At 38.0% G+C, this 64,088-nt stretch overlaps 2 protein-coding genes across 2 annotated transcripts; both read right to left on the bottom strand.

Moving 5' to 3' along the window:
• Window positions 1-22,976: 22,976 nt before the first annotated feature.
• On the bottom strand, window positions 22,977-40,214 carry LOC126484519 (proteasome subunit alpha type-5). The gene is made up of 6 exons (XM_050108066.1): window positions 40,131-40,214; window positions 39,893-39,961; window positions 38,588-38,741; window positions 38,336-38,511; window positions 38,084-38,245; window positions 22,977-23,332 (listed from the first exon to the last, which is right to left on the bottom strand). Exons 2-6 carry the CDS (start codon window positions 39,959-39,961, stop codon window positions 23,165-23,167), a joined length of 729 nt encoding a protein of 242 aa, XP_049964023.1. The 5' UTR covers window positions 40,131-40,214; the 3' UTR covers window positions 22,977-23,164.
• A 1,540-nt stretch (window positions 40,215-41,754) lies between these two features.
• Window positions 41,755-42,207, bottom strand: LOC126484863 (uncharacterized). The gene has a single exon (XM_050108459.1). It carries the CDS (start codon window positions 42,205-42,207, stop codon window positions 41,755-41,757), a length of 453 nt encoding a protein of 150 aa, XP_049964416.1.
• Between the last annotated feature and the right edge of the window lie 21,881 nt (window positions 42,208-64,088).

The raw sequence follows: 64,088 nt of genomic DNA, 5'->3' as shown, positions 1-64,088 counted from the left end.
CACCATCTGCTCCAAGCATCTTTCCTTTGTACATGTCATGAAATGCTTTAAACAACACATCTAATAACTTCCAGAATGCCATTATGTTGATTTACTATTGGTGTTTCTTGTTCACCTCTAGAACGGTACAAACAGTTCATCACAAAATCTTCAAATGGTTAAATAGTTTTCTCTGTTATTAGTAACTGCGTTGTCTTAACTGATAAAATATATAACTATCCCAGATAAGTCAGTTTTATTTTCTTCACACTTTTGTTATATTGCCACTATCAAAACTTAATTTCACCTTCTATCATTAGCTCTTAAGATACTTATGAATGGTTTCGTTCAACCCAACATATTTTCTTTTTAATGGTTGCTATTTCCCTTGCAATTTTCTTTCCTTTTGTCTATCTCGAACATCTTTAGCTGGTTCCAAACTATGTAGTGTAAGAAGGTGAGATTATTACTCTGATATACCAGCCTTTCGGTCATCAGGGTGTCTACGTGGGCAAGGAAAAAAAATTCTGGATTTCCCGGTTAAAAATGCACTTTCTCCCGGATGAAAATACACTTTTTCCATGTTAAGTAACAGTATACTTTCCTCGGAACTGTAAAACTTATCAATCCTTTCAATGGTTTCGGTTTTATACACTGGCGTAGAATTTCCCGCCACTTTAGAAAACAAAACTCAAGGGGAAAAAACACGTTTTGGAAAGATGTCTGATGTGCAGCAACATGTACACTGCATATTTTCGTATTACGAAAGTATTAATTCGAATTCCACCAAACATTGCATGTTACTTTCCGAAGGATTGAAATCGAGACTGCGATGCGCTTTTGTTAAGCTAGTCATAGCTCATGTCGAGCAATCTCGCCAGCTGATGACAGCAGATATACAGAGCATAGGACATGTGATGTAGTCAGCCAATAGCAACATCACTGTTATGTAGCACAAACACACAAATAGGAAAAGGTGATGGTTTAAATTAGTATACACAGTGTTGCTACAAGAAAAGAAAAGCTTCTACATATAATATTGGTCTCTAAGATTAAGAAGCTGCAAGAGAAGTGTGTTACACTTTAAGAAACATCACAGTGTTCCTAAAGCCTTTGACTTATTTTGCTGTTGGCAGACGCTTATATGAGCACTGTGTTTTGTTGTTGCAATGGTGCATTTCCTTTGCAACTTAAGTTTTATTTTCATTTTTTTCCCTCTTGTTTGTTTTTTATTGCTGCAGTATTATTCTGCAGTAGTGAGATATGGTAATATTCTTTGTTAGAGATCTGGTTCATACCAGTCAAAGTTACAAAAATTTAACTGAAAACTAAAATGGTGAAAAATTCCCGGGTTTTTCCCGCTTTTCTCCCAGATGAAAAAATTCCCAGGTTTTTCCCGGATACCCCAGGTCGTATACACCCTGGTCATGTGACTACTTTTTATGTAAAAAATATTAATGTACAACAGTGAAGAGCAGCACTATGATCTGCATTAAATTACTTCTCATTCCATATTACTACTTCACTAGAAACGATAAGTTAATTGGATCCTTATCTTAATTTTAAAGTGACCTCAAGTTGAATCAAACTGACAAAGGAAGTAATGAAAAGATAAACATAAACAATGCATTTCCGAGCTGAGCAGGACAAGGAAGGAGCAGAAAAATTATCTGTGATCTTTTTGGAGGAACCATCCTAGTACGCACCTACAGTGATTTAGGAGAAGGACATCAGCAGAATTTAGTTTATGGTATGCAGTTATTAATCATGGAGTTTGAAATCAGTCCCCACTATCAGCAAAAAATCTATGACTTATTTGCAAACAACCACTGATTATATCTTCAGATAGCTACAATAAATTTGGTTGTGATAAATGCACTACATCAAGAGAAACTATTTTGAACACAAGATGAGTCATGTAATGCTGCAGATTGCATGAATCAGGTGATGATCAACTGTGCCAGCACTTAAGGCACAAGTCAGTGCCAAGATTAGCATTTTTAATTAGATTTTGAATTGCTTTTATAAATCAGTTCAGGTCAGCATTGTTTCTTCAATAGGGAAGAGCCACTTAACATCTCCACATGACTACTGCTCCATATTGTTGGATATGTCATGTTAAACTAAAGACAATTTAGGATTAGGGATCAAATGATCTGCTATAAAAATGTTTAGATGCAATTCGCAATTAATTTGATTCACTGTCTGTGTTAATTCAGAGTCCTTCTTGTTTAATATTTGCAAAAGGTAGAAATGTTCTAATGCAATACTCATCATTAATACTACTGAATTCTTACACAATATATTCCTTTAAATCTAAACATGACATCTTCAGTGATCACATAAACAGCCAGTGCACCGGATGTTCATCATTCTGGCTGTCTGAATTCACGCACCCATCCTCCCGACAGCGAACTAGGTTGGTGCAGGCCTGCAACTCACCTCTACGTTGTTGGCGGAGTGTCTTCTTTGAGAAGCGTGGAGTGTTTGGGGCAAGCAAATATGGCAGTTGGCTCTGGAAATTATTTATCTTAACACCTGTTCGTGAGTCACCAATGTGGTGAGCAGTAGTACAACATTGAAGGATGGAGTGTTAAATGTTTTTCTTTTGGGAACACAGCACTGGCTGGCAGTAGTGAATTGTGGATTCGACCTTGTTTTTTGAAGTATCTGTCTAACAGAATTGATGTATTATGCCTACAGTACAGATATGCAAAAGCGGACATTAAGTGTTGAAAGAAGGTTTTTTTTATTTATGTTGCAGTTGACTGGTGATTTACACTGTTTGTAGGTGAGCATTCCTAACATCATTATAACAGTCTGTCAGATTTTTCCATGCACACCTTCTAAGGTGATGCATATAGAAGCATTTACTACACTGTGGTCCGTTACTAAAGCCTGTGTCTTCGAGTGTTTTCTTTTGATTGGCAGTGCAAGGTAGTCCGATTGTATTACAACCAGCCAATGTTGAGAACTGCGTAAACTGCTGGACAGTCAGCATTACAAAACAAGTACTGCTGGGTACTACAGGTTTTGTGCATCACCGATTGGTGCGGAACATTTTTTTTTTTTTTTTTTTTTTTTTGGGTTCGATATAGTTCGTTGCGTGTGGTCTGGGCGGACGTGACAAGACATCTGTTCAAGTTGATCGTTGAATCCTTGACTCAGTTTTTTTATTACAGAGAGCACACAGCCCTCTGACCTAACACGCTGAGCTACCGTGCCGGCAAAATTAAACTTTTTACTCGAGGGAAGACTTGTACCAAGAACCTCTCATTCCGCAGCCACTCACGCTAACCACGGGAAGTTGTGGTTTGTTGTTTTTTCTGTTTTGCTCACTGCGATAAGGGCCAGCAGTGTTGCTTTACACCCTTACATGGGACTGTAGTTACACACATCTTCCCAATGTGTCTTGTCTGTGAAAAAGGCAATCAAATTTAGCTAAATTATTTAAGCACTTGCATCTAACCCCTTCTGGGCGATTTAGTGAAGGTTTTCCCTGTAATCATCACATTAGTTAAGCTGTTATATGCCATAAGGATTATAGGGATTAATCATTAAGGGTGTGATAGTGGTGATTCTAAGTAAAATCGGGGCATTAAGGTGCAGTATGGCAGTGTAATGTTGCACTGCTGATCAGTATTTTTAGAATCGCTGGTGCCTTAATCTTACAAGAGCTGCACCAAGTTAATTTAAGTTACTGTGTTACTTTATTTGGTTTACGATAATTTAAATCAGAACTAACGCTATTAAGCAAGAATTCCCTAGCATAACTTTATCTTAAGCTGCATTCAGCCATCAAATACCGCTGCATGATTTGTTTGGGTTGTGGTTTTTCGAGAGTAACGAGTTAAATTGCAATACTGCATGATAAGCCAGTGCCGTGTGTGTGTGTGTGTGTGTGTGTGTGTGTGTGTGTGTGTGTGTCTCCAATGTACTTTGTGTATTGTGAGCAATTCTTGTCCTTGGGGCCAAAGTAATTAAACTCAGATTTTATTTCTGATCAGTTTTATTAATTAATGTTTTATCAAGTAAAACTTATTAATGACCGGATATATTTTAAAGATGGTAATTTCAATCAGTCTTTTAGGATAGATGTTTTAATTTTTTTTAATCAAAGTTATTGAGAGCTTAAAGGAAATGATGGGGCTTTTGTTATTTGAATTCAATTTTAACTATCCAAACTACTTTCATACTGTGTGTGTCACTGTTGGATTAGCTACTGTACAGTGTGGTTAAAGCCTCTGGGAACATTCTAAGTGGACTGTTGCCTTATATAAGGGGCATTCAAAAAGAAAAACGAGCTGGAGGCATAATTACAGAAACTAGTACCTATATGTTAGAAGTACTGACCCTGGCTGTTAAGACACTTGTCCCACTGTGACACAAGGCACTGAATGGCGATCTCATAAAATTCCCCGGGGCTGCAATGTTAACAGTTCCCCAAGTACAGCTGGACATTCTCGTCCAAGGTGAATCGTTTGCCCCTCAGAACCTTTTTAAAGGGACCAAAAATGGCGTAACCACAGGGAGAGGTGTCCGGACTGTATGGAGGGATGGAAAGTGGCCGAGAACCCCCCATTTGAATTTCTGCAGGAGTGCCGCGACTGTGTTGGCCATGTAAAGCTTTTCATTGTTGTAGAGCAGAATGACCCCACGGGTAAGACTGCCTTTGCTTGGCAAAGGGTGGTCAATGTTTGAGAGTAACACTGGGCATTCACTGTTGTCTCGTGCTGCAAGAAGTGAATCAGAAGGGGACCATCTTGGTCAAAGAAGAACGTCAGCATAACATTTCCTGCACTCGTGTGGAACTTGTTCACATTGCAGCCCCGGAAATTTTATGAGATGGCCATTCACTGCCTTGTGTCACAGTGGGACAAGTGTCAACAGCCAGGATCAATACTTCTAACATACTGGTAATGGTTTCTGTAATTATGCCTCCGGCTCATTTCTTTTTGAACGCCCCTTATATCTGTCTTAGTTGCAGGTTCAAATCGATGCTTATGACCTGGAGAAACCGTGGTATTCAACGTGTCCCCCCGAGCCAATGGTCCTGCAACCTCAAGACTGGCAGCCCTGTAGCCAGCCAAGAGTATGTATGGGGTGTTTTTGTTAATAAATGGCATTCAGCTCAAAGTCATCAATTACCCCAGCCCTCCACTTCCTACCATGAAAAATCCTGCACACCGGGCTAATATTTGTTAATAGGACAAGAAGAGAATAGAAGCTTTTGAAATGTGGTGCTACAGAAGAATGCTGAAGATTAGATGGGTAGATCACATAACTAATGAGGAGGTATTGAATAGAATTGGGGAGAAGAGAAGTTTGTGGCACAACTTGACTAGAAGAAGGAACCGGTTGGTAGGACATTTTCTGAGGCATCGAGGGATCACCAATTTAGTATTGGAGGGAAATGGAGGGTAAAAATTATAGAGGGAGACCAAGAGATGAATACACTAAGCAGATTCAGAAGGATTTAGGTTGCGGTAGGTACTGGGAGATGAAGAGGCTTGCACAGGATATAGTAGCATGGAGAGCTGCATCAAACCAGTCTCAGGACTGAAGACAACAACAACAACAGGAAAAACACAACAAAATATCAAGTTTGCATTCACTTACTGCAGCGACACAGTAAAGAGATAACACTGGGCACGCAAATACTGAAGTACAGCGTAGTCACATTATTCCGAACTAATTGGTACTGAATACTGCTTGGTTTAGTGGGAATTTGTAATAGCTGGATTTCATTAATAATATCAAGGTATTGACTTGTTAAGGTGTAACTCAAATGTGAGGACATCTGCTAGTGACCTTTGATGACTCACAGCACAGATGCCCTACCTATCCCTCTCCCTCCCACATTCCGAACATTATTGCAAATTTATTGTTAAGCTTTGTTCCGTGAGTGCTGGGTTACTTTACTGAGTCTCTGCACTTTTTAATTTATGTTCGTAGTCCATCACATCAAGAAAATTACAATAAAAGATGTGATTTACTGGTTGGCTAAAGCATGGGATAACACCACTAGGTGTACATTACAAAAAGTGTGGAAAAATCCCTGGCCTATATTGGAATTTGTTGAAACAACTTTTACACCAGTGATAGACTGTGACCTCATTCCACTAGTCAAGAAAATCCCTGGCCGTGAAGACACAGAAGAAAGCTGTGTTGAGGAGCAGACTGCTGTTGATGACAATGGGCATCAGGAATAAGGAGATGAAGATGTCATAACAATAGTACAGGGCTCACCAGCTCGGACTGCCTCAGAGGAAAGGAAGGAGAAGGTGAAAGCTCAAACTGAAGTCATATCAAACACAGACATGGTAAATGCTCTTAGCCTCATCTTTAAAGCTATGTCTAACAGCATGCTTCAACAACACCAAATGATGTTATGTTCAAGCTGCGATGGCAAAACATTGCATCCTCAAGTCAGTTCAGTGCTTTTTGTCAGAAAAAAAGGGCCGGCTTAAGTGTGTGTGTGGTTCTACAGAACTGTATAAATGGAGCCGACATGTTCTGTACTGTAAGTAACCAGCTTTCATTCCAATATGGTTTTAGGCGTTTCCATCAAGCATGGCTCTATGTATGTCTGTATGTAACTTCTTTGTATAATAATAAATATATGTTTTTTCCCAAACATCTTTTTCATTTCTCCTGTGTTTTAGTTAAATAATTTTTATTTCTTCTGAACAGCTTTCAGAATAGCGGGGTTCAGAATACTGTGACTCTACTGTATAAGAATTATTCTGTATAATGGTTAATAACATATGAATATAATAGAGGGAAACATTCCACGTGGGAAAAATATATCTAAAAACAAAGATGATGTGACTTACCAAACAAAAGTGCTGGCAGGTCGATAGACACACTAACACAAAGATACACACAAAATTCAAGCTTTCGCAACAAACGGTTGCTTCATCAGGAAAGAGGGAAGGACGAAAGGATGTGGGTTATAAGGGAGAGGGTAAGGAGTCATTCCAATCCCGGGAGCAGAAAGACTTACCTTAGGGGGAAAAAAGGACAGGTATACACTCGCGCGCGCACACACACACTCACACATATCCATCCGCACATACACAGACATGTCCCTCTCCTTCCCTCTTTCCTGATGAAACAACCATTTGTTGCGAAAGCTTGAATTTTGTGTGTATGTTTGTGTTTGTCAATCGACCTGCCAGCACTTTTGTTTGGTAAGCCACATCATCTTTGTTTTTAGATAGATTAATAACATATTGTGCACAAGAGCAAATACCAAAAATTCAATGTCTACAATTAGTGTAAGTCCATCATAAAAATGTGTATGTCCAAAAACAAAATGCTAATTTGTCTTTGGAATTTATAAATATAATGTATATATTTATTGCAAATATCGAATCCTTCACATCATTCTCAGCTTGATATAAGTGTGAATTCAAGCAAAATTGTGCTACACAATCTCATGTGCCTATGAAAGCATGATGATTACTACTGTCAAATGGGAAGATGTGTAATGCTGTATGTAGATGTGAGCTTCTCATGCTGTACTAATTATTATTTTAATGTTACCTGTAATAATGAACAACAAAGAAGTAAACTCTTCATAGTGAATCCTTCACTCTTCAATGGAGTCTCAATGACAAAACTGTGTCCAGGCAACCTGAATCCAGACCCTTGCTTCCATTGCTTATTGGCACACAGTTTCAACAATTATGAATTTTCTTAATAGTATGTTCATCACTAAAGTGGCACATTCATTTTGGGGAACAAATGTCAAAGATTATGGCTTAGCCATTCTCTACAAGAGAATTTCTGCTAGGAATGCTAGAATGTCAAGGGTTGCAGGAAGGCTTCAGAAAAGTTTTGACAAAAGGACAGAGGTACTGGTGAATGGAAGCCACATGGTGTATCATGCCTGAATTGCTGTCAGTAAGAGCATGTCCTTCGAAACACGTGGTTCAAGTTTAGGTCTCAATCTTGCACAAAGTTTCATTGTTAGGAAGTTTCAGTAACATATTCCTTCAAAGACAGAGCAACATGATATTCTCCTCAATTATTAGGTCTGTTCTAAAAATTCCAGATCATTTGGTAATTTCGTGCCAATGGTGTGTTGGAGTGAAATGCAGTTGACATCCCTGGACATGCCTGTGTTTAATGTGCAACTACTGGAAGCTACATTGTTGTATGTCTGTTATTGTTCAGTGCTGCACTGAGTAGAGCGTTGTCTTGCACAGTTTGTGAATTTCGAGATGGCAGAGTTGGAGGAGCAATGCAACTGCATTAAATTTTGGTGAAACTCAAGAAAACATTTACAGCAACACAACAATGATGCAGGAAGCCTATGGTGATGAATACTTAAACTCAGTATTATGAATGGTTCACACAGTTTAAAAATGGCCAGACGGACGTTAAAAGATGACAGTTGTTCATGACGCCCTTCGGCATCCACTGATGATACTCATGTCATGAACGTCAACGAAGCTGACTGTCCCTGACTGCCCAAGAGATTGCAGAAGAATGTAACATTTCAGCTAGATCATGTCATGAAATCCTGACACAGCATCTTGGAATGCACCATGTTGTCTCCATGGCTAATGGGTCAAGATCAGGGAGACCTTCACCTCGCACTCTGTGAAGAGCTTTTATATTGTGCAAATGAGAACGAAATGTTCCTTAACACAATCATAACTGGTGATGAGACATGGACCCACAGTTATGATACTGAGACCATGGTTCAATCTCCACAATGGGTCAGGAAAGGTTCTCCAAGATGAGCGAAAGCTTGTCAGGTCAGGTCAAACGGCAAAGCCATGCAGATAGTTTTCTTTGACATTTGAAGGATTAGTTCCATCATGAATTCATGCCATAGGGACAATTGTTAATTGATGGTACTAAGGGGACGTGTTGTGACGTACTCTCCAGACCTGGGCCCTGGAAAAAATTTTTTTATTTCCAAAGTTGAAAACCCTGTTCAAAGGACAAAGACTGGCAACAATAGATGAGATAAAAGAAAATTCACAGACAGCACTTTGCGCGATTCGGCAAGAGGCGTACCAAGACTGCTTCTGGAGGTGGGGATGGCACTGGGAGTGATGTATCAATTGTGGAGGAGACCATTTCAAAGCAGACCATGCACAATACGTATGAGGTACATGCAGAAAAATTTAGTGGACAAAGTTTCAGAACATTTTGAACAGACATCATAAAAGTGTTTTTAATCATTTGTCTGACTGAAAGCACTGGTAAAGTAGATGTATGAGATTTCATGACATTGCTATTTAAATGCCACACACCACTGATCCACACACAATAAAAAAAAAAAGCGGGACACAAACAACTAGAACTTTTGTAGTCACCTTGCCTTGCATTCTGCAATTTCTTTCATTACACGAACAAAGAGAGGTATCCAGCAGTGGGACCAACTTGAAATCATCTACATAGTGGTATAGGTTAACATACCAGGTATCGCACCCTGCACATTCACCCTGGTGGGCCCTTGATTGCAACTAATCAACAGAAAAAAATGTTTGGAATTTCATGTAACGCACAAGCTTTAAAAGAAAAGGTTAATGTAGACTGGTTGTGTGGTGTAATGGCTACCATAAGGCCATCACACGCTGAAGGTCATGAATTCAAACCTCATCAAGTTCTTTAAATTTTTTTATTTTGAAATCTTTACCAAAGTAATTTTGATCATTATTTTTATTCAATTAATTAGTTAAAATATGATGTTTTACTTCTATTTCTGTGTTACATTTTAATCATCATACGAATTTTTTCACTTCTCATTTTTTTTCTTTGTATCGTTCTTGTTCTGCTTTGAATTTTTGTGAATATATATTTAATTATATTTTTCTATTACAATACTTAAATGTCTGAAAAATGCTGATCTATCAGTTAAAAAACAGAAGACGAAATAATCTACTTATACTGACTGTGTAATAGTGTCAAACATGTATTTTTCATTACAAGATGTACTTTTTTATGGGAATAGCCTAAATTCCTATTGCACTATGGACAAAATAAATGAGATGAAGATTTAAACAAAAGAAGGGATTATAAGCAAAACAAAAATCAAGAAAAATGAGAACTAGAAATAATGACTGCAATAACACAGATAAAAATACAGGATGATAAAACAAAAAGAAATTGAATCAAAATTAATTCATAACACTAACTAAAATCATGTGAAAAAAGAATTCAAGTGGGAAAAGAATGATAGGAAGAAAAATGAGAGCAAATGAAGAAGCTAAATGACAAAATGAGGTGACGAAGGAAAAAAATATAAAATTATTCAAACCAATTAATTGAATACAAATAACGAGCAAAGTAATTTCAATAAAATTTAAAAATGAAAAAAATTGAAACACTTGACAAGATTTGAACCCATGACCTCTATCTCAGTCCCTTACACCATGCAACCAGTCAATGTGAGTGTACTAAATTAACGGTATTGTATATCATGTAAAATGCTGAATTTTTTTTTTTTTTATCTCTAACTTGCAAATGAGGCCCATGTGGGTGAATGGCTGCAGGGTGTGATAGCTGGGATATTAACCTACATCACTGTATGGAGGGTTTCAAAAAGTCCATACCACCACTGAGGACCTCTCCTTGTAAGATCAAACAAGTCATCATGACATTGAGAACACTATCGCTGGTGTGGTCACAGCTATGAAATACATTTTGGAAGAAGGAAAAACTAAATTGCAAGATTGCTTACAAGTGTATGAAAACTCCCCACATTAAGTACTTTGGTAATAACCACACCAATAAGAAATACACCTTAATCTCTGCAACGATTTTATGAACTTTAACTGTTGTACCTCATTACTTTGAGTAATAGAAGCATGGCTTAAATAAAGTAATTACTATTCAGTACTTCCGTGTTTCGTTCATTACATCAAGCTTAGTTTACACGAAATCTCCTTACAAACTATCAGTGAACAACTGAGAGAAAGGTTCCATAAAGTTTAAGATCACAGCGGACATGCTCAGCAGCACTTTCATTCCTGTATCATATAGTGGATATTTTACAACCTTTCTTTTACAAACTAGAGTACTATTTAAAACAGTCATAATATAAAAATATCTGTTCACCAATTTGTGACCTTTACAAGCTAAAATATTAATAAACACAAAATTTAACTTAGAAATACATTTGCTGAACAATCACAAATGCTATAATAATAAACTGTTGAAATAACTGAACTTTACTTCCAATCACCTGCTACAACAGAATAGATATTTCAGTTACTTAAAATCATTTTTTACAAGGAAATCGAGCAGCTGTTACACCCAAAAGTGTAATAGAAGCTTTCCATCTATGTACTTTGTGAATCAAGTTTCGAGCAGTTAATAATACTTTTTAACAGAATTCTGAAACTCTTGTCATTCAAAACATTTTCTGTCTTTGAACATACCACATTTGTCTTATATCATTCAACTATCACAGTCCAAACTCATTTTCAGTCTTCTCTTATACCATGAAATTTTTTTTAATAAATAAATAAATAGTTACTTGGATATGATACACATGTTAAATGAATAAAGTAATTGTACATCAGATAAAAAATTGCACACAAAATATCTGTTTTCAATATAAATAAGCAGTTCTTGAATCTAAAATGCGCCAATAGCATGTTAATGTAATGCCTAGTCAATGACACACAATTACATCCGAATGATTTGACAATGCAAGCTAAAAGTGGCTGAAGAGTTTCAAGTAACTTCCATGACAATATTAAACAAGATTAATGTTTTCTTTTTGGTCACACAATTAGACTCCACAGCATCTAGGTACAATAGTAAGCCAAGTGAATATTGGCCAGGCACAGACAGGAACTGCAGTATTGTCAGTCCCTAATGAGAGGAGTATAACACACATCGAGCTGCTGCAGTGTACTACAACATCTATACTTAGCAACATCTATAATATGACTTTTTTCTGCTTCCAACTTCTATAAATGTTTCTCACTGGTTTACAAAGTATTTGCCACTTACAAGCACCGTAAGCAGTAGCTACTCACAATCAATGCACCAACATCTATACTCTGCAAACAATTTTATGGCGTGTGATGAGGGGGGTACTTCCGGCACCACTATCGTTTCCTTCCTTTCCTGTTCCTTTGATGAATGTCCTATGGGAAGAATGATTGCTGGTACAATTCCATATATCTAATTTCTCTGATTTTCTCGTTGTGATCATTTCATAAGATGAGTAATAGCTCTTGAAATTTCAACAGCAAACTACTTCATGTGTCACAACACCTCTTGGCATTCCCGTCACTGGTTTGTGTTGAGCATCTCTGCGACGCGCTTAACCTGAGTAAACACACCAGGGATAAAATGTACTGCTCCTTGTTGGGTCTTGTCTATCTCTTCTATTACTTTTAGCCACTTTATTTGCAGATGAGTTACATTTCCTTAAGATTCTCCTAATCAATCTCAGTCTGGCATCTGCTTTTCCAACTACTTGCTTTATATGACGACTCCACTACAGGTAGCTCTGCATGGTTACTTTTAGGTATTTCACGGTAGGTAGCGTTTCCATTGCTTCGAGTTGACGGCATAGTGTAAATATAAAATGCATAGCACAATAGCTTGCAAGACAGGTTGGTGAGCCACACATGGAGCAAATTCATGTGACGGATTAATAATTGTGGTCTGGTACACTGGCCAGCCTGGGTGTGGTTTTTAGGTGGTTCCCCATGCTTGTACAGGCAAGTACTGGCCTATTCCCGAAATTCTGGCTCTGAGAATACATTATGAGAACATTTAAAATACAATAACACTCAGAACAAAGTTTACACAATTCAGAGACAGATGGCGCATACGACTTTCCACACTTAGGTTACATGACTGATGCCATGAAAGACATCCAGCCAAAAAATTAAATAATAAAATAGAATTTGCCAAATCCAGAAAAATCGGGCCTTATTCTAGATGGGACGAACACCAGGAAAAAGAAAGAAGAGTTTCCAGTGATTTATCACCAACAGTGCTAATCTACAATAATAGCATTTGTCGATTTAGACAAGGCTTTTGACAATGTTGGCTGGAATACACTCTTTGAAATTTCGAGGGTTGTAGTGATTAATTACAGAGCGAAGGATTAATTATAACTTTTAGAGAAATCAGACTGCACTTACGTCATAGGACATGACAGGAAGCAGTGTTTGAGAGGGGGGGAGGGAGGGGGGGAGAGGGAGGGAGAGAGAGAGAGAGAGAGAGAGAGAGAGAGAGGGGGGGGAGGGGGTAGCCTATTCACACTTATTCAAGCTGCACAATAAAATTCAAGGACGAGAAATAAAAATCTCCTGTTAGCTAGTTACATGTTCCAATCTGAACAATTCTTTTGCGAGAAATAATGTGGAACGATTCTGTTTACAGCATATGTATACATGAATTGTGTTAACATTAATGAACACTTCCAGCTTTTAAACAGAAATTCGTTCATGGAATAGAAGGCATCGTCCAAGATAAATGATTTTAGGTTAGAGTTAAAATTTGCTTTGCTACCTGCCAGACATTTTATGTTATTGGGCAAACAATCAAAAAATTTTTGTTGCTGCATATTGAACTCCTACATGAGCACTGATATTCTAATTCTGCAAGAGACAGCAACGGACTTACAAGATCAGTTGGATGGAATGGATAAGTACTTCAAAAGAGGTTCTAAGATGAACATCAACAAAGCTAATTGAATTCAGTGCACTGTTTCTGGTGACACTGAGGGAATTACATTAGGATGTGAGACATAAAGGAGTGGATGAGTTTTCTATTTGGGCAGCAAAATGATGGCCAAAGTAGAGAAGACATAAAATGCAGACTGGCTATAGCAAGAAAAGCATTTCTGAAAGAGGAATTTCTTAACAACCAACAACAACTTAGGTGTTAAGAAGTCTTTTCTGAAGGCACTTATCTGGAGTAAAGCCTTGCATGGAACTGAAAAGTGGATGATGAGCAGTTCGCACAAGAAGAGATTAGAAGTTTCTGAAAAGTAGTGTTATAGAGAAATGCTGAAGATTAGAGGCGTAGATTGATTAATTAATGAGGTGGTACAGAATCAAACCACAGAGAAAAGAAATTTATGACATAACTCGATTAAAAGACACAAGACTATCATCAAAGAAAAAATTGTAGGAGACCCAGGAAGGAATAAAATAAGTGGGTTCAAATGGCTGTACATAGCAGAAATTACATACAGATGAAGAAGCTTGTACTAGCATGGAGAGCCATACCAAACCAGATTCAGACTGACAACAGTGTAACTGACCAGCACTGGGTCACTTTGCCTATTTAAGCGCATTACTTTATACCTAACTACATGCAGGGTAAACTGACAGTCTCTGCACCAACTGTCGAGCCTCCACAGGTCTTCTTGCATTTTGTTACAGTCTTCTGTCACTATAACTTTCCTACAGTAAACAGAATTTTCTGTTAATAGTCTCACAGAGCCTTCAACATTGTCTACTAGGTCATTAATATAAATTGTAAATAGCAGCAGGCTGTAAACCATCACTTAGGAGACACTCAAAATTATCTATCTTACTTGGATCCATTAATGATGATGTGTCAAGTTCTGCCTGCATGGAACTCCTTCCTGTATGTACCGCAAATCTGCTCCAATATTCAGTATGCTTGTACCATATTAAACGACTTCTGAAAACCAAGCACCACTTCATCAACCTGAGTGCCTTTGTTTATGGTGCTCTGGATCTCGTGGATGAACACAATAAATTTAATTTCGCAAGAGCTGCTCTGTTTGCAGGATCCATGTTGATTATTTTGGTTTTTATAGAGGACATTTCCATTCTCCAAAAGCATCATACTGCATGAGTGCAATACAAATTCCATAATTATGTAAGACTGGTGTACGTGATATAGGCCTATAATCATGTCTGTCTGATGCCCTTCTTGAAAAGTGGAATGAATATGCTTTTTCCCAATAGCTAGATATCATTCGCTGCTTTAGTGACCTTATGTTAAACTACTGCTAGAAGGGGAACAAGTTATTTTGCATAATCTCTGTAGAACCTCTCAGGTATCTCACCTGCATCAGTATCACAATGAACAGTTCTCTAAAGAACTTGCTATAACTGCATTTAATGCTCACACAGATAATGACTTCAGAAACAGAATGCTTCAAATGCAACTGTCGAAAGTGTGTTGCACCAACTCAGTAGAATTTGCCCCCCCCCCCCCCCCCCCCCAACTTACTACAGCAATGAGAGAGAACAAACACATCTCCACTTCATTTATTTCTATGACCTGTAGCATTGCTTGTACATCACACACCTGTCCTCAGTAAAAACTTCAATCCACAAACAAACAACTAAAATTTTTACCCATACAACAATAACTTGAAATGCACCACAGAGCCAAAATTTACAAAATTAATTTTGTAATTTATCACTCCATTACACAAAGAATGCAAATTCAGGTCAAAACAGTTCGTTTAACACCACATTATTTCTATTTTTCCTATTAGGAGCATTCATTTTTTAGTCTTGTAGTCAGCTTATCAGCATTGTTCAGTCTGATTCAGTGACTGAAGTATTGCTAATGTAAAGTGATGAATTGCAGATCTGGATAACACTATTTCACATAGAAAGCATGTGGTTTATTAATGCAATACTGGGTATATGTACACACATATCCAGAAAAGGGGCACAGTTTTAAAATGGTTGTCTAATATTCAAGTTACACTCATTAACAATGCAATTTCTACACTACTGTTACACACTACATTTATTACATTTGTGATAGCCCATTCAGTCTGACTGATGAGCACGCATAGTAGTCTGTACTTAATTTTTGGCACAATGAAAAACATAAAAGTGACGAAAATTGCAAAACTTCACACCACCACTTGACCATGGAAAGACTGCAAAAGCCTTACCTAACATCCACAATACCCTACTGATATTGTTCCTTAACCCAACCAGTGGACATAATTTCAAAAGATCATAATTCCAAGGAAATGCTTGTTCTCTTACCTTAGCCTTTTTCTGTTTCACTGGTCTGCCTACAGGACTGCAGCCTGTTGCCTTACCTTTATTTATTCACTGGTCTGAAGTAGTCCCTATTTTTTTCTTACCTGAACCCTCTTATGAATACTTACTTCAGTTGGCACCATGTATTAGCTCTGTTATATATCTGAAATACTTCTGTTTGTCTACAATAATAACCTTCCACTATACAGTTAACCAACCCTTTCTTTATTAATAGCTGCTTTATTTGTCATACCATGTAAGTTTCTCTCTTCCACTCACAAAGTTTCTTGTAAGTACTAACCTTAACACCTCTCTATTATCTGTTTACTTGTCTACCTGATATTTACTATCTACACCACCACACTTCAAACCCTTTCTAACATGTAATTTAACATTCTATAACATTTTGGAGATTGCAGCCAGATAATGCTGACTTCTTGCCACAAGAAGTCAACATTATCCAGCTGCAAACATTATCCAGCTGCAATCCCAAAACCTAATACAATATTCAGTACGCTAGGAAAACTTCAAGAATCACGTCACTGAACGTTTGTAGCACTTTCCAATAAAATTAATACAACAAATTACTTAGCCAATGACCACTCTCAATTTGTTACATTTTCTTTCTTTTGTTAAATCATGACACTGCAAAATGAGCTTTCATAAAATCTTTGACAGCGTACTGGACCACTTTTGTGACAGTACAGTCAAACATCTTTGACAGAGTCATATAGGACAATGTTTCATTTTCCTTTTTGGGGACAAAAATATATTTTTCTTGTTTTACTGGTCTGTTCTTACTGTTCTCCATTAGCCCATAGTCAACACATATGAGAACTGCAGCCACACAGTTGTGTCTCTATTGACTAAATGGCCCACTTCCTTACTCTGAGATTAATTTTTAATGCCACTACTTCTCTTTAATATACCGTTATGGCGCAAATCAGTGTACATACCACAGTATGTTTTGTAGTCCTACATTCTCAATTTATGAGCAGTGTACATCGTTGTTAAGCTGACATTTATACCATTTCAGAAGCCACTATCCCAAGAATTATCCTTTGTTTCAGCTTTTCTACTATTAATTTTAAAGGTTAGAATCTTAATTAAACCACACTGACACAATTTATTTGCTCCTCTTTTCCCCCTAAGACTTTTTCTGTGAGTAGTGAGACAAGTCTGTTATCCTATCTGCAGCAACTGCTATTAATAATGTGGTGAATTTTATTTATTTGCTTACCCTCACCACATATACTTTTGACGAGAAAACATCTTCACATGCCAATTGAACTTTCATGTGTGACAGAGTGCTATTAGATTTGAGTCATTAATAACAAGACTAATAATGTGTAAACAACGGTTAGACTCACAACAAATAGAGCATGTCTGTATGTGTTTGTCACGCATTTCATTTGCCTACAATGTCTTCATATCAGTGAAATTGCAGGCACAAGATTGTTAAGAATTACTTTATAGTTAATTGTGTAGAGTGTAAAACGTTTAGCTAGGACACTGATTCAGGTGTCATTGTGAAGAGCTTGTGGAGAACTACTAGGACCTAATGCAAGGCAACAAAATATTGACCAAAATATAAGTGGAAATTGCTATTAAATTGAAAATTACAAAATAATGAAAGATTTTGTCTCATATGACGTGGTAATTGTAGAAAATGCAAATCAGAGGAAAGATCAAGTCAAAAGGAATCCAGAAAATAAAAAGTCAAGTGCTACGTGAATGCAAGAAGTAATGCAATGTCAAAACGGAAATGAAAATATGGCGGAAATCAATTACGTACCTAGTCCATCAGGCATACAGTGACCAGCATCAGTCCAAACTTGTGGTTTATCTATTCTGTAAGCATTATACTAATCTGTCAATCCACTGTATTTCTGAGATTAACAATTAAACAATGGAAAGTCCAGGATTGAATAACAATATTATGAGGAGGACAGATGGCTCATCATCACATAGAGGAGGTGCCGGATCTCTGACAGATATGAGGGTTGCTCAGAAAGTAATGCACCACATTTGTTTTTCTTCAACAGTTCTTTATTGAACAAAGAATTACACACACGAAAGAATGGTGTTAAATCTACACACCCTACTTTTCCACGTAATCTCCATCCCATTCTAAGACCTTCCTCCAGCGTGAAACAAGAGCGTGAATGCCCCTGTCGGGAACAATCCTTGTCCTGGTGGCAGAGCCAGTACTTTACAGTTTCAATCACCACCTCATTGTCCTCAAAATGTCTTCCACAAATGGAAGAACTGCCAAATCAAAATGCTTCTCTCCTTGTGAGTGACAACATCAGCTCACTGCAACGTGTCAGGTGTGACAGCAGTGGATGGTCTTCCCAACGCTGCAAATCATGGAGCTCCATCAAACCGCCTTCTGGTGACCTCACCCTTCATACCCAGTGACTAACTACATACACTTCTGTCAGCAGCAGAATGCTCCATAGATTTTGCACAAACATTGTTAATATTCCAACAGTTTCTTTCTCTGCAATGAGAAATTCAATGACGGCACATTGCTTGTAACGTACAGCACTACAGAAGCCATTTTGAAACTGTCCTGCACCGACACTATCTGTCGGAAGGGATGGGAACTTGCATGCTCACTAAGAGACTTCAAATAATACATATGTAATGTTTCGCAATTGTAGCATTGTTTTCGGCTGAGAAAAAAAATGTGGTGCATTACTTTCTGGGCAACCCTTGTACATTGAAGACTCCTAAATATTTATGCTTTAGATCAAAAGGCCTTCTTCAGAAATAGAAAGCACAAACGCAACCACAACTCCCTCACACATGGGCCGCTGGTTCTGGCTGCTGTGGTCCACAACGTTTGGTGTTCTGACGGCCACGGCAGCCAGATACAGCAGCCAAATGTGTGCGAGTTGTGCTTCTGTGGATGTGTGTGTGCGCTTTTTATTTCTGATGGAGGCCATCTGGCTGAAAGGTTAAATGTTTAACAGATTTTTCATTGTGTGTGTCTGTGACTCAATAATTCTTCTATGTAGTCAGTAGAAATTGAAAACTGAATTACATGTTAATACACGACATGTTATGATATTACCCCGACACTTTCACAAAGAAACCACAATGCAGACCTAAGCTGTGCACGAATTTTTTATTTGTGTAATGTCTACCTTATCTAAAAACAATCCCATTTTGCTTAGGCAGCACATATTTTGGCAGTGCCCCAAAGCCTACTGCAAGCAGTTTCACCATGTGCTGTGGCAAAATAGTGCCACTCTGTATCAATACTGCATTCAATCTTGTGGAGATAAATGCTGCGAATTTTTCTCTTTCTGATGCCATCACAATGGTATAACATCTTTCTTATGTTAGACAATTCTTTCTTTGATGTTGGAGATCAGATCCGATTGGAAAAATTATGCGTCACTGTATAGTATTCTAATCAATCGGAACTGAGATGTAAGGAGAAATACATGTGTTTAAAAGTCACTAGACCACCATAAAAGAGCCCCAATTTTTTGGACAGAGTCGTGACAAGATACAACACTTGGACTTTTGAGTATGGTCCTGAATCATATGTCATTGGAAGGGATGACACAGGCTCTGATGCACTGCCTTAAGAAGGGTCCCATTAATGCCTACCAGGAAGCCTATGCGGACTTGGGAGAACCAGTGGCAGTGATGGACAACTATGGAAGGAATTTACTTTGAAGATTTTTAAGTTTTTGTACATTACAAAGCAGTAAATATCAGAAAATATTCCTTAAACTTCTGGGACAGACCATATCTTTTCAAGAAAATATTCTTGAAACTTCTGGGGCAGACCCTGTAAGTTATTTTGAAAAATTTGGAAGTTTTGCTTTGTACATCAAACATGAAGTAACACAAGCTGAAGTCTACCTTTTTCAAAGCCGCTTCAGTGATGACTTATTTTAATGTCGCCAGTTACATATCTAAATGGATTAACTCGCACTTGACCAGTCAGTAACTCTCAGATGTTGTACATATACCCACATTGGAATAATTATCATCTAATCTAGAAGTTACAATGAAAATTACATGTTTGTTAATTGTTGACAATTCCTTACTGCATGAACTGCCAAGAAAAATAAGTGTGTTGCAGTACTACATTTAAAAATTAATTTCCCTTTCAACCAATTATTTCTCCAAAATGTGTTAGCTTTTGGGAATGGGAGGGGGGTTGGGGAGGGTGGCTGACAGTTGGGAGAGAGAAGCAGAAGTTTCATGGGACAGGAATGTAGCACCACTGAGGTCATTTTGCCTGCAGGTGTAGACTGGACTGGGAGGGGGAAACATAATTAGTTGGAGACTGATAAGCTTGTGATGAGACTAGAGTAGGATGTACTGAGTGGGTCTACCTGTCAAGTTTGACACCTGCGTTTTCTGCAGGTGTATGACCAATGAGGCAATGGTAATGGGAGTAGGTGCATACAAGGATGGAACTTTTTCCAGGAGAAAGTACACTTTACCCAGATGAAGGTACACTTTTTCGTGTTAAGTAACAATGTACTTTCCCTTGGAGCTGTAAAACTTATAAATTCTCCGAACAGCAAGCGTTTTATACACTGGCTTAGAACTTCCTGGCCTTTTACGAAATGAAACGCAGCAAGAAATATCGTGTTTTGGAAACATCATGAGTGCAGCAATATGTACACTGAATATTTTTGTATTACGAAAGTGTAAATATGAATTCCACCAAAAATAGCATGGTAATTTCCAAAGCACTGAAATAAAAATTCCACTGCGTGATGCACTTTTGTCAGCCAATCACAGCTCACATCACATGATCTTATCAGCTAACAGCAATGTCATTGTTAAGTAGCACAAATGCACAAACAGGTAAAGTTAATGGTTTAAATTAATATACACATAGTATAGCTCCAAGGAAAGCTAAGGTTTCAAATATAATTTTTTTAAAGCAACTGTTACCCTTTAAGGTATATCGAACACAGATATGTTGGTAAAAGTTTTGTAACGGCATGAATGGCTAGTCTTCTGGACCTCAAATTTTTCTTACTGGCTGGTCCCCAAAGTATTAAGTTTCGAATGAGAGTCAAACACACTGTGATTTAAGAAATTCACCACACATTCTCATACATAACATAATTTAGCCACGTAAAAGGAAAGTTACTTTGAAAAGAATGCTTCTCAAACCACCATTTGCAATACTTTCCAGTGAACTGCTAGAAATGTAAACAGATGTGACATCAAGCATGTCAAAAGCAATTTTTTGTTACAGAATATTGCATAGCCTTTGTTCTAAAGCCTTTGACACACATGCTGTTGGCGGAGGCTTTGTATGCACTATGTTTTATTGTAGTAAATGGTGCATTTTCTTTGCGAACTACACTTCTTATGTTGTTGTCTTATTCTCTCATTTGTGTTTTACTGCTGCAGTATTATTCTACAACAGAGGGATAAAGTAAAACTCTCTGTTAAGAGTACCAGTTCTTACCAATGAAAATTACAAAAAATTAACTGAAAATGAAAACAATGAAAAAAATGTCGTTTTTTGTGTGTGTGTGTGTGGGGGGGGGGGGGGGGGGGGGAGTGGGAGGGGGGGATGTGTATACAATCAAATTGCGTACATAGGGTGGGCAGCAGAGTACCACTTTGGAAGGGGTGGAAAGGATGTTCCTCATTTGCTATGGATTGAACATAGCCTAAGATAGGACATAGCATGGACATGGACAAAATACAAACATGAATAGGGGTCAACATAATCTAACAGCTATTGTAATACAGATAGCACTGTGCATTTGATGCTTGTTGCTTCGTTAAAGTGTCAAATAAATAAATGAGCACTGGACATATGTTGGTCAAATTATTTACCAAGACAAATAATGACATTACTAAGCCTTAAAAAAGTGTCTGCGGCATCATAAGTTCACAAGTTGGTGAATGGAAATTTGCACTTATATATTTAAGGAACTGCACTTTTCTTAATACCATTTGTTTACTATTAGCAAACAAAGGATTTTTTAAAACCTGATTATTTTGTCTGCATCACTTCAAGTGCAAATCAGATATCAAAGTACTTTCCATGTATTTTCATATACAAGTACTGCTGATTGACACACACAAAAGTAGAAGCAACTATCCTACCTTTTGGAACTGTTAGTTCCTGCCTCAGGGAAAAAATAGTGATTGTGAAAGGTTAGAAAGAAGGGGAAGGTCACTCCAATTTCTGGTTGAATGGGACCCTGCTCTTTTGTGTGTGTCTCAGTGGTGCTTAGAATTTTGCCTCTTGAGTATGTTCGACCACTTTTCTGAGACCTTGTTATACACTCATCGTACAGTGGTATTGATAAGTAGATAGTTACACAAACAAGAACTTAAAAAGTAGTTCACTTTATGAGCTTTGAGCTTTTATTCATCTTCAGAGTACTATGACAACAATGGACATCTTGTGCTCTCACCGTAGTGTGTGTCCTGAAGAACAAGGGTTTGTAATTTGTAAACTAAGCTACCATGCTACATTTTTGATCTGGAGGAAAGATTTTTGTCTTTTATGTAAATTACATTTTCCCCTCATTACGTATTTATGATAGTACTCCAAAGTGAAGATGATTAAAAAGGGAAAAAAGTACATTAGCTGTACTTGCGCACACTTAAACCTATACCTTTATTTTGCAAGAGAGGCATTAATCTTTCTGTATATTTTATACCACAAAAATCGCAGTTCACTAATTTATCCCCGGAAGTGATGTGTTGTCTTGTGTGACAGCAAATCAAGTTCTATGATTGTTTTAAACACATCAGCCAGTTTATTCCCTATGCAACATGAGGTAACCTCATTCACTGTACCTACCAACTGATTGTATGTTGGCATATTCCATGCCAAGGTTATCTGCATACCACAAATTACTGTGCTACATGCAACCATTTTTCAAGTTTTTCCTTTTTTTTTAACTCTCACACATAATAATCTAAAATTAGTTTACTTCATTACATGAGCATAAATTGGCAAACACTCTACAGGACTTAGGAAGAGGAAATCAGAGGATAGTCGAAGGCTAAGTAAAGATCACATTTACTGTTTATCATGTACAAACAAATTATTTCATAACTTATTACAAATACCTCCCTGTAACTTACTGAGAGGTAAAATTCACTTCAGTTCTTTCATTATTGTAGATCAACAGTTCCGTAGCCAAGCACCAAAGTGAATTGATTTAGTAGATAAAGCAACAGTATATGAGCCACTATGCTATATCTTTTATCACCTCTTCAACTTCCTCCTTTGTAAACATGTGAAACAACTTGTCTGGAGTCATCGTCATCACTTCCACATTTGTTGAACTCAGCTTTTCTTCCATGACTTGCTTCAATATTGTCAATGCAGCATTCAGTGCTTCTTTCAAAGTCATTGACTGTGACACAAAATAAACAAAATTATTAACAAGAAATACATTCCTTAGATTGACATGACAATGGGGAAAGTAACAAAACAGAAGACAAACGGGTAGCTTTGAGATGTGAAATAGGGAAAGCAGCAGAGAATCACCCAGGTAAGAAGACAAGGCCTAGTAGGAATCCTTGGATAACTCTGGAGATATTGAATTTAACCCTCACAATATGGGACGGAGGGAGGGAGGGGGGGGGGGGCGTGTACTTCGCGCCCACCTTTTCACAATATTGCAATCCAATCAATTACTTTATATTTTAAAATTATGAAAAACTATGTATTACTTTTAATGAATAATTCTACCTGATTCCATAATTTAAACTTAACCCAAAAATTTAAGTGTTTGTAGTAGATGTCACTTTCCCCAATGAATTTCGTATTCAATATTATCGGTTTAAGGTCCTTCCTTACACATCAATACCTCTTTAAAAAGTACGTTGTAAGTATAAGTCAACAACAGTTAACAAAAATCTGCATTTTTTAATTTTTTTTAGGGTGGGCATAAAGTACAGCCTCACCTGGTAATGCAAATTATAGAAAATGCCTTGTTATTGCTAGGGTTAACTGACGAAAGGAGAAAATATACGTAAGTGCAACAAATGAAGCAGGTGAAAATGAATACAAATGTCTAAAAAACAAGATTGGCGAAAAATTCAAAATGGGTAAGCAGAAATGACAAGAGGAAATTTACAAGGCTGTAGAAGTTTGCACTGTTAGGGGAAGATAGATGTGGCATACAGCAAAATTGAAGAGACCTTCAAAGAAAAGAGAAGAAAATGTATGAATTTATATCATACATTATAGATGTTAGGTAATGGATATTATGTTTTTACAACAATAATTGGTAATATTCAATCATAATTTTTGTCCTACACACAATGCAACATGCTTCAAGAGACAATGCTCTCATGTATTGTTGAGTTGTCTGTAGGATGAAAAGTTACAATTGAATGCTACCAATTATTAACAAAGTGTATGGATATCAAGAGATCAAATGGGAAGCAAATACTAATCAAAGACGGGAAAGCCATGAGGTGCAAGGTGTATATATATATATAGGGTCTATGAAATGGCAAAAATTGAGGGAATTGTTACAGAAGAATTAGAAGAAGTAGGTGAAGATGAGATGGGAGATATGACACTGCATGAAGAATTTGACAGAGCACTAAAAGACCAAAGTGGAAACAAAGCCTCTCCAGTGGATGACATTCCACCAGAATTACTGAGATCTTTGGGATGCAGCACCAACCAGTCTTCGGACTGAAGCCCACAACAACAACGACGGCAACATGCACTTGATTATTGGCCATTACAAAGGCATTACAATTTTTAAAGTACTATTATCTTAATATGATTTGTAATGTAAAATATTATGGTGAAGGCAGTTAAATAAACAGCTGCTATAAACTCAGTAGAGAAAGCACAGGAACATTAACAATTTAAGTATCAGGAGTAAATGGGGATTGCCATACTGAAATTTTATCACAGTTATAATGTAAATATATACAAGATTATAAAAGAAGTCTTGCTGTTGCAGTGTGTGAAAATAACAGGGTAAACTCTATTTCAAAACTGCCATATGTTTCTACAAATTCCTGTTTAGGTCAAATAGTTTCTGATCCTTAGAGGCTGAGATCGGCAAGCAGGCCTAGACAGGGTGCCAACAGCTATTCTCAAGGAATGCACAGACAGTATACAAAAATCACCAAATAATATAATCTTTTAGCTCAGGTAATTTTCCGAAGTTATCTAAAGTGGGTACGAAATGTACCCTTATTAAAGAAAGACGATGTTCAAAATATGGCACAGTACAATCTAATTTTGCTTCAAAAGTAGCATGAGTATAATATCAGCCATAACAGGGTTTACAAAAGTGGTACTTTAAGTTACTGACAGGAACAACTGTATTACAAACAAATTTGTCCAAGACTTCTGACACTACTGACCATACAGTACTACTAAGAAACTACAAGTACTGCTTATCAGACAAACTCCAGAGTGATTCCAATCATACCTGTAACATAGGAAGCCTACACTTCAGATGATGCTAAATTTTAGCAAAACAATTATTGTACCCAAAACATTAAGACAGCTGTTTCTTCAGTTAGTGTTCGGGTCAATTCTGGTTGTAATCTTTGTCAAAGACTTTCCAGGCAATGTAAGGCATGACGAAATAAACTATCTTTGTTGATGACAGCTAAGTCACTGATCAAATGACAAAGTAGCACTGTTATCAGGGTATGAGCATAGTGGAGCAGGTACATGAATCCTGTTATCACCCCAAGGTCCTAGGGAGGTGGTTTGCTGTTGCCTTCCTCCAACCTATAATGAAGTGTTTGTGTGTGTGAGTGACAAACTAGGGCTTGTGCAGTGCAGTGTTGGGTTCGTTTTGTTCAGGATGAAGAGAATGAGGAGGGTAAAAGCTGGTGCTGGTACACAGCCTACCACTCACAGCTAGGGCAAAGAGGATACCACACTAAAATGTCAATAATGTCCTCATCTGACAGAAGGACCACCGTCAACAGTGTCACATGCCCTCACTTCACGAGATATTTAACTCAGGACACTGGGCAATAAGGAACGTTACACCACCATCTGTCCACTTTTCATCAGCCAAATATTGGGAGTGAAAATTTCCCATCACCAGGATTTGAACCGGGTTGCCTCTGAGTCAAGCACCATTGTACAGACATGCACTGTGACCTTGGCCACTGGTTGGCATACACTGCCGAATGTCTTCCCTTATTATCTAATGTGTGAAAGGGGTCAGAGCTTAGTGGTTGTCCACAAACACCGTGGGGACCAGCAATTGGTCATACTCCTTTCATCTGACACTTTTCTGCTACATTTCCTCGATTCACGGGGAGCACTTGATGACTAATCTTGTCGTCGTGACTACAGTAGAGCGAGGTACACGTCTTCTGTTATTCCTTTCATAAAGTCTGAAATTTTTTCAGCTTCTGTTATATTTGCATTTACAACAGGGTGTAGAGCCAAAATATTCTGAACAGGTGTGTTGTTTCCCCGAGACACTGGACCCTGTTCTTCAGCTAAGCAGACTTCCTGCTGGTTGTCACTAAATGTTTTCTTCAGTTGGCCTCAAATTTGTCCCACCTATTGAGCTACTCTGCATTGTTCTTGACCAATGATGATATTCCATTCAAGTAACATTGCACATTTACAAAACACTCGGTCAAACCTTTTCAACCATTTTGTTGGGTCCTGACCAGTGCCTGTGGACAACATTGATGGATGCCTGATGTGCAGACGACTTACTGCTGTTTTGGAATTCATCTGTCTCCTGAATATATGGATCTTGTGTCATTCATATTCTAGTCCCTGCCGGGATAGGTGGTGGCTTTTACGTTGCTTAATTGGAGCCATGGTGATGTAGATGGTGTGAAGTACCCAGTGTCTCCACCAAACAATGCCATGTCAAAATCACAATAGAGTCCAATTCCCGAGGCTGGCTCGTTAATGAAGCACAACAATGTGTAAGTTTATTACTGACACAAACATACAGCCAGACCTGCACTGGCCTCCTGGATGGAGAAGAGTGCTGTTTTTAAACAAACAGTGAATATTAAAAATCACACGTATTTATGCAGCCACCAATATTTCAGATACACAAACATTACAAACATCACGCACATAAGGCAAAGAGCCTGAGTTCAAGTCTTGGTCCAGCACACAATTTTAATCTGCCACAACGAGCATACACCACTGCACAGTTTCATTCAGCAATAGTAATACTATTTATGTGTAAGGTATTAATTTCAAATTAATAATAATAACAAGAGAAAGAAAAAGGGACACCTATGGTCCAATTTCAGGAGCATGCAAAGTAAAGCAGCTGAAGAGTATCACAAGTGATAGGAGTGGACAGTATTCTGAACATGAAGGTGCTCAACTTTCGCAGTTGGTTATAAATACATGCTTTCCACATGTGTTAAATTAAAATCATGCACTCCAGTTCACTAGAGGTACAACCATTACAAGGGTGAACACTGGGGTGAAGTGAACAATGTGAGCCATTGGTAATTTTTTGAAGTATGACATCACATGTTGTGCACATGACACCTCCAAAGCTCCAGTTGTAGATATCACTTACGATTTGTTTACAATATCTCATTTAGATACTGTGTGCCCCAAAGCAGTCATTCGATGTTGTGGCTGGTTCATATTCAGTCAGTCATACTGTGTTGGTATCACTTATAATGGCATGTAACATTTGTTTTGAGTTGCTGTTATTAAATCCTGATTCTAGTTGGGTTTTAAGAATGATGGAAATGGGATTAGGTGGCAGAGATGGTGATCTACTAAGGGTAGGGTTATTTGTGTCACACTGTATGAGACTTACATACATTTATAAAAATTTTATAACCTAAAAAAGTAATATAATTAACTGTTTGTTTGCAGGTAAATGGCTGCAGCCCTAGTTTGCTGTTTGAGGAACCAAAACAAAATGACATAGTCCATTGATACAGTAAAGTTTTGGGTGATAATTCATTTTTGGCAGCCACAGAAAAGTCATTGGGAAAGAAATCATTGGGATTGGCCTGACACAGTTACTAAAGTTCTGTTGCTGCCGAATATGAATTACCACACAGTAATAATAGCCAACACCACTTTATTGTGTCTGCAACAGTGGCAGACTACAGCACTGTGGCACAGGGATTTCCATGTGTACCAAAACTGCAGATTAGATTAGACTAGATTAGTTTTTCGTTCCATAGATCCATGCTGAGGAGATCCTCGTGGATGTGGAACATGTCAATATTATTATTATTATTATTATTATTATTATTTTAACCTGAAATAACAATACTAATAGTATGAATATATACAATACATCATTTGTTTCTATTAAAAAATTCGTCAATGGAGTAGGAGTTGGCCACTAGTAAGTCTTTCAGGCTCCTTTTAAATCGATCTTTATTTGTAACTAAATTTTTTATGTTTGCTGGCAAATTATTGAAGATGAGTGTTCCTGAGTAGTGGACCCCTTTTTGAACTAAAGTAAGTGCTTTTAAGTCTTTGTGCAGATCATTTTTGTTCCTGGTATTGTATGTATGAACTGAGCTGTTTGTTGGAAAAAGAGATATATTATTTAGGACAAATTTCATTAAGGAGTAAATATACTGAGAGGCAGTGGTTAGTATACCCAGTTCTTTGAAGAGGTTTCTACATGACGTCCGTGAATTTACTCCACAAATAATACGTATTACACGCTTTTGGACTCTGAAAACTTTTGTTTGACTTGAAGAGTTACCCCAAAATATTATACCATATGACATTATGGAATGAAAGTAGGCAAAGTATGCAAGCTTTTTCATTTTTGTGTCGCCTATGTCTGCTAACACTCGAATTGCAAATACAGATTTGTTAAAGCGTTTCTGCAGTTCTGTGGTGTGCTCCTCCCAACTGAATTTATTATCAAGTTGTAATCCCAGGAATTTAAGACTGTCAACCTCTTCTATCTGCTCTTCTTCATACTTTATGCATATGCTGGGTGGAAACCTCTCACAGGTTCTGAATTGCATGTAGTGAGTCTTTTCAAAGTTTAATGTCAATGAGTTGGCTTTAAACCATTTATTAGTATCCATGAAAATATCATTAGCAGATCTTTCTAGAACTACACTCGACAAACTATTTATTGCAATACTTGGGTCATCTACAAACAAAATGAACTCTGCTTCTGGCAGTGTAACTGATGAGAGATCATTAATGTACACAAGAAAAAGCAATGGCCCTAAGATGGATCCTTGTGGGACACCACATGTAATTTCTTCCCATTCTGATGATGACTGATGACTTAATTCACTAGTCCCTTGTACTGACACCCTTTGTTTCCTGTTAGCTAGGTATGACTTGAACCATTTTGCAGCACTGCCCGTGACACCATAGAATTCTATTTTATTTAAAAGGATGTTGTGGTTCACACAATCAAATGCCTTTGACAAATCACAGAAAATACCTGCTGCAGGCAAACAGACAAAAATAATAATAATAATTATGTATTTAGTACTAATCTAAGAGTTATAGAAAAAGTAGCCCATATAAAATTATTACCCGATTTCTGTCAATAGTTCTTTGTTATATATTTATTTCAAAATTAATGTAATTAAGACCTTCGTGTGTTTTCTCGCCAAAAAACCTTCAGTTCTTGCTTGTCTGTATTTGTTCTAGTAACAGCTTGTGTTGTTAGCAACATAAACTAAGGGTTGTTCCTTGAGTCTTCTTTTACTAGCATGTTAATGATTCCATTGATCTACTGGCACAACACAAGCCTTTTAAGTTCCCACTACATTTACATACATACTCTGGAAGCCACCGTACATTGTCACTTCCTTTCTTGTTCCATTCACAAATGGGGACAGAGATAAATGTCTGCTTATACACTGTCCTATGAGCCCTAGCTTCTCTTGTCTTCACTGACTTTATGTGAAATGTACATTGGTGGCAGTAGAATTGTTCTGCTGTCAGCTGCAAATGCCAGGTCTCTAAATTATTTCAATAGTGTTTCACGAAAACCAGCACCATCTTCCCACCAAGGATTTCCATGACTTTATGAAGGCTCTCTGCAACACTTGCATGTTGATTGAACCTACCAGTAACAAATCTAGCTTTCTAGTTCGACCTGACAGCGATCCCAGAAACTCTAGCAGTACACAATAATGGGTCACACTACTGTTCTATATAGTCTCCTTTACAGATGAGCTACAATCACCTAGAATTCTCCTAATTAACTGAAGCACACTACTTTCCTTCTCTGCAACCAAAGTTATGTTTGTTCTACTTTACAACATTGTGCCTAGATATTTAATCAACATGACTGTCTCTAGCAGCACACTGATGCTGTTCATCTGCATTCATTTACATTTTTCCACATTTTGAGCAACCTCCATTCATCACACCAAATAGAAATTGTGTTCAGGTCATATTGTATCCTTATGCAGTCACTTGACGATATTTTCCCCCACGTTAAAGCATTATCAGTTAAGTCACAGATTGCTATTTGCAATACACATCACACCACTTATTTACATAGACCACAAGAGTGGTCCTATTACACTTCCCAGGATCACTCCTGATGATACTCTTGTCTCTTACAACACTTGTCATGGAAGATGATAAACTGTGTTCTATTACTGAAAAAGTCTTCGGATCATTCACATATCTGGGAACCTATCCTATAAGGTCAGACCTTCAACAGTCTGCAGTGGGGCACTGTGTCAAATACTTTCCGGAAATCTAGGAATATGGAATCTGCCTGTTGTCCTTCATCCATAGTTCAGAGGATATCATGTGAGAAAAGGCCACGCTCATTTTTACAAGAGTGGTGATTTCTATTACTGTGATAATTCAGGGACAGAAGTTTTTCAATTTCAAAGAAATTCATTCTATTCAAACTTAGAATATGCACAAGAATACTGCCACAAACCAATGTTAAGGAAATTGTAGAGTCACATGTGCTTTTTTACAGCTGCTTGGGACTTTCATCTGGGCAACAGATTTGCAATAAATGCAAGTAAGATTGGGCTATTGAAATGACATTGTTTTAAAATTTGTCATTTTTTATGGTTAAAACAGTGACAGCTTAGATTTTAGGCAAATAGTTTCTTTACAGAGGGTATTTAAACAAAAAGTTTTCCCGGGAAAAAAGAAAATTTGGACGATATTTAAAATTTTTTGTAAGTTCCTAACTCAATAACAATTTCTTGAATCACTCTGAATGGCTTTTGTTGATCAATCACCTTCAGAAAGACTCCTTACAATGAGTTTGCAGATTTACATTGTGGCTGACCTCCCACCAGCAACAAATTTCATGAAGACTGATCAGAGCCAATCACTGGCAATTCCATGATATGCACAACATGACTCAAGAGAATGGAATGTGACACACACTGAAATACAGGCATCGTTAGGTGTACTGAAGACTGCAGGAGACTTGATTTTGAATGAAGGGCTGTGAAACAGATCTGCTACCAATGCAATCCACAAAATTTGACTGAAGCTTAATAACAGGCTTTATCAAATGGTGTAAGCAAGAATCAGCTGTTTGAGACTTCAAAGATGTACCAAAACTAACAAAGGCAGTTTGTTCCAAAAGCACGTTCAACAAAATTAATACTTGTTTCTTTGGAGGAGGAAGAAATTAGTGTTTAACGTCCTGTCGACAACGAGGTCATTAAGACGGAGCACAAGCTCTGATTAGGGAAGGAAGTTGGCCATGCCCTATCGAAGGAACCACCCTGACATTTACCTGAAGCGATTTAGGGAAATCACGGAAAACCTAAATCAGGATGGCCTGACGCAGTTTGAACTGTCGTCCTCCCGAATCCAAGTCCAGTGTGCTAACCACTGCGCCACCTCACTCGGTGTGCTTCTTTGGTTACACTGGGCATACTGCGACCATTTCTTTAGAGGATTGACAACTGACAGTAATGGTGTACAACAATTTGTCACAATTGATTGGTGAAATTAGGATAAACAAACAAAAATACAGCACAATTCTTTGTCATAGTGTCAATTGTGAGATTACAGACACATACAGGCACATGCGTGCTATTTTGTGACGCAATGAAGCACAAGTCCTGACAGAGAAGAACAGCTTGCGAGGAAGTAATAAGGGGAGCATTCTGGCAAGCAGAAATGCTCTCAGCCTCTGCTATTGGGAAAACTTGCAGGCCACGAAGTAAGCTGGCTGGCAGATTGGCAGCAAGCAATCCACAGCACTATTACTAGGAGTGGCTTTCCTCAGGAGAGTGGCTGTTGCAGATAAGCATGTGATGTGAGGGCGTCGCCATGGCAGAAATTCAGAGGCCACAAATTATTACACAACTGCTGCATAAGTAAAATCCATACTAATGAAGACAGAGAACAGGCTATGGCAGCATAAGAAAGAGAGAGAAAAAAAAGGCTAGGAAGCATGATTAAACATTCACTGCGTATATACAACAGTATGTTAGATACTGATGGTGGAAGAGATGAAAGTACTTAATTCCTTCAAAAATTGCTACCTTCTATATATCTTAAGTGATCTTAACGAACAAAGATAGTGCTTGAGCAGCACTATAGGAAAATAGCTTCGGAATTTTTATTAAAGCAGCACAATTTGTGTTATGAGCCAGAATGTCTGTTAGAGGACTAAAAAATACATTTTATTGCAAAATAAACTGCGAAACAATAAGATTAGTGACAGTATTTGATAATACACTAAAATGGATATCTGGGCCGAAGCTTTATTCTCATTAGGTTTAACAACTAATGATAATGATGTCCATTTCATAGAAGATGCAAATAAACCAGAAAACAATACCCCAGTAAAAAAATCAATGTCATCACAGAAAATAAGTTCAAATCCCCCCCCCCCCCCAATCCATTTGCAATAGTTTTTGCTGCAATAAATTTGGTATAATTTTTATTTATAATAAAGTTTATGGAGAACCAACAAAAAAAATTATTTAGATTTTATCAATCTTAAATGTCTTCAGCAACTGTAGTTGAATGTCGAAATAATCAGTAACCAGTTGCTTAAAACAAATTTCTGTTATGCAACTGGTTGCTGATTATTTCAATACTTGGAAAACATTATGCAAATTTTCTGATAAATAGACAATAAAACTGCTATTTTTAACAGCTCAAAGGAATCAGTGTGCAAGAGCAAGTCATGAAAGTATTTAGATGTGTAATTTTTATAGCAGTATGTACAGAACATTTAACTCTGTGGGTTTCGCAATTACAGATCAAGTCTTTATAGGGCAGCAGCAATGTAGGCCTCGATCATAAGAGCAGAATGTCAGTCACTGTGAAAATGTTTTAGACAACAACTCTTGCGCTTGTGGACTAACTCTGAACAGCAGAGCTGTGTTAGAGTTGGAAAAATCTATATCGATCCAGGATTTTAATGCTTAGCTACAGCGTAGTATTCAGAGAATTGTGAAGTTCCAGCATACATTACAGGACTTTTAAAAATTACCCACAAACCTTTTTTTCACTTCAAGTCTGAAAACCAATAGGTGAGCTGAACTTAGTACACTCTTGATTGGGCATGTAAACTCGCTGTTGCACTCGCAATACTAAGCAAAGGTTTGATAAAGTAATCACTAAACAGAACCCAGATTGTGTTATGGACATCAAGTTGTTTTTACAACTGAAACCCCGCCTGTAATTAATCTGCGAATTATTTAGGAATAAAGGAGGTGACTCACCAGAAGACAGAAGCACTGTGTCGTCAATAGGTACACAAACAAACGGCACAGAGCTCGGCTAGCTTTCAAAATGTACTCACTGCTTCAAGCTTTTCGGAAAAACGCATGCATGCATGCACGCGTGCGCGCGTGCATGCATGCACGCGTGCGCGCGCCCACACACACACACACACACACACACACACACACACACACCTGTATTGTGGGCAGTAGACTGAGCACAATGTACGGAGGCAGACTTGTGATGCTTTGAAAAAGGGAGCCAACCTCAGGATCTTTTGTTTGTGTACCTATCGAAAACATGGCACTTCTGCCTTCTGGTGAGTTGTCTCCATTATTCTAAAATAATTTGTAAATCTCAACCACCACTTTCCGTAACTTCATGGCAGATTAAAACTGTTTGCTGGACCAAGACTAACACGGAACTTCTGTCCACCAAACAGTTTTAATCTTCCAGGATGTTTCATATGAGTATACTCTCCACTGCAAAGTGAAAATTTTATTCTGAGAACTTTCCATACCAGCTGTCAAACCACAGGTTCAACAAGCTGGAAAAAAATCACCAAATTAATACTTCACTGTGTGTATTCACTTGATTTATTGCCCAATAACTTCTTGTTTTTCCCTTTATGCCCAATAAAAAAAGTGTCAAAAGCAGTTTTCATCATCTCATAAAGCTGTTGAATTTATCCAAAACTATGTTTCTGAAATAGTCGAAGTCTGGGACACTAAGACAAGGCTTAATTTATAATGCCCCAATAGACGCAAATACTTTTTCTATTATGTGTCACTCGAAACAAACAGTCTGAATTGTTCTACACTATGTACACTGCAGCAAGGAAAGCATTGCTATCACCACAAATAAGTCAATTTGAATGTTGTTGGAAAATAAACTCAAACCTACAAGGGTCACTCCAAAAGAAATGCACACTATTTTTTTTTAAATCCAAAATTCATCTTTTACTCTACATGTTTAAAAGTTTTAGTGTGTAGATACATCCTTTAGGAACAATATTTTCATTTCTCCACATAATTTCCATCCCTCTCAACTGCCTTATGCCATCTTTGAACCAGCGCCTGTATACCTGCACAGTAAAATTCTGGACCAACCTGTTAGAGCCACTGTTTGGCAGCATGCCCAAGGGAGTCATCATCTTCAAACCTTGTTCCACAAAGAGGGTCTTTCAGTTTCCCAAAGAGATGATAGTCACATGGAGGACTGTAAGGCGGGTGTTTCTGTGTTGTCCATCCAAGTTTTATGATCGCTTCCATGGTTTTTTGACTGACATGTGGCCGTGCATTGTCGTGCATACGCTTCCATGGTTTTTTGACTGACATGTGGCCGTGCATTGTCGTACAACAATAAAACATCCTGCTTTTGGGATGTGGTCGAACATGACTCAGTCGAGCCTGAAGTTTCTTCAGTGTCGTCACATATGCATCAGAATTTATGGTGGTTCCGCTTGGCATGATGTCCACAAGCAAGAGTCCTTCGGAATCGAAAAACACCGTGGTCATAACTTTTCCAGCAGAAGGTGTAGTCATCATCATAATCATCATTTAAGACTGATTATGCCTTTCAGCGTTCAGTCTGGAGCATAGCCCCCCTATAAAATTCCTCCATGATCCCCTATTCAGTGCTAACATTGGTGGCTCTTCTGATGTTAAACCTATTATTTCAAAATCATTCTTAACCAAATCCAGGTACCTTCTCCTTGGTCTGCCCCGACTCCTCCTACCCTCTACTGCTGAACCCATGAGTCTCTTGGGTAACCTTGCTTCTCCCATGCGTGTAACATGACCCCACCACCTAAGCCTGTTCGCCCTGACTGCTACATCTAGAGTGTTCATTCCCAGTTTTTCTTAGATTTCCTCATTGTGCACACCCTCCTGCCATTGTTCCCGTCTACTAGTACCTGCAATCATCCTAACTACCTTCATATCCGTAACCTCAACCTTGTTGATAAGGTAACCTGAATCCACCCAGCTTTCGCTCCCATACAACAAAGTTGGTCGAAAGATTGAACGGTGCACAGATAACTTGGTCTTGGTACTGACTTCCTTCTTGCAGAAGAGAGTAGATCGTAGCTGAGCGCTCACTGCATTAGCTTTGCTACACCTTGCTTCCAGTTCTTTCACTATGTTGCCATCCTGTGAGAATATGCATCCTAAGTACTTGAAACCGTCCACCTGTTCTAACTTTGTTCCTCCTATTTGGCACTCAATCCATTTATATTTCTTTCCCACTGACATTACTTTCGTTTTGGAGATGCTAATCTTCATACCATAGTCCTTACATTTCTGATCTAGCTCTGAAATATTACTTTGCAAACTTCCAATCGAATCTGCCATCATAACTAAGTCATCCGCATATGCAAGACTGCTTATTTTGTGTTCACATATCTTAATCTCTCCCAGCCAGTCTATTGTTTTCAACATATGATCCAAAAATAATATGAACAACAGTGGAGACAGGTTGCAGACTTGTCTTACCCCTGAAACTACTCTGAACCATGAACTCAATTTACCATCAACTCTAACTGCTGCCTGACTATCCATGTAAAGACCTTTAATTGCTTGCAAAAGTTTGCCTCCTATTCCATAATCTCATAGAACAGACAATAACTTCCTCCTAGGAACCCGGTCATATGCCTTTTCTAGATCTATAAAGCATAGACACAATTCCCTGTTCCACTCATAACACTTCTCCATTATTTGCCGTAAGCTAAAGATCTGGTCCTGACAACCTCTAAGAGGCCTAAACCCACACTGATTTTCATTCAATTTGTCCTCAACTAATACTCGCACTTTCCTTTCAACAATACTTGAGAAGATTTTACCCACAACGCTGATTAAGAGAGATACCTCTGTAGTTGTTACAATCTTTTCTGTTTCCATGCTTAAAGATTGGTGTGATTACTGCTTTTGTCCAGCCTGATGGAACCTGTCCCAACTACCAGGCCATTTCAATTATCCTGTGTAGCCATTTAAGACCTGACATTCCACTGTATTTGATGAGATCCGACTTAATTTCATCCAGCCCAGCTGCTTTATTGCACTGCAATCTATTGACCATTTTCTCCACTTCCTCAAATGTGATCCTATTTCCATCATCATTCCTATCCCATTCTACCTCGAAATCTGAAACATTGCTGATCGTATTTTCACCTACACTGAGCAAGCAACTCTTCAAACTATTCCCTCCATCTGCCCAAGGCACCCACAGGATTCACCAGCAGTTTTCCTGATCTGTCCAAAATACTTGTCATTTCCTTCTTACCTCCCTTTCGAAGACTGCTAATTACACTCCAATATGGTTTTCCAGCAGCTTGACCCATAATCTCCAACCTGTTTCCAAAGTCTTCCCAAGATTTCTTCTTGGATGCTGCAATTATGGCTTTGTTTCTTTCAATATAACTTTCTGTCTATCTGAGTTCTAGTATGTAGCCATTTTTGATATGCCTTCATTTTCCTTTTACAGGCTGCCTGGACTGTGTCATTCCACCAAGCTGTTTGCTTCATCCTACTTTTACACACTACTGTTCCAAGACATTCTTTAGCCACTTCTAGCAGTGTGTCCCTGTAACTTGCCCATTCCTTTTCCAATGACAGTGTAGTTTTGAATATTTTTTTTTTTTGGGGGGGGGGGGGGGGGAGGGTAAATTTGCATGATACCACTCCATCGATTACCTCTTCGTTTCTGGTGAAAAATGATGGAGCCATGTTTCATCACCTGTCACAATTCTTCCAAGAAATTCACCTCCACCATTCTCGTACTGTTCCAAAAGTTCGCTGCATACCGTTTTTCTTGTTTCTTTGTGAGCCACTGTCAACATCCTGGGAACCCACCTGGGACAAACTTTTTTTTAACGCCAACAGTTTCAGTATTCTGCAAACACTTCCTTCCCCTATCCCAACATAGCGTGACAATTTGTTCACTGTGATGCGTCTGTCAGCAGTCACCAATTCGTTAACACTCTGCACATTGTCTGGAGTGTGTGCAGTACGAGGCCTGCCGCTGCGAGGACTGTCCTCCATATTGCCATGCCTGCTTTCATCACATAACCTGCTTGCCCACCGACTAACTACTGTGATTGAAAGCAGAATCTCCATACACCTTTTTCAATCTCTTGTGGATGTTTCCCACTGTCTCGTTTTCACAGCACAAGAATTCTATGACAGCACGTTGCTTCTGACGAATGTCAAGTGTAGCAGCCATCTTGAAGACACGCTGTAACGGTGACACTTCAGGGAACAGGTTGAACTAAGTTTGAAAACAAGCGGGAAGGATGTATCTACATACTGTAAAACTTTCACACATGCAGAATGAAAACTGTATTTTTACAAATATAGTGTGCATTTCTTTTGGAGTGACCCTCGTATAAAAGCAAATATGGCAGTTAAGTGGATAAATGAAGTTCTGATGGAAGATGTGAAGCAGAGCAGACAGTTTATAAAGCAATACTGTGTTGTAAATTAAGAACAAAACTATAACTCATTACCTTATGATAAACCTCCTGCAAGTTCTGCTGGGCACCTTCGCTACCTGAGCCTATGGCTTTTGCTTCGAACTGAACAAAAGTCCCCGAAGGATCCATATGAAATAGCTGAGGGCCTTTCTCATCACAGCCAGCAAACAAAATGGCTACACCAAATGGACGACTCTATACAAACAGAAAAAAATCAAAGTTACATACTTCACTGACACTACTAACAAAGTATCAACTGGTAATTGTAAATAATCTGATCATTACCATGGCACCTCCATCATCATCTGAGTCACCAAATTGAATGGCAAGGTTGGACACAGCTTGAGCAACTGATTCTACACTCATCTTCTCATTATAAATAAACCAGTGATTCTGACACTCTATCCTTGCACGATCCAACATTGTCCGTGAATCTGCCATTAGCCCACTGACAGCACAACCTGCCTCATAACACCCATATTTATACAATTACTGTAATAATACACAATTTGTAATGAAAAGTGGTTTTCCACCTACCTATATGTTTATCCACTTCAACAATCTTTTCAATTGTTGTTGGTTCCATCAATGGAGATGTTATACGTTTTTCTACAGCCAGAACAACACCTTCTGAGGTGCAAATTCCAATGGCTGTAGAGCCCAATTTTATGGCTTCAATAGCATATTCAACCTAGAAGATAAGTTCAATACAAATATCAGTCATGGAATATTTAATTCTTCCTTATTAAGGGCCAAGGTGTAGCCTGTTGGTTGCACAGGTAACCATCAGTTTACAAACTGCAAGGTCCGGCTTCAACCAGCTGTTGGTTGTGGGATACTTTCTAGTATTTAAGATAGCTTTTATTGCAGAGTGAAAGAGGAAATCTGAATAGTGTATACCACAAATTACACATCAGGCTAAGTTCTTTTGCAGCAAGATGTCAGGTTAAAGAAGACAAGAAATCTGAGCTACGGCAGGGAGGAAGAGTGTGAATTCCTGTCAGTTCTGCAGTGCATCATGAAATACTTTTGATTTTGAACCAGTGGCTCTGGGCTCACTACTAGGCAGAATCTATTACATGTTCAACATTTCACCAAACTGATACCGTAACTAATACAACTCTCTCTGTGAAGGGGCAGTACGATGGTTTGGTTTATTAGTATCATTTTCTGTATGTCCACCACTAGGTACAATCATGCAAGGGGGCTAGTAAGACTATTTCTAGAGAAGAACCTTCGTGTCAAGAGCAACTTTATTATAAAACTTCACTCAAAAATTAGCTATGAGGATGATGTATATGCTGTATACAACTATTCACAAAAACTTGTGAATTGAACGCTAAGGTAAATGATGATGAAAATATATAGTGCAGAAGCTTTCAGAGACCCATTCACCCTTATCTACAATGAGAAACTTACAAAGCGAAGCGTGTGTACGTAATTACCAAGTGCATATTGTCGGGAACAAGCAGATAATCATTCTACAATTTTAATTAGTCTATAAGAAAGCAGACGATATTTACAAGCAAGCACAACTCGCTGAATGAATATAAAATCCACTTGGTTAGAGTCGCGACAAAAATGGGGATAAGAAATCATATTCCTTCGGGAAATCGCATTCCAATTGTTGCAGTCACAACAATGTATTGTTTTATTTCACCATATCTTTCCTGAGTTTCATTACTTCAGTATTCACTTGAAAATTTGGCAAAATTATTTACCAAACATAACAAATTTAGTAAGCGACATGACTCAACATTTAAAAGAAAAGACCGCTCACAGAGGTCTACTATCAACATACATGTACACAAATTATAATGAATTACACAGTGATTATATTACCTGGAACAGTCGTCCTTCGGGTGAAAATGTGTTAACACCTCTATCGTACTCCGACCGTGTCAGAAACATCTGAAAACAAAATCGTGAGAACCCACAAATAAACTTCGACAACCAGTGAATGGCATTTTTTTTTCGGGGCTAGAATGAAGTATTCCATTACTCCACACATTAACATAAATATGGAACATAAAACGGGATTTCTGGTAACATAAATAAAATCGGAAAATAAATAACTAACCTTAACAACTCAAATCAGTTACCTCACGCGTCAAAACTCAAACAACCCAGTCACTACAACCAAAGATTGATATGTGCAGCAGTTGCACAGTGTTTCACGATAACAATTGAAGGCTACAACGAATGTCTTTGACTAGATAATACTACCATGAAAATTTTTATCATCTACTCCGTTAATTTTACAATAATTTCATAAACTTTCTTTGTATTTTCCATAATTTTGTTTTTGGAATACATCAGGTTATACATAAAATCAATCATATGTTGTCATTTTAGCATTAGGCTATTCCGCGCTGTTTCCTACACGTGCGAAAGTCCCATATCAAATTTACATTGATCGTGAAAACAAATGATCCATTATTACATTTATTAGCTCGTTCGCAATTACTATGACTCGCTAAAATGAGTACGGTAGAACTGTCGTGCGACTGAAATCTGTCGATTTGGTTGTGGTGACAGACTGATCTGTAGCATCGGCCGAGGTCTACGTTATGTTGAATGCTGATAATTTGTTGCGAATTGGCGAAGCCAGACAGTGAGAATGGCGAATAAAGGTGGCGACTGATTGGCCTGTGGCGTAGCCTAATAGTTTCGTTCGAGGCATATTTATTTGGTCACTTTCAACCAAGCGCCAATTGTATCATACTTGTTTTAGTTGTTCGGAAGGAAGTTAAAATATTCTAACCTCCTCGGTTGTTCGTCAATTGCACTTCCTTCTACACGATGGCAAATTTTGGTGCCGATTGGGTGAGCCGATCGGTTGCGCACTTTGGCCTCGGGTCTGCAGCTCGTAGTGCTTCCAGGTGGCAGATAGTGAAAGCTTATACGTTCTAACAGGATTTGCTTGATTCATTCTGCGTGAAATTTAAAATAGTATGTTAACTGCCTATGTCGCTTATGCAGTTTTAGGATCCAGTTTAAGATTATGAAGGACTTTACAAAGCAAATTTTTCGAAAGAATATTCCACAACTAAGAACATAGGTAATTCCTCTCCAATCTACGAGTAATTTTTCACAAATAATTGTTCCCGTTTGATGTCTTTAATTATGTTTGGCAGAAAATCACAGAACGAAATACGGTAAATTGGAGTAAAAATTACTTATTGCTCCTTTCTTTATTGCAACGAAAAGTTACACTGTAACTGCAACAACAACAACAACAACAACAACAACAACAAATCAAAGATATAATTTTTCAGCCTCTTGTAACACGGCCACACGCAGAATGAATATAAATATCTGGCGCACTTACAACACGAAAACTGAAAATGAAGGCACTAAAAAAAAAAACTTAATACAACAAGCTTACTGCTGTCAACACTCTCACTCTTGTTTTCTTGCGTTTGTTCTGAGATCATTGACAGAGCTTTTCTGTTTCATATGAATCTGTATCTAGTTGAAGATTTTGTGACTAATTTTGTCAACTGTTTATCAGAATAGACATAATAAACTTCAGTCTCTTTATTTTCAACATGTTCGCACATATAATGGTATTTAATGTCAATGTGCTTGGTATGTTTCTGATGTTCTGTGTTTTTAATCAGGTGAATAGCACTTTGATTGTCAACATGGAGTTTTGTTGCTTTGTCTGACTGAAAACCAAGTTCATTGAGAAAACCATGCAATCAAACAATTTTAGTAGCAGCATCCATTGTTGAATTGCTTACACATTTCTGCCAATGTGAACACCATGTCACAGGCCCACAGCTCATATACCCTTTTGTTGACTGGCGAGAGTTACAGTCACCAGCATAGCCGGTATCTGAGTAGGCCACCTGTCCATTCGAGTCAGCTTTGTACCTTATGGTCAGGTCCCTGGTTCCCTGTACATACTTCATAATCTTGATAACAGCATGCCAATGATCGAGATCCAGATTATGTACAAACCTACTCACCATGCTCACAGCGAACATGATGTCTGGCTGTGAGACAGTTGCTGCAAACATTAAGCTGCTGACTGTTTGCCAATTAGGTTTGCTTTCCATCTCCTTTACCTCATGCTGGTTTGCAGGAGACTGCCCAGTGTGCAACATGGTTCCAACATCAAAAGGAGTGGAGTTCGGTTCTGAATCATCCATGTTGAACTTCTGAAGTAAACAATTGATGTATCTTTGCTGGCATATATAGATTTCCTTTGTAGAAGGGCTTTGTTCATTTTCCAGCCTGTATTTTCCATTGCCCATAGTAATTTCAGTCATTGATCACAGTGCTGTCAAAACGTTTTCCAGTGTTTCTGGAGACTTACAAATGAGCAAGCCATCATCCATATGAAGTGCCAGGTAAACTCAGTGTCATGAGTAAACTCACGGAAAACACATTTGTCTGCATTCAGTTGCACAAAGCCAAACATTCTCAGAAACTGTACAAATTTTTGGTTCCAACAGTGTGGTGATTGTTTGAGTCCATATAGACTCTCCTTCAGCTTGCAAACAATGTTTGAGCTTGTAACCTCCCCACTGAAATATTTAAATAATAAATATGAACCAAGTGTAAACTCCCACGGAAATAATAATTAAATTAATTTTAAATATTATAACCTCTGAATAAAATTGGCTCCCATTTATAATCTCTGTGCACAAATGCATTCACATTTAATGTACCCACAAAATTCTTTTCTCATTTAATGTTAAATTCGAAACAGAAAAATTCCTAAACACCAAATTAATAAAAAAATTCAGTAACCTGGTAAGTTTTATGACGACAGCAACGCTGCGCCTCAGCCCAGCATTCTGAATAAAAAAAGCAAATATTCTTACCTCAATAAAAACTGCGAATATATCTGCTCTTCATAAAAAAGTTTTGGCACAGCTCCATGCAATGCTGGCCTATGCTTTGTGATTTGTGAAAGGAATAATCATTCATTGGATAAAATCTTTAAATTGAAATGAATGCTTTTTTTTAAAAAAAAAAATTACTTTATATTATAAAAATTGTTATTGGGGCATTTTTTAAAGAAATTGATGACAGTTAATATACATTACTAGATATGTGCAAGGCTGCTTCTTTACCTTCTACAATAATACTCATCCTCCAGAGTCTCGACCAGAGCAGACTCCCGACACCGACACGCGCACACAACAGCAGACTAATGCCGACTCACGCAGACTAAACAAGACTACTGTCGACTAGTGACAAGTAACAACTAACTACATACTGCTCTCTGGTCAGAGACTCTCCCATGCCTCGCCCATCGCCGGCAACGCATACGTCTTACATAACCCTCCACTGGGGGGGCAAAAATTTGGCAGCGATGGTGAGTCAGTTGGACTTGTCATGAGCAACAAATTTTTCTTAATTAACTAAGTTTACAATCACAGAATATATATATATATATATATATATATATAAGTGCAGAACATGAAATAAAATATAGTGCACATACACTGAGTATAGAACATATCAAGCAATGACAAAATGTATACACAATGAGTACAAAACATATTAACAAATGGCAAAAGTGCACACGCACTGTAGCACAGAACATACCAGGAAATCACAACATGTATAGGCAATGAGTACAAATCATATTAACAAATGACATAAAGTGCACACGCACTGTAGTTCAGAATATATCAGCAAATTACAAAATGTATACACAATGAATACAAATCATATTAATAAATGACATAAAGTGCACACGCACAGTAGCTCAGAATATATCAGGAAATCACAAAATGTATACGGAATAAGTACAAATCACATTAACAAATGACATAAAGTGCACACGCACAGTAGCTCAGAATATATCAGGAAATCACAAAATGTATACGGAATGAGTACAAATCATATTAACAAATGACATAAAGGGCACACGCACTGTAGTACATATGTAATGAATACAAATCTTATTAACAAATGACATAAAGTGCATATGCACTGTAGTTCAGAATATATCAGCAAATCACAAAATGTATACGCAATGAATACAAATTGTATTAACAAAATGACAAAAGTGCACACGCACTGTAGTACAGAACATATCAGGAAATCACAAAAAGTATACGCAATGAGTACTAATCATATTAACAAATGACAAAAGTGCACACACACTGTAGTACAGAACATATCAGGAAATGACAAAATGTATAGGCAGTGAGTACAAATCATATTAACGAATGACATAAAGTGCACATGTACTGTAGTTTTTTTTACTATTTTACAAGAACTAGGATAGGAAAGGGAAGGATTGCATCATGGTTGTAGCACATTAGGTTGCACGTAGCTGCACTGAAAGTCCATATCTTTCTACAGAAGCACAACACCAAGTGAGACAATCTGAAGGTCTTTTCCCTGAAGTATTAATCAGTGTAGCCAAGACACTGAAATGTCCTAGTAATATTCCATGTTATCATTTTGGTAGTACATTAGGTACAGCAAACAGTGGGACCATAATAACATCTCCATCGCTCAAGGTGGTGGACAGCATGTCGTGTCAACACCACGTTCTTGTAAGGTACACCAACGTAGAATTAGTGCAAAAACCAAATATAGTGCTCCATGAGCATGAGGATAGACAGGACAAACGGATATTACGGTAATTTCTGGTAATTAGGTCACAAGGTGAAGGACATGAAGTCTTATGCCAGTCATCATTGACAATTACACTAATCTAACAACTAATTTGAGTAATTTGTGGCACTCATCGCCCAGTTATTGAACATTTCTGTACCATGTGTGAAGTATTACAGACTAATGTTCATAAGTCATTTTTTCAAACAGAACATTGGTACTCATTGACCAGTTACAAACCATCAGAAGTCATCGTTCAAAACAGGAGCTAATGAGTGTAGCATCAAGCTACTGGTATTCATATATATAGCATAAAAGTGACATAATACAAATTTAAAATATAAGAAACAGTGGCATTCGTTGGCCAGCAAGTATTGAATATTACAAAACATTTTTCATCATTCAAGTGACATATAACATATTTAAAAATAATTATTGGCACTGATTGATCGGTTGCAAATCATCAGAAGCCATCAGTCAAAACAGGAGCTAATGAGTGTAGCATCAAGCTACTGGTATTCATATATATAGCATGGAAGTGATATAATACAAATTTAAAATATAAGAAACAGTGGCATTAATTGGTCAGCAAGTACTGAATATTACAAAGCATTTTTCATCGTTCAAGTGACATATAACATATTTAAGATGTAACACTCTGTAGCTATTACTCAAAGCCTGTGGTTGGAAAAAAATTATTCAGTATTACTCATAACTCTTTTAAATTGGTATCATTATTTGGGACTGATAATACATTTTTTTGTGCTAGCAATGCATTGCGTTGGGATCGATAATTAATTGCTGGGGTATAACAATATTTGCTTTTGACTTATTGCTGCAAATGAAGATGGGTGACGTCATTGGTCATGAGTCAGCTGTAGCAAGGTTATGAAGCAAATAGAGTATATGTGATCACATTCATGAATGACACACGTTTAATGACCAACTACTTCTAGCACATTAATTTCATGAATAGCTTCTCCTGGAAAAATACAAAATGGATTATTAAGCTGAAAGAAGAAACACATATTATGCTGAAAAGTAGTGAACTTCGAATTAACAGGTAATGAAATGTGTATAAAATGTATATGTTCTCCAGCTGTCCTTTCCAAAACCTTCAGTCACCACACCATGCGACATAAGACATACTGTCAAAACGAACTGCAACAAATACTTAAATAACAACATAGATAAATACATAAACTTCAACATTATCCTCATCTGCAAAGAAAAACTTCATTATCATTACTATCATCACCTGCAAAGAAAAACTTCATTATCCATATCAACATAATTCCATTATTATCATCACCTGTAAAGAAAAACTTCATTATTCATATTAGCATATCCTGCATTACTATTCATCATCATTCATTATCATCTGCAAAAAAGTCACTTCATTATTCATTATACAACTATTCATAGTATAGAGTTCCTTATTTCTAGCATATTTCATGACTAAAACTAAGATGTGTAGTTCTGTCTGACAGTCTGCATCAATCGCCTCGTATTCTGAAAGAAAAAATTAGTTAAGACTGCTATCATACGATGTGTATAGTATATTCTTGTTAATGCTTGTTAATTCTGATCCATTTATTCTTTTGACGAAGTATTGCATCTTCTTTCGTTCATTGCGAAGGCGAAATTCCCATAATTTATTTTTTTACACGTTATTTCTTTCTGAAAATGATAAACAATGATTAATGTCTTGCATTTAAATCATATACCCATTAAATAAAAGCTGGTTTCTAGTGATATAATTGAGCATACAGCATAGCATGACAGAAAACGTAATGTGTCAAAAACATAGACAGTTGTGCAGGTACAAAAATGTACACAGAGTATCACAATGTAGCAGCAAAAAAGAAAATGTAAAATAGTCACGATGTTGAGATATCATAAGGCAAAATGTCAAAGTCAACTAGTGTTTGTTACATCTTAAATATTTCATAGTGCATACAAAAAAAAACAGGAAAACAATCACACAGACATAAAAAATGGAAAATGTGCATAGTCTGATGTGTAACGACAAGAAAAGCGACCTGCGAACCTTACCTTGCCGGGCATTTGTCAAGAAAAAATATGATAATCATCAGCAAGTAGTCACATAAAGATAATTGCATAAGTGGTCATAAAATGTGTAAGTTCATCTGGAAAATGTGCACGGCCTGATGTGTAACGACAAGAAGAGCGACCTGCTAACCTTACCTTGCCGGGCACTTGCCAAGAAAAAAATACGATAATCATCAGTAAGTGTTCATGTGAATATAATTGCATAAGTGGTCATAAAAAAAATCAGGAAATGTCATTACAGTGTGATAAATCATAAAATATGTTCATTCAATAAAGGGTTTGATGTTGGAGATATGGTGGTTCCCTTTGGTTTTTCTGGTTCTCAGAGTTTTGACGTGTACTACATTGCGGCGAGGAATGCTGCGAATTCGATATGGACCTGCATATACACTCCTGGAAATTGAAATAAGAACACCGTGAATTCATTGTCCCAGGAAGGGGAAACTTTATTGACACATTCCTGGGGTCAGATACATCACATGATCACACTGACAGAACCACAGGCACATAGACACAGGCAACAGAGCATGCACAATGTCGGCACTAGTACAGTGTATATCCACCTTTCGCAGCAATGCAGGCTGCTATTCTCCCATGGAGACGATCGTAGAGATGCTGGATGTAGTCCTGTGGAACGACTTGCCATGCCATTTCCACCTGGCGCCTCAGTTGGAGCAGCGTTCGTGCCGGACGTGCAGACCGCGTGAGATGACGCTTCATCCAGTCCCAAACATGCTCAATGGGGGACAGATCCGGAGATCTTGCTGGCCAGGGTAGTTGACTTACACCTTCTAGAGCACGTTGGGTGGCACAGGATACACGCGGACGTGCATTGTCCTGTTGGAACAGCAAGTTCCCTTGCCGGTCTAGGAATTGTAGAACGATGGGTTCGATGACGGTTTGGATGTACCGTGCACTATTCAGTGTCCCCTCGACGATCACCAGTGGTGTACGGCCAGTGTAGGAGATCGCTCCCCACACCATGATGCCGGGTGTTGGCCCTGTGTGCCTCGGTCGTATGCAGTCCTGATTGTGGCGCTCACCTGCACGGCGCCAAACACGCATACGACCATCATTGGCACCAAGGCAGAAGCGACTCTCATCGCTGAAGACGACACGTCTCCATTCGTCCCTCCATTCACGCCTGTCGCGACACCACTGGAGGCGGGCTGCACGATGTTGCGGCGTGCGCGCAAGACGGCCTAACGGTGTGCGGGACCGTAGCCCAGCTTCATGGAGACGGTTGCGAATGGTCCTCGCCGATACCCCAGGAGCAACAGTGTCCCTAATTTGCTGGGAAGTGGCGGTGCGGTCCCCTACGGCACTGCGTAGGATCCTACGGTCTTGGCATGCATCCGTGCGTTGCTGCGGTCCAGTCCCAGGTCGACGGGCACGTGCACCTTCCGCCGACCACTGGCGACAACATCGATGTACTGTGGAGACCTCACGCCCCACGTGTTGAGCATTTCGGCGGTACGTCCACCCGGCCTCCCGCATGCCCACTATACGCCCTCGCTCAAAGTCCTTCAACTGCACATACGGTTCACGTCCACGCTGTCGCGGCATGCTACCAGTGTTAAAGACTGCGATGGAGCTCCGTATGCCACGGCAAACTGGCTGACACTGACGGCGGCGGTGCACAAATGCTGTGCAGCTAGCGCTATTCGACGGCCAACACCGCGGTTCCTGGTGTGTCCGCAGTGCCGTGCGTGTGATCATTGCTTGTACAGCCCTCTCGCAGTGTCCGGAGCAAGTATGGTGGGTCTGACACACCGGTGTCAATGTGTTCTTTTTTCCATTTCCAGGAGTGTAGAAGCTCAAATTTACTACATCTACTTTTTCCTCTATTAGATAAATGATGTGTGCGTACTAATATCTTCTGTCCAATGTGAAAGTCATGGCGTGTACAAACCTGTTTTTGCTGTCTTCTCCGGCGCTCTGCGGCACGTTTGATGTTGTTCAGCGCAATGTCAATTATTTCATGGTGTCGTAGTCGACGAGATGTAGGAAAGGTTACTAATTCTTTAATTTTGTTAGGTGGTTCAACATTTTTCAGTATAACAGTCGGAGATAGCATAGTAGATTCATTTGGTATGGAATTAATTACATCCTGGAATGCGAGTATGTGTGTGTCCCAATCAATATGTTTTTTATGGCAGTATATTCTACACAGTTTACCAATTTCTTTCATTAATCGTTCACAAGGCTTCGAAGAAGCATGGTACCTGGATATATAGATCGGAGAAATGTTTCTAGCTCGTAGCATACATGTCTATATAGCAGATCGAAACTGCGGTCCATTGTCGGAAATAACTTTCAATACATGCCCTACATCAAATAGAAAATGTTTTACAAATGCTTTCGAAACAGTTTTAGCAGTAGCTTTGCGTAACGGAATAAAGGTAACAAATTTTGAAGTGAGTTCAACAGCGACAAAGATGTAGCAAAAACCTCTATTAGTTCTGGGAATCGGACCAAAACTGTCTACAGCGGCCATGTGTCTCAATTTAACAGGGACAATGGGATGTAATGGAGGAATATGTGAAGTCATATCTGAGTTAGCTTTGTGGCAGATTTTACATGACGCTAAAACTCGTCGAATACGTTTCTCCATGTTAGTAAAATAACAGTTCTGTCCCAGTATAAGAAAACATTTTCTGGCTCCATAATGTGCGTAACTTAAATGAGTATACCGGGTTAATTTGTTAACAAGCTCGTCAGGAATGCATAATAACCAATTGTTGCTGTCAGGGTGAGAGCAGCGAAACAGAATGTCATTGCGTACAGTGTAATGGTTTCTAATGGTAACATTATTCCTATCTTGCCAAAGGTGTTTAATTTCTTTCCATACGTTGTCTTTACTCTGCTCTTGTGCTGTGTCTTGTAATGACGACGAAATGAAATTCTCAAATGCAACTTGTTGAATGTACATGACGCTGAAATTTGCTTTGGAGAAGTTGGATGTGATGTCTTGTTGATTGTTGCTGAGAGAACAGGATAGTGCGTCTGTTACAATATTTTGTGTACCGGGAATGTGAACAATTGTAAAAATAAATTCCTGTAAATAAAGTTTCCATCTGCTTTATCTGTCGTGTGTAAATTTAGCGTAAAGTAAAAACTGTATCGCTCTATGGTCTGTGTAAACGGTGATATGTCTTCCATAAAGAAAATGCCGAAATCTCGTAAATGCCCGAACAACACATAGTGTTTCAAGTTCTGTAACAGAATAATTGCGTTCAGCAGGTGACAGAATGCGACTCGCAAAGGCGATGTTTTTAATTACTGTACAACCATCTTCTTCAATTTCCTGAAAAATGTGTATGCCTAAAGTGGTGTTAGAACTGTCGGTGGCAATGGAAAAATTTCTAGTAAGATCTGGGTGCGATAAAAGTGGTGCATACAACAAAACATGTTTCAGGTTCATAAATTCAGAATGTGCTTGCTTATCCCAGGACCAAATAGTGTTTTTACCTGTCAATTGACACAATCTAGGGGTGTCTAAAGCAGAGTAATGAATAAATTTACGAAAAAAGTTAATTAAACCCAAAAAGCTGCGTAGTTGTTTCTTCGTTGTAGGAACAGTAATGTCACGTAAAGCTTGAAGTTTATCCGGGTCAGGCGCAATGCCTTCTGCTGAAATTACATGTCCAAGAAATTTTATAGAAGTTTTGCCAAGGTGTGACTTGCTAAGAGTCCTCCTGCACGAAAAGTTCGTAACAGTTGTTCAAGAATCAGATTGTGGTCAGACCAGTTAGCTTCTGCAATAAGAATGTCGTCTACATACGTTGTGATCCTGTCATTAAGTTCTGTCGGAAGTATTGTATTCAAACCGCGAATAAATGCTGCTGAAGAAATAGTTAAACCGAACGGTAATTTACAAAATTGATAACAGTCACCAAAACAGAGAAAAGCCTTGTACTTTCTGCAGTCCGGATGGAGTTGAATTTGCCAAAATCCCGATTTCAAATCTAATGTGGAATAAATAGCAGTACCATGAAATTTCTGTAGAAGTTCTTCTAGTGTCTGTGGGCGATCTGTTTCATTAATAATAATGTCATTGATGTGACGCGAAACAAGTACGAGGCGAAGTGAACCATCCTTTTTCTTAACAATATGGAGCGGGTTTATGTACGGACTAACTGCCGGTTCAATAATTCCTTGGTCAAGCATAGCTTGCAGTTCTTTCTTAACTTGTTCTCTGTGAATATACGGAATGGGATAATGTTTGGCTTTAAATGTGTCGTGCTGTTTAACTTGAAATTCATACATAAAACCGGACATAGTACCAGGAACGTTGTCAAAAACTGGAGGTTGCTGTAAAAGAATTCTGTGTAGTTGCGTGCGTTCGTCGTCTGTATTTGCACTGCTCTGTTTAACTTTATCCGAAATCATCTGTATCACGTCATAGTCGGCTTCGTCTGGAGTATTATAGTTGTGTACGTACGTATCTGTGAACAATGTGGAATGACAGTCTATGTTACGTGATGCGGAAATCACCTCTGTACGATTAATTGTTTGTTCTTCTGCAGATAAAGATTGCTGAAATTCTAAAGCCAATTGTACATTTTCATCCTTTAACATTAAATAGGAGTTTTGAAAGTCAATAATTGCGTCGTGTTGTACCAGAAAATTCGTACCTAAAAAAAGTCTGTAGTCAATAAGGGAACAATCCAAAAATTTGAGTGAAATGTATAACCTGCAATATAAAATGATAAATGTGTCTGTAATTTAACATCTACTCCTTTACCAGATAATGCTCCTTTTACTTTCGTTTTGCCTAATGGTAACATAGGATAGGTATTCTCTTTGTTACATTCGTTGAAAGTTTCCTCATTTATGACTGACATAGGAGATCCAGAATCGATTACTGCTGAAAATTTGGATGATCCAATTTTTACTTCAATGATACCGTGTGAAATGGTTTTTTGAACAACTGGTCTTTCCTGCAAAAGAGTGTCTCGGATGTCGTCAAAAGTAATAACATTTTCGTGAACATGATTCTCTGTGTCAAAAGTACTGCTTACGTTGCTGGAACATGCAACCTGTACTGTATCTAGCCAAATTCTATCTGATGTGCCATTATTTTCGGGAGGATGCTGTGGTATTTCCGCTATTTGTACTGTTCTGTTATTTCTTCCTGACATATTACGTTCGGGATGATATCTACCGTCTGGTTCATTCATGATAATCTGTTGTTGCGGATGATTCTGTTGCTGATAAGACCGACTGTTATTAAACGTACGCTGAAAATTGTGCTCATTACTATTACGTCTGTCATGATAGTCATTTCTATACGGTGCATTGCGATAGGAATTGAAATAGTGTGTTTTCTGTATGTACTGATTCCCTTGTTGCTGTGCGTTACTATTTGTTGGAGCTGAAGCTATACATGCAGGTGGCGAAACATTAAAGCTAGGTTGACCTTGAACATTACATTGTTGGTTAGGTATGCTAACCGGTTGGCTTTCATGCTGTTGCGGTGAAAAACGCCTATTGTTACCAAAATGTGGTTTCTGTTGCTGATAATTTTGACGATACTGATAATTAAGATTTTGTCTGTTATTAAAGTTCTGGTGGTTGTCGTTTCTGAAGCGTCAATTACCTTTACTATTGAAATTGTGTGGCTGATCGTAATTGCTGTATGTTTGTTGACCTTGGTTATTATATGAAAAATTTTTGTTTATAAAGGAATAATCCGATTGCTGCACTTCCAAAAGCTGTAACAGATCTCTGAATGCCGAAATTTTTTCTTTCTGCTGACCCGTTAAAGGTGACACTCTTAATGATCGTGGTAATTTAGAAATGAATAATTGAATAAGTGCAGATTCACTATATGGCTCACTTAAGTACTGGTTTTGTTGGACCATGTGTTCAAAAAATTGCGTGACAGTGGAAAAATTTGAGTTCTCATAAATCGGTAAACTAATTAATTGATCCTTAATTCCGCGCTGTGTCGTCTTCGACCAATACGCTGACAGAAAAGCATTCTGAAACTCTTCTACCGAATAGCATTGTCTCGCGATCGGTCTCATTTGATTTGCCGGTTTGCCTTCCAAAAAGCTGCAAATAAATTCAAGTTTATGTGTTATGGGCCAAGCCGGTGGAAAAACAAAGCTAAATTGTTGTATCCAATCCAATGGGTGAATCTGTGTTCTGTCATTTTTAAATACTTTAAATTTTCTCACTGATAGAAAATGTTTGTAATCAAAATTATCGTCTCTGTACGTCTGAACAGGTTCAAGATTGTATGAGAATCTATTTGTCTGTGGTTGTTCGGAATCTAAGTCACGTACTCTCTGTAAATTACCTAAATTGTACTGGCTGTGTGAGTGTGACAAATGTTCGGAATGAGCCGTATGCTGTGACGTGTTATTGACTGAAACATTTTTCATCTCTGTCACTTCTTGCTGTAAAGTTGACAAATTTCTACGTAATGTATTATTGGATGAATCTATCTCACTGATCGTTTGCTGTAAATTTTGGAATTCAGGTGTTTGATTAAACGAAATCGGTGAAGTATCGTCTGATTTGCTGTCATTATTACTTTCGATAACATCAATACGACTTGCCAATTCGTCATATTTTTCAGTCAGTATTTTTACCTGATCATCGTTTTTAGTGTCACAAGCGTTAATTTGTTTTTGTATTTTACGTGTGGTTTCGTTCAATTTTTTAATGTCTGCTTTGATGGCATCACAATCCTGTATTAGTTCTAATTGTTCGAGTCTATCGGTCACTGTCTGAAAGTCTACCGTGTGTATCTGTTTTTGATTTTAGATCGGAAATTTCATCACGCAGTTCGGTGTTCAACTGTTTGATATTATTAATTTCGTCTGATACTCTAGCAATATTGTTGTCTACGTATGTTTTTGCTTTCGTAAACAATTTACGGTTATCCTCCTGTCTCTGTGCGGTAATTGTTTCCATGACTTGTCACTTTACTTTATTCTGTTCCTGTAAGAATTTACTGTAACGCGTTTCACTGTTTTGTAGGTGGTGACTAAAACGTTTGTCAATTTGACCTTTCTGTTGGTCAAATTTCGCGTCTACTTTTGCATCCAGTGTGCGTGAAAGTTCTGCTGACATTAATTTAAACTCGTCGCGTAACTGTGTTGCGTTTTCAGAGCATTGTTTACCGACTGCACTAATTTCCTCTCTAAGTGATTCTGTTGTAGCTGTTTGCATATTCCTTAATTATTGAGCAACAGATCTAATTTCTTCACTACTTTTCCTAGCACAAGCCTTAATTTCCCACGTAATTGTTCTTTAGTATCATGACATTGCGCGGCAACAGCTGTAATCTGTTCACTAAGTTGTCTGGAATTGTTGTCTAATTTTTCATTCAACTGTTTGGAATTGTTGTCTAGTTTTTCATTAAGTTGTTGTTTGAGATTTTGATTATTTTCATTAATTTGTTGTTTGAGATTTGTTGTGACTGCTGGCTTGCTTATCATTCGACTGTTTGGTATTGCTATCTATTTTTTCATTCATTTGTCGTTATAATGCCATAACTTGATCCCAGCCAAAATTATCGGCTCTATTCTCTGTACTGTGTAATGGTGTATCTGCATTTGTCACGTTTTCTGTAACCATTTGGTTATTCTGTAATTCTTGAAAAGGTTTGCCAAACGGATGTGCACTGTTAGTCACTACCTCGGAATCAAATAAATCTGTCGTACTTTGAGTACACTATTCATTTTCGTTAGAAAAATTTATCTGATCACAATTTAAATTTTGCAAATCGGGTGTGTTAAACTGGGCAGCGTTCACTGTAACAGAACGTGCCGCGTCATCAATTGTAGTTAAATTGGCAGACGACACAACTGAATTTATTTGTTCATCATTAGGATCAAAATCATTACTAGTGGTCGGTATGCACTGATTGTCTACAATTAGGGGATTATCATCATTACACTGAGTGTCGCAAGCACTATCAGTCAAATTATTAGAGTTGGCTATTTCACTCATTACACATCGCGATGTACTGTTAACAGTTTTTCGCGGCATTTTCACTAATCAAAATTAAGCACAAATGAAACAAAGACAATGCAAAAAATGCAACAAACACAATTACAAGAAAGAGCAACAAATTGCCGATGATCTGTGAAAGAAAGAGTGACAAATTAGTAAATGCGTTGCGCCAGATGCAAACTACACTTAAGTAAATAAGAGTAGATATATGAGTACTTATCAGAAGATTCACAAAGAAATACGATCCCGGCCAGATGTCGCCAAGTGTAATCTCCCCACAAAAATATAAAAATGAAAATGAACCATGTGTAAACTCCCCACGGAAATAATAATAAAAAATGAATTTTAGTGTAACCACGGAAATACTGATTAAATGAATTTTAAATATTGTAACCTCTGAATAAAATTGCCTCCCATTTATAATCTCTGTGCAGAAATGCATTCACATTTAATGTACCCACAAAATTCTTTTCTCATTGAATGTGAAGTTCGAAACAGAAAAATTCCTAAACACCAAAATAATAAAAAAATTCAGTAACCTGGTAAGTTTTATGACGACAGCAATGCTGCGCCTCGGCCCTGCATTCTGAATAAAAAAAGCAAAAATTCTTACCTCAATAAAAACTGCGAATATATCTGCTCTTCATAAAAAAGTTTTGGCACAGCTCCGTGCAATGCTGGCCTATGCTTTGTGATTCGTGAAAGGAATAATTATTCATTGGATAAAATCTTTAAATTGAAATGAATGCTTTTTTTTTAAAAAATTACTTTATATTATAAAAATTATTATTGGGGTATTTTTTAAAGAAATTGATGACAGTTAATATACATTACTAGATATGCGCAAGGCTGCTTCTTTACCTTTTACAATAATACTCATCCTCCAGAGTCTCGACCAGAGCAGACTCCCGTCACGCGCCGACACGCGCACACAACAGCCGACTAATGCCGACTCACCCAGACTAAACAAGACTACTGTCGACTAGCGACAAGCAACAACTAACTACATACTGCTCTCTGGTCAGAGACTCTCCCATGCCTCGCCCATCGCCGGCAACGCATACGTCTTACAAGCTATCTACAACAAAACCTTCTGGTTGCTGCATATAAAATTGTTCTTTCAAATCCCCATTCAGGAATGCAGACTTAACATCATACTGCCTAATTTCCATCCTCATGAAACTGCTATGGTCAATAAAACTCTGACTGAATCATATTGGACAACAGGAGAGAATGTCTCTTCATGATCAATGCCTTTTCGTTGTGAATAACCTTTTGCACATAATCTAGCTTTAAAACAGTAAGTTTTTCCCTCAGAATTCTGCTTCAGACGACAGACCCACTTACATCCAATCGCCTTGGGTTGTGTGGTAATGGTACTGGATCTCAACTTTTGTTCTTCTTCAAGGATGTCATTTCCTCTTCCGTTGCTTTTTTCCACTTTGATTACTCGTTCGATGCTATTTCTTCTTCAAAAATTTGAGGTTCAAAGATAATGGCAGAGCAAACTATATCTTGGTCCCACAAACGAGCAGGTGCTCACAGATTAGACCGATCTCTCATATTCATCCTTTGATTTTCTTTCATTTGCTCACCAGTATCACCCTCTTCAGATCCCTCTTGAACATCGTCTGCAGCATAGTGTCCCAGGTAAAATTCAGTATATCTTTGTTCTATGTTTAAGAGACTTACAGGAGATTGTAATTTTCTTTGACTCAGAATTGTAGAGTCGATAATTGGTACTGTAGCCATCAGGGCCAAGGATACACTATAAAATTAAAATTCATTTATATATATCTAACAATATTTACTGTGTTGAGCAACCCTGAATTACGGGTAAAGCAGGTTGATTAAAGTGTTCACTTTGAATTTATGCCAGTTCAGCTTGTGCGACCATAAAATGTTTGAAATGGGTGGCAAGGTTTTTTAGTTTAGCAGTAAGTTGTGGGGAGCCACTCCTGTGATTCCATAGCAGCTCGAATGCAGAGTTTTATGTGATGTACAGAACCATTCACATCATTACAGGTTGGAAATTGCAATTCTTTAATCATATGAGATCCATGATCACGAACAATACAATGCACTGCTTGGTGATTATGCCCCATTCATGAACCAGTGTTTCAAATTTTGTAGATATTACATCATCTGTATGACACCCACTCATGACTTCACATTTCTAAATTACAGACATCTTGTGAAAATCCTTTGAAATACCATGAGAAGACAAACTAAGTAGCGAAGTTCCAGTATGTAGATCAGACCATATGTCAGTTGTGAAGTAAATTTTTGATTTTTTTGCTGGCTTATTGTAAAAATTATCACATAAATACGAAGTAAAAACAATCATAGCCTGTAGTCCTATACTTTGGAAGAGCAGCATTTACTACTCTGTGAAACCTGGTACCCTCAGCAAAATTAAAAGATAAGTTTTGGAGGGCAATCATTTCAGCAATCATATGATCCAATTGTCGAGACTTTAGGCGTGTGAAATCCCAATAATCATTTACTTGCAGACTTTGATGCAATGTGAGTTCTTGTTTAGCGTCTTTGTCCAGAGTACAAGTAACCTATAACAATGACACAATAAAAACAGTAAAATACCCCAAGAAATTAAATACCGTTATGTCTAAATTAATAGAAAAATAAAATTCCAAGTTGTTAAGTAGAGCATGACAACCGTAAAAGAAACGTTTCTGAACTAGTTCATAAAACATACTGCAAATTATATATATATATATATATGAACTCACTTTGAAGTTCGTTTTAGTTATGAAGTAGAGATGTGTCTTGAAAAGATATATCATTCACAAGTAAACCTGTGTTTTTCAGACTTTATGGGCTCAGACCACATCTAAGTGAATAAAATAAAGTTTTTTTGAAAAAAGAATTGATTCAATCCCGTGTGTACTGGCAGAAGTATTTTTTGTTGAAATGAGTTGTATGGTAATAACACGGCTACAAGTGGAGATTATGAAGTGAATATTGATAAGCTTGGGCCTGACGATTAGGGAAAATGGAAATGGCACATGTCTATTGTGCTCCATTCACATTAACTCGAAGACATTGTTATTGGTACATGCAAATCTTTTGTGTTGCCTTGGGCTCTGATTAGTGAACAAATGGCAACATAATGGCAAAAGAATGACGTGAAAATAGCAAGTTTAATAGCAAGTGTGCTAAGCAAACCAGTTGCTGAACTTGTGTTGACACACAAAAATACCAAAGAAATATGGGACAAACTACTTGCGCGATTTGAATGTAGCAGCAAGCAATGCCTGAACATGTTAATTGAAAACATTTTTCGTGTCAAAGATGGAAAAACAGAAGATATTAGCACACATGCGCCTAAGCTACAGAAGTTATTTGTAAATAGAAATGATGAATTAACGGAACGTGAAGAGAATGCGTTGTCTGAAAGAATATTAAATTGTCGAATTTTATCTACCCTTGGAAAGGAATATGATAATTTTAAATATGTGTGGGAAATAATACCGGCGGAAAAACGGAATTTGAACTTACTTACTGAAAACTTTGCTTCATTGAATTGCATGAACAAAATGCAACGGACTTAGCTGCACCTGCTGTTTCTAGCACACGGAAAAAGAAGATGTCGAAAGAGCAAGCAAAACAAAAATTTCTATCCAGTAAATGTAAACAACAAGGTCACTGGGCAGCTGAGTGTCCACTGAATGCTCTTGACTGTAATAGCGGGTGGCAAAAAGAGAACATTAGTGATAACACTGTATTTACTTCATGTGCCGTCGGTGTGTCAAGTGGAAATTGCATTGATGCAAGTAAATGGTATTGTGATAGTTGTGCTACGAAGCATATTACGCCAAATAAACTTTACTTCGTTTTGTACAGTAAATTTGATGTTTCTGTAGTTTCATTAGGAAAGCAATGTACTAATATGATCGCATTTGGCAAGGAATGATGAAGAAACAGTCTTTATCAAAATATGACGAAACAATAAATGGCGCAGCGCTAGAATGGAAACGGCTTTATATGTGCCCAATGCAAGTGCTCATTTGTTCTCTGCCAGAGCAGTCGCATGAAACAGCTACAATATAACGTTTGATATCAAAAGTGTTACAGTTCAGGAAAAAGCGAGTGGCGACATTGTAATGACAGGCTATGTGGAAAATGAGCTGTATATGTTGCATATGCTTGTTGTTAGGCCTGAAAAGGGTAATCAAGTGAACTTAGTGACATCTTCTGAAATATTACAAATGTACCACGAAATGTTCGGTCATTAGAATAATCAACAGGTCAAGAATATCTTGAAGAAGCTTAACATCAGTGTAGAAGCCAAGGACGAATTTTGTGATGATTTTGCATTAGGAAAGATGCATAAACTACCATTTGGACAACGAGCAAGTTGCTCCACAGATACTGGAGAATTAATCCACATAGATGTCAATGTACCATGAGTACAGAATCATTTGAGTTGCTCGTCATTATGTATGTTTTACAGACGATTTGCCAGCCGGTGTGACCGAACGGTTCTAGGCACTTCAGTTCAGAACTGCACTGCTGTTACAGCTGCAGGTTCAAATCCTGCCTCGGGCATGGGTTTGATGTCCTTAGGTTAGTTAGGTTTAAGTAGTTCTAAGTCTAGGGGACTGATGACCTCAGATATTAAGTCCCATAGTACTTAGAGCCATTTTCGGACAGACGATTTCAGTAAATTTCGTCGAATTCTTTTTTTAAAGCACAAAAATGAAGCATACAATGTGCTTAAACAACTTTTAAATAAAGTTCAAACCAAAGGTCATGCTGTTAAACTGTTTTCATGTGATGGATGTAAAGAGTTTAATAACACAGGGGTTAAGGAATTGGTCATAGATAAATGGATCATAACTACTGATTCCTTCACCCTATACTACTGAACAAAATGGTTTGGCCGATGGGAAAATACAATAATTGTTGAAGCTGCACATTTGATGCTGAATGCAAGAAAACTACTGAGAAGATTATGGGCAGAAGCTTGCAATACAGCAGAGTATATTTTATGTTGTACTGGAAGGTCTTCGGTTTGAGTCAAATATCCTTATGAGGTGTGGTGCAATCGACCAGTAGGTAACTTGGGGTAGAGTTTTTATATGTTGGTATCGCACTTTCAGGCAACATGGCACAACAAACCAAGAAAAAAAGTACGTCCCTTGAATAGATCTTTAATGCGCTGTAGCACTGAATCAGCATATTTGAGGAATAAGCAAGTATAAATACGAAAGCCATCAAATACAGCATGACAGCATCGGCAACTGTGAAATCGAGATTATGCTACACAATGTGCTTTTGTTAGGCAGTCTGGGCTCAAGACAAGTTATCTCCTTCCTCAGCCAGTGAGAACATAGGATAAGAGCATATTACCCATTATGTAATCAGCCAATTGTGCCATCACATCTACAATAACACATAAGTAACGAAAAATGAAACATGAGTAAAATAGATATTTAAGTGTAATTTATGAAGTGTACAGTATGAAGCAAAGTGATGCTGTAACATACCTACAATGTTGAAGAAATTGAAGGTGCTGGTTTCCCCAAAAGGCACAGAATTGTAGTCGATAGTTGTGCTTGAACATTCTTTGAAAGAATTATTGCATTACAGTTCCACTAGGTGGGTAAAGTTTACCTGCTTCGAAAAAAAAGGTGATGTAATATTTCTCTCTGGCCGTGTGCTCGACAGACTATACACTCAGCTAGATAATGCTTGAAATGTTTGGTCTTTCTGCCATATCATGTGATGGCACCCTGATGCCACACCTCATTCTGTTCACATTCTGTGTGTGAATGTAATGACCTTCCATAACTACAAAATTCGGACTGTAGTTCATTTTAAGGTGAAATCCTTTGGTAGCTTGGGTATTGTATGAACTGAAGCAGTCATTAACTATAGTCGTTCCAGGGAAGATCTTTTATTTTGTTATTCTGAGCAACACTTCCTTGGTGGAAAATTCAACAGGCTGGGGGAAGCAATTTTTTTATCCTCGCTGAATTCCACTGAACACCCTATTTCCTACAATTAGATGGCCATTGTTGTGTTTCCTTTTCCCAAATTTTTATTTGCCAACTCACAGTGAAACTATTGCGTTTCAGTCTAACCTAGACCTCTGGCTACGGTACAGATACACCTGTGAGCACAACCACGATTTTTGCATTCACATTCGTTGGTTTCGCCAACTCACAACCAAAGTGCTGCATTCCAATCTTAACTAGACCTATGCCTAGGATACAGATCAGTCTGTCACCAGAGTTCGATTTTTCTGCCAATTCAAGCTGTGATCTTATGTCCCAGCCTAACAACACAATAAGAAAAAGCGAGATATTCAGAAAAGACAACCAAAACAGCTTAACCAGCCTCCTGGAAATCGCGAATTATTTGTAGAATAACAGCCAAGTACTTGTACTATAAATAATATAAAACGTCACTGCTTCACTCCCAGCTATTTAACCCTAAATCACTAAATCGTCCTAGAATTCACTGTTCCAATTAGTACCAATTCGTGGTTCCCACTAACATTTTCAGCAGTATAATTGTCAGTATAGGGTGTAAAATAGGAGCTTTTGTACTTACATTGTGTATGACATACCAGTGGAGACCTTATAATTGTAATTGACTAGTGCATAGACTATAAATTATGACTTCCTTTGAATAAAATACGGAGCAGTAAAATTCCCAGTGGTTTGGTAACAATGACATTTACTTTAATGTTCTAGGGTCAAGTTTTGTTGTCCCCCCCAAGCCAACGAAGCCCTCGGAAATCGTGATATGGAAATCACGACATACTCAGAATAAAAGAGCCATATATTTCTTTCGAACAAGAGTAGCAGTGTCATTGCCTCATTTACATCAATTTAAGATGTCGTCTTACATCCCAGCCTAACCACATCTCTGACAAAAAAAAGTAGAACCAAAATTGTATATGAAGCTACAGCTCTCCTTATTTTTATACTGTGTGTATTTTGACCTGTGTGTGCACATGATGAAATGGTCACAATGTCCTTGGCTGAACAGATCACATCTGCTATGCTCACTGTAACTGGCTAACTAGATCACATGTTCTGTGGTCAGGTTGGGTGACAAAAGTACAGTACAGTACAGTACAGTAAAACCTCTATTTAACAGTTTTCGAAGCTGTCGTGTCGTATTAGGTGAATTTCGTATTTATAGTCGCTTACTTCGCAAATATGCAGTTTCAATGCTACAGAGCGTTAAAGATCTAGCCAAGGGACGTCCTTTTCTTCTTTTTTCTTGTGCAACAGTGCCTGAAAGTGGGATATCAATACACAAAAATTTAACTTAAGTTGGTCATCCCAAAATTTTTGGTACAGGTTGCTATGTTCACATAAAAAAACATCAAAGTTTGATTATAAGCCTGGTTTTGGTCAACTTATTGGGTATGTCAATGACAAAGATAGATTTAGTGTTTGCATGACTTATAAAAAGAAAGTAGTCTTGAGTCATGATATAATATTTAAGCTAGAAATTGTTTATAATTTCCGTAGTGATCATATGATAGTTGACATTTCTTGGCATTCTGCCAAGAAAAGTTTACAGCACTTTATTCTGCAGGAGGTGCAGTATCAGATGACAATAATACAGAATCAAGAGAATCCCTGAAATCCGAAACCCATGAATTTTCTGGCGGAGATAAGCTGCAGAGCCAAAGAAAACAGAAAGAACCAACCTGGATAAAAAGTGGTGTGTCCTTAATGTTGGCGGATACGAAGATCTAAACAGTTTTTATGTCGTATTTCTGTCAAATAAAAAGGAAAAATGGATGTAAGCTATTAATGAAGAAAGAGAAACAGTAAGTGGGTGTTAGATGAACATTCCACAAATGCCAAAGTATTGCACAATCACTGGTTCTACATTGAAAAGTTGCAGCTGAGAGGAGCACTCGCTACAAAGCCCGATTAGTTGCTAAGGGTATAGTCAGCAAGCAAGAACTGGTTGTGAAGGTACATATATTCCTGTTGCATGTTATGACACAATTCGGGTTTTGCTAGCGGTAACTGCTTCAAAGAAGATGGTGTTGAAACAATTTGATATGAAGACGACCTTTTTGAATAGGATACTTGAAGATGAAGTGTATATGGGAAGACCAGAAGGCTTCGAAAATAATACATGTTGAGTGTGTCTCTTGAAACGGAGTCTCTATCGACTCAGACAAGCACAGCCCTGCTGGAACAAACGTTTTATGGGAGTCTTGAATAAAGCGAGTTTTCAAAGCAATGCTACAGCTCCTTTTTTGTTTCTTTCGTAAGTACAATGGAAATAGTCTTTAAGTAACAATTTACGTTGATGAAGGTCTAATTGTTGACAATGACAAAGAAGAAACTATAGCTTTTCTGGACACTTTACGATGCTAATTTGATATAACAGTGGGGATCCTTCACAATTTCCTTGGTATAAAAATAAAGCAAAATGAAGATGGAGCTATTACGATAAGTCAAGCAAACTACACACATGAATATTGGCAAGATTTCGAATGACAGACTCCAGCATGGTTTCAACTCCTGTTGGATGCGAAGAAAATGACGAAGATGAAGCTGTTTCGTTCTCTGTCCCCTGTCGTGAGGCAGTTGGATGTTTTATGCATTTCTCAATAGCAACTATTCCAGACATACTTTTTGCAGTGAATAAAGCTGCTCGAGCTACGGAAAAACCAACCACTGAGGACTGAAATCGAGTGAAATGCAAATTTCTGTACCAGAATGGTACATTTGATTATGGTACTATCTACGATAGAGAAGAAAATTTGACTATTTACAAAGCTGCTGATTTTGCTGGGTACAAGTGCAAAAGACTCTCAACAACTGGCAAACCGTCTGTTGCAGAAGGTTGAGACTACATCTAGAACTGAAGCAGAAATTATTTCAGCAAATGAAGCAGCCAAAGAATTAATTTGATCACATTGTTTATTAAGTAAATTAGTTGAAATGCCATGACAACCTCAGCAGTTTTATTGTATGGTGCCAAGACATGGGCACTTACACGTTAGTTTACCAACATAATTAATATATAGTATTAATAATAAAGGGAATGGCAAAGGAATGAGATCATGACTTTATTGAATTATGATAAATATGAGGCACTCTTGAGCAGTATTCCCTGCATGTGTGCATGATTAAGTCACTAACTTAAAGCGTTGGTGAAAAGTGTCAGAAGTTGAGAATTGTGAAATATAAAGTCTGCAGCTAGCCGTAGCTCGCCGGGCCGCCGTGGGCGGCAGGTAGCGGTCACCGGAAAGGCGGGACAATACGGCGCTTTTGGGGGTAGCCCGGCATCTGGAGCCACCTGTGCTGGGCAACACGTGGCGAAGACGGGAATTTCGTTTGCCTAGGGGCGATATGACCTACTCGATCATTGGGTAGATCTCAGAAATGCCGTTGGAGGG

Source organism: Schistocerca serialis, chromosome 6, assembly GCF_023864345.2.
Source record: "Schistocerca serialis cubense isolate TAMUIC-IGC-003099 chromosome 6, iqSchSeri2.2, whole genome shotgun sequence".
Taxonomy (NCBI): Eukaryota; Metazoa; Arthropoda; class Insecta; order Orthoptera; family Acrididae; genus Schistocerca; species Schistocerca serialis.
Note: the sequence above shows the minus strand (reverse complement) of the source record. Positions and strands in the feature narration are given on the sequence as shown.

What these genes read in the sequence shown, in the direction of transcription:
- LOC126484519 (XM_050108066.1), bottom strand. Translation starts at nt 39,961, where the DNA reads ATGTTTCTGACACGGTCGGAGTACGATAGAGGTGTTAACACATTTTCA. An exon ending in CCGAAGGACGACTGTTCCAG is followed by an intron (nt 38,742 to 39,892) that starts GTAATATAATCA and finishes CTTATCTTCTAG; the next exon opens with GTTGAATATGCTATTGAAGC. An exon ending in TGCAGGAGGTTTATCATAAG is followed by an intron (nt 23,333 to 38,083) that starts GTAATGAGTTAT and finishes TTTGTGTCACAG; the next exon opens with TCAATGACTTTGAAAGAAGC.
- LOC126484863 (XM_050108459.1), bottom strand. Translation starts at nt 42,207, where the DNA reads ATGGATGATTCAGAACCGAACTCCACTCCTTTTGATGTTGGAACCATG.